At 52.9% G+C, this 70,477-nt stretch overlaps 2 protein-coding genes across 2 annotated transcripts; one reads left to right on the top strand and one right to left on the bottom strand.

Moving 5' to 3' along the window:
* Nucleotides 1-2,894: 2,894 nt before the first annotated feature.
* On the bottom strand, nt 2,895-7,971 carry AQP2 (aquaporin 2; the record flags this gene model as incomplete). The annotated part of the gene is made up of 4 exons (XM_082666826.1): nt 2,895-3,221; nt 3,852-3,932; nt 4,324-4,488; nt 7,612-7,971. 4 exons carry the CDS (start codon nt 7,969-7,971, stop codon nt 3,012-3,014), a joined length of 816 nt encoding a protein of 271 aa, XP_082522952.1. The 3' UTR covers nt 2,895-3,011.
* A 27,202-nt stretch (nt 7,972-35,173) lies between these two features.
* Nucleotides 35,174-65,145, top strand: FAIM2 (Fas apoptotic inhibitory molecule 2). The gene is made up of 12 exons (XM_082666348.1): nt 35,174-35,333; nt 38,649-38,844; nt 41,513-41,616; nt 42,034-42,098; nt 42,572-42,625; nt 48,721-48,771; nt 49,073-49,112; nt 49,604-49,641; nt 50,182-50,269; nt 50,560-50,655; nt 52,320-52,373; nt 64,876-65,145. Exons 1-12 carry the CDS (start codon nt 35,319-35,321, stop codon nt 65,023-65,025), a joined length of 951 nt encoding a protein of 316 aa, XP_082522474.1. The 5' UTR covers nt 35,174-35,318; the 3' UTR covers nt 65,026-65,145.
* Nucleotides 65,146-70,477: the final 5,332 nt, after the last annotated feature.

The raw sequence follows: 70,477 nt of genomic DNA, 5'->3' as shown, positions 1-70,477 counted from the left end.
GGCAGCTGGGACCCCGTGGTCAGACACTCCTCCCTCAGCTCAGAATCCTCTCAGTCTCCAGCTTGGGGACCTGAAGTTCTGTTCATCTGCCTCCATGCTTCCCTGCCTCTGTCTGGTTGGGCATGTGTTTAACATCCACCCTCCTCCAGACTGGGTGCTCTTCAAGGGCAGAAACCAGCTCGTGCCTTTGTCATTTTCTCCCTCCCTGGCCACGGCCCTCGCCAGGGCCCCATGTCTACCACAAGGCAGCAGGCTGGGCTGGACAGGCCGGGTTGTGTGCGCTGGTTTCTGCCAGGGGCTCCCAGGAGGGGCCTGGGATTGGCCTCAGCACAGACCTCGTCTCGTCTGACTTTCGAGTGGAAAGGTCATGAGATTTTGCATAAGAAGTCCTGAGTTCAAGTCTTAGCTCTATATACAGCCGTGTAACTTTAGACCAGTCTTTTAGCCTCAGCCTGAAATGGGAAGGACAGTATTTGCTTGCCCTGTCTCAAGGGGTTGGGAGATAATTACAGGAGATGATAAGGGAGTACTTTGGAAAAAGTAAAACCCAGCATGACTGCTGGCTGCTGTCCTTCCCTAACCTGCCTGAAGTTTTAGGAGGATTAGATGAGCTAACGCAGGTAAAGCACCCAGCACAGAAATTGGGACACAAGAGATGCTTAATAGGTGTCAGTTCCCCTCCACCCCCATCACTTGAATCCTGCTTTGACCTCTGACCTCAGTGACCCCAAACTGGGCAATCGGGGCTGGAAGTGTTGGGGATCTCACATTTAGTTTGGGGGGAAGATGCAATCTTGGAAGAAGAACAGACTAGAGAGAAATTCTTGGCAACTTCTAGAGGGATCTGTTGGGTAGAGGTGAGGTGAGGATGAAATACCTGAGACACATCCAGCCTTGGCTCACAGCTCAGTGCCGTGCTGCCCTTGAACTTCCAGAGCAAAGACACTCAGCTGCCAGGAGTACAGCCCCAGAAGTCACTTTGGTCTCTGACTCAACCCCTCCCCCGGTAGTGAGGCTAAGTGACTGTCATCAGCTGTCGGGGATTGGGAGAATCATCTCCATAGCACCTATGACCTTCTAACCCGAAGGGAGGTTTGGTCAAGGAAGACAGACAAGAGCATGGAGGAGGTAGTGGGCATAATTACAGAGATGTGTTCCTCATACACAGTCAGTCTCTGAAGGGAGCGGAGGGCCCAAAGGGGCTGGAAACTGGTGCACAGTGGTGCTTGGTGCAGTGTGGGACAGACACAGATAAAACCCTTGAAAGCATGGAGGCAACAGAGCATGGAGAAGGGGGCTCAAGGTGTGATTCTTAGGTTAGCTATGCAGCAGGCTGGAGAGGGAGGGTAGAATGGACGGTCTGGGTGGTGGGGAGAGGGGAGGGGAGAACAGCCAGTGTGTGCTCAGGGTTGGGAGAGGTTAAGGGACTGGACCAGATGGGGCCAGCCCCAAACCCATCTCCTGCCTGCACCTTGGGGCCCCAGGGCTCTCCTTTGCTTTGACCACCAACTAAAGGAGATAAAGGAGGCCAAAGGTCAGACCCCTTCTGCATTCTCCCCCCAGGAATCAGAAATAATGAAATGATCCCAATAATGCCTGATAATGGTATGAGGAATACAGTTCACTCAGCATCTATACAGGCATCATCTCACTTAATCCTAGTTAATCTCATTTGAGAACCATTGCATTGGCCTGGAAATTTAGAAGCCCAGCTCTAGACACAGTCCTGTCTCTGCCTGGACAAGTCATCTCCCTTCTTTGGTCCTGAGAGCACTAGGGTGCTCTCTGCACAGTAATGTTCTGGTGGGAGCCAGAAGGGAGGGAGCACCAGGGCTGGGGGGTGGAAGGGAGAGAGGGGAAGAAGAGCGCTGCCTGGGGAGGCGGGCTGGCGGTGAGATGGGTGATGGAGGCGTGTTGCCTGGTGCCTGTGGTTGCGTGCCTGAGTGCCTTGCCCAGTCAGCCATAGGTGTGTGCTGGGCGAGAGGACTCACTTGTGAAACTGAGTGTCTCCTTTCAAGAAGTGTCTAGTTGCAAATCTCCCCCTCTCCCAAGACAAAGGCCAGGGGCCTACAAAGGCCTTTTGTTTTCTCTGCCACAGTGGGAGGCTAATCTCGGAGTCTGGAGCCCCCCCTGGAGATGAGGTCGCACGCATGTACACTTGTGCGGCACGCACACACGCACATGCCTGCTTCCTCCCTGGGCGAGGTCCCCTCTTAGGGCAGGAAGGAGGTCCTTGGCCACTCCCCCCCCCCCCCCCCCCCCCCGGCGATGGCCAAAGGCCACTTCGGGAGCTGTTCCCTGGTTGATACCTCACTACGTCTAGCAATGGGTCCTGGCAAGTCTTAGGACCCAGTGCTGCCGCTTGGGGAAATTTTCCAGAAGGGGCAGGGTAGGGGGTGGATATCAGTGCCCCCCTTCAGCTCTCTCAAAGTGGCCTCCATACCCTCCTCTTCCCTTCTGCTGGGACGCACACTTAGAGCTCCTGGGGATGAATGGCCGGAAGGACTCATCCACTGCAGAGGAAGTGGATTTATTGCAGGTGGGGGAGGGAGGGGCCAAGAGGGGAGTAAGAGGTGGCCAGCCATTGCACACTTGCATCACCACAGGCACACCTGCTTACACTCAGGAGCATGAACAACCCTGCACCTGGGGACAGAGAGGCACTGGGGGATGAATGCACAAAACCTGATGCCCCATTCCCAGACCCCGTCCCCCGCAGCCCACCCAGTACACTGCGCAGGCTCTCCAGAGCCTTCCTCTGCCGTTCCTACCCTGCTCGGTGCCCAAGTCCCCAGCTCCCTGCAAGGCGCCACGGGGTCGACTACTCGACTACTCGCTGCCCGCCGCCTCAAGGCAAGGGATATGCCACGCTCACCGCTATCCCCGCCCTGGCCTCGGCACGTCCTGGAAGCAGCTACTCTGCACTGGGGGCCGGCTTTGCACCTGGGGAGAGGGACTCCGGCGGGGGTGGCGGGCGCTCCCCCGAGCTCCCTCGAGCCCGGCCCAGGCGCTCAGGCCTTGCTGCCCCGAGGCAGGCTCTGCGGCGAGTGCAGCTCCACCGACTGCCGCCGCCGCACCTCGCGTTCCTCCCAGTCAGTGTCGGGCTCCAGCCCCTTCAGCACAGCCAGGCGCTCCGACAGGCTCTTGGCGGGCGGGAACAGGATGTAGTTGTAGAGGAGGGAGGCCAGGATGGCGCCGACCAAGGGTCCGACCCAGAAGACCTGGGGGCGAGCGAGAGGGCGGCTCGCGGGAGTGCTCCTCTCCCCCTTCCCGTTGAAAGGGAGCCTCACGCGGTGAAGGTAATCAAACGCGTATGCATGTAGTTATCAACGACTAGTGAGCAATTGGGAAGACTTGGTAATGGGGGCTAATGGTGCGAATTGGAGCCGACTGCCCGGGTGAACTTGGTCAAGTTACTTACCCTCTCTGTGCCTGTTTCCTCACTATAATAAGACGTAATTTCTGGAGTTCTTGTGCAAAACTAAATGAGTCAATATTTGCAAAGCACTTAGAAGAAGTCCTGGCACATACTAAGTACTAGATAAGTGCTAAATAATAGAAATGTGTTACGTAGTATAAATATTGCCATTTATCGAGTTCTAAGGCACTGCGTCATCTGTTTTATACCAGTTACCTCGCTTAATCTTTACAAAAAGCCAAAGCAACCACTGCTCTTATCCTCATTTACAGATGTGGAAACAGAGTCTTTGGCGTCAGACCTGAAGGGTGGACCCAAGACTCCACGGGGGCCCCAAGAGGAGGACTGTGGAGGGTTTGCTGATCCCACCCCAAGCTCTTCCAGCCAGATGGGTTTCTGGGGGAGGGGAAGGCAGGGAGGTTTCAGCCATTACCCAGTGGTTGTCAAACTTGCCAGTGACCACAGCTGGAGCCAGAGAGCGGGCAGGATTCATGGAGCAGCCAGTGTAATGGATCTGCAATGGGAGGCAGGGGTCAGGGAGGGGACGGAGGTGAGGAAGGGGTGGGGGGGAGTCTCTGTGCCTCTCGCCAGTCCTTGACCTCAGCCTAAAGGGAATCCATGCGATGGACAATGGAGTTCATGTTATATTTACAGGGTTCGCTATTCATTTGAAGCTGGAGTGATATCTGTCCCTTTGTGGTATATGAGAGTCAAACCCTCTGGGGTGTGTCCATGTGTCTTTCCCTCTTGGGAGTTCTGTGTATCTGTCCCTCTGGGGTCTTTGTGGCTCTCACTTTTGGGCGTTCTGTGTGTCCGTCTCTAGAGTGGTCTGTGTGTCTGTTTCCTTGCAGTAGGTCTGTGTGTCTGTCCCTCCAGGGAGGCTGGAACCAGTGGCCATGACCTACCCCGAGGAGGTGGCCCAGGACCACAGAGAAACCAATGGAGAGGGCGGGGGTACCCAGGTTGTCTCCACGGCGCTCATCCGTGGAGGCGAAGATGCAGAGCACCAGCTGCAGGGTCAGGAAAAGCTCCACAGTAACGGCCTGGCCAGCTGTCGAGTTGTTGCTGAGCTGGGGACAGAGAGGGGGTGGGGGGGACACACTGAGCATGCTCCCCACACTGGTGCCCTCTTCCTGCCCACCTGCAGTCACAGCTCCAGATAGGCTTCCGGGCAGCAGTCCAGAACATCAGGGCTCCCCAGCCACCTTAGTCCAGACTACTGATGGCTTCTTCCTGGGCCATGGCACAAAGGCAGGGGGATGGACCCTACAACTGCTTGCGGTCCCCAGGCCAGAGGTAGGGAACCTGACTCCATAGCCCATTAGATTTGGGAGCTGGGGTTGTGCGCCTGCAGTGTGAAAGGAAAAGGATACTGAGATCCATCATTTCTGCTTCCTGGAGAACAAAGAGGGAAGAGGTTTTCATTGCAGCAGGAAGCTTTAGGCCAGGTAATAGGAAGACCTTCCTCTCTATTTAAGCCATAAGATACTGGTGTAACGAGAGGCCTGCGGTCTTTCCTCCTGTGGTCAAGGGGCTCCCAGGAACAGGATCTAGGGACTTGGCTCTGGGGATGGCGTTAGTGTGCCCCTTCCCTCTGTGACTGCATTGTGCCACTCTTTCCTCTAACCTTTGCCTGTTCCCTTTGACCTTGCCTGTTCCATACTGCATTTCAGGCCTCAATTTTGCCCTGTGGATTGGCTCCCTGCACATCCTCCAGAGGTTGAGGTTGGGGTGCTGGAGCCCTGTACTTTGGTGCCTCCTCACCCCATGTGGGGTGCCCATGGTCCCAGCACACCTTGCGTTGGGTAACAAGAGAACTTGGGGCTGAGCAAAGAGGTGATTTCATCCACCCAGTGCTGGATTTCTTTCTGGGTTTTGTCATCTTATGCCCTACATCCTGCCCTCTCTGGGCACTGCACTGGGTGGAGCTGTGATAGTTCTGAGCTCCCACGATCCTTCTCCAGGCCCTGAACCCCAGCCCTGGGTCCTAGCCCTCAAGCTGGCACCCTTGGGTCTCTCTAGAGTCTAACTTCAACCACCCCCCATTCCCCCCTCCCCTCCAGGTCTTCCAATGTCAGAGCCTATAGTGGGCAGCAGTGAAGAGCTTTGAAGGCAGACACTTTGGCGCTTTTGACTTGCTGTGGGGCCCTACTTATTTCAGCCTCAGTTTGTCTTTCTGTAAAATTGGGATCATAGAATGGATCCTGGAGGACTGTGTGAGAATCAGAAATGACAAGGGCAGAACCCCAGCTCCATTCCCTCTGGTAAACAGTGGATCTAAGGAAGACACTGTGGATGTGGGTTTGGTGTCAGACAGCTCTGGGTCCACTTCCAGGTGCTGACACCGGTTCTGTGATTTGAGCCAATTAAATGCTGAACCTCAGTTTACCACTCAGGGTGGAGAATCACAGAATTCACCTTACAGTGTTGTACCTAGAATGAGATGAAATCTGGTCTAGCACGAAGCAGATGTGCATCAATGGTAACTTCTTGGTGGACAGACTGGCTTTTCCAGTGACCTCACAGGACACTTGGGACACCCATGGGGGTCAACTAGCTCTCACTAGCCTCAGGACAAGTCAATCCCGCTGCTGCCCCATTCCAGCCAGGACGGTTCTCCCTAGTCCCTCAAGATGGTAAGTGCTGAGCAGTAACTTGGGGGGGGCCTCCTCAGACCCTTCCCTTCTGAGGGCCCTAGTCAACTGTGAGATGATGGGAGAGCAGGAGGCCATGTCCTCATGGCCCCTTAGCACTCCCATTGCCCTGCTATTAGAGGAGGTTCCCCAGCCACACATTCTCGAGACTTTCTTGGCCATGCTCTCAGGAAGTTCCTCTCTCAGTCTAACTACACCTCATCTTGTTGCAGACTGAACTAATTTCATTCTCAATGGAAATGGTCAGATTTCTCAGTCTGTTCACCGCCATGGCCACTCTCGCCTTTTCTCCACCTTGAGCCCCCAGCCTAATGATATTTTCCACTTTGAAGAAGAGACGAGTTCTCCAGTTGGGATGCCCCTGCCCTTGCATGAGGAAGGCCACCTGTGCCGAGGAGGGGATGGCCACAGAGACTGTGCAGGACTCTTCAGAGACATCAGAGCTCTTACCCAGTGGCCCAGGGATAGAGAAGGCCAAGAAATGCAGGAGACTGAGGCTTGGGATGGGGGATGGAGCAAAAGCTGTGTTGAGGGAACACAGACTGTCCCTTCCCACCCATGCCCTCAGATGCCCAGGCCTTTCACAGACCCGGGAGAGGGGGAGGGTGGGGAGGGGGAAGGGGCTGCGGCATCACCCTCAGCTCCCAAAGTGCCCAAGGCTCCCAATTAGCCACTGTTCATGGAATCAGCAGTTAGCTCGTGGGCTCTGGGGACCTTCTCCGAGGTCTGGAGAGACCTTGCCCCTTTAGCTTTGTCCTGGGTTCCGGTGCTTATTCTGGTATTGACAAACTGTAGGACTTTTCGACTGTCGCTTCCCTTCTCTGAGCCTCAGTTTCCTTGTTTGCAAAACAAGGCTTAGGTGGTGGCTCAGGGAGGGGATGTTGGTGGGGTGGAAAGATCCTGGGTTTTGCAGTCAAGCCTGGGTTTGAAGCCTGGCTCTGGTACTTCCCCTTTTTGAGCCTCAGCTTCCATGACCTTAAGAAATGGATCTTCTCACCCCTGCCTCTCAGGCTGGTGTGAGGTATCAACCTGTGGCGCATGAGGAGCCCCTGCTGTGAGGCCTGCACACAGTCGATGCTGAAGAAATGTTGGGTCTTCTTCCCTCGAGAAGATGCTGGGCACTAGCCCTCTGAGGTTCCTCCCAGCTCGTAAAGCATGTCTGCTCTGGGACCCTGTCCTCTGCCGGGTCTTAGCGCAGCCCTCCCTGTAATGCAGGTACCAAGTCAACAGAAACCTTGATGCTGCTCTTCCTCCAGGAGGCTCAGGACAGAAAGTACAGGAGACCCGTGTGTATTCCAGCCTCTGCTCTGACATGACTGTTCCCTCTACCCTGACTCTCCTATGGCAGCTGTGTTCCTGGCTCTCGAATTTCTGCCCCTCCCCCATACGGCCACCCTCCCTCTCTTTCTGTCTCTCTCTCTCTCTCTCTCTCTCTCCCCACCTGGACCCTCACCCAGATCTTGTCCCTCCCCTCTCATCCTTTATAAGAGACTCCCCCGGATCTGCCCCTGTGGAAAGGACAAAGTTCTGGCTACTCACAGCATTGACTGCCAGGTCCCCCCGGATGTCTGGTGGTGTGATCTCAGAGAGCAGGGCGGCCCCGGCCACGGCCCCCAGCAGCTGGGCAGCCACGTAGAAGGCAGCTCGGAGAAAGGAGATGTGGCAGCCCACCAGGCAGGCCACGGTCACGGCAGGGTTGATGTGGGCCCCGCTGACGTGACCCAGAGCCTGCACCAGGGTACCGATAGCCAGGCCAAAGGCCATGGCAATCTGCAGTACAGAGGGCAAGGCCTGTGGCCAGTTGAGGGCTGAGCCGAGGCCAAAGAAGACGAAGACGAGTGTGGCCAGGAACTCTGCAAACACCGCCCTGGAGAAGGCTATGGACCGGAGTTCCCACATGCTGTGGAGACGTCTGTGGGCTAGCCCAGTGGTCTCAGGGACGGGAAGCTTGCGGCTCTCTCTCTCTCTCTCTGTCTTTCTCTCTCAGGGTCTCTGGGGAGGCTAGTCATGGGCATTTATAGGGTTTTTCCAGCCTGGTTTTGGACACGTGAGATGGAGGTGGACTTTGGGCCAATACCTCTTCTCCCCGATGGCTGCCTCCTGCCCCCCCTCTCCACCCCTGCCTGCAGCATGCCTATCACCCCATCTTGGACTTCACAGCTGAATAATGTTCCCCATTAATGAGCTCCAGATAAGGACTGACGTCCCCTAGTTTTCCGTGTTTGTTCCCTTGGTTACCCCATGGCTGCTGCCCCAGGGCCTCCCCTGCCCCCACCGCCCCCGTCTTAGCGGAATTCTCTAGGGGATTGCACCGCCAAACCCCTCTCTCTGATTCAAACTGTTGGCCAAGGCAGGGGCAACACCTTACAAAACTGACCATGAGACAGGGTGTCAACGCTACCCCTTCTGGTGATTGGGAAGTTCTTCCTGCTGTCTGACCTCCAATTATTCTTTCTTGCAGGGAGTGGAAAATAACTGGTTGATTTGATGTGAACCTTCCAAGGCATAAATGTTTTGTGTATCTTCTGTGCTTGCTTTCTTGCAGTCAGTCACCCATAAGTCATTAAGCTTCACTCGCTCCCTGAAACCCCAGCCAAAGAGTAGTTCCCATAGCCTGGAGGCAGGGGGTGGTTTCAGAGGCATTGGGACCCTGGCCTTGGGTGATGGAGTCAACCTGGGGTCGACTGAGCAAGCTGTGGGCTTCCATTCCGTGGTCCATCTCTGTGATTTAAAAGGGATAATAAACGTACATGGGCTTAGGGTTTGGAGTAAATGAATTCATGCATAGAAAGTGCTCAGATCTGCGCCTGGCCCACGGCAAGCTATCAATTGGTATCATCTGTTATTAATAACATTATTAATACTCTGAGGTGGAGACCACGACTCCCCAAACTCACATGTCAGGGTCCCAGAAGCTGTGACAGGCTCTAGGCACACCCTGGAGCTCAGAGCCACCCAGGCCACAGGGGGAGGACATTTTCTGTGGGGCAGTGAGCTGTGCAGGCTCAGGGAGGCTGCAATAAGCAACCCTCCGGCCTCAGAGCCCACTCAGCTCAGCATCTGGGCAATGCCACCTCCTGCCATCAATGCCACTCTGGCCCAAGGTCTAGAGACATTTAGGTCTGGGAGTCCCCCCCGTCCCATTCCATCGCACTTCTCTAATCCCGCCAGCCCTGCTCCCTCTCCTGGGACCCAAAGGCAGGGTCAAGCTCAGAGTGTGACTAAGAGGACCGGCTCTGGGCCCTGCTCTATCTCCTGTCCAGCAGGTCCCTGGGCAGGTCACAGTCCCGGGAATGGAAATCTGAGAGTGACTGGAGACTGAAGAGTGGAGCCCCTTGTGTTGCTGTGTGCCCTTGGATGGGCCACACAGCCTTTCTTGTCTTTCCTCTTTGGTCAAAGTGTTCATGATCTTGAGAGAGAAAGTGGCCCACTGACCCTTGATTCTGGGCAGGATCTCCCCTAACCTGGTCAAGTGTAAAATCTCTTACCTCCCGATAGACCCAAAAGCGGTGTCATGACTCCTCTCTGTGGCCCATTAACCCCCAGCCCAAATTTGTGTATGTGTATGTTGGTCATTCAGTCACGTGGTCATACATTTAGAACCCAGCAGGATCTTAGAGGTCATCTAGCCTATGGAGCCCACGTTACAGATGACAGCATGAAGTCCAGAGAGATTGTGACCTGCCCACGTTCTGGTCTGGACCCCAGTGTGGAAGGAGGGGAGGGCACCAACCATGACTGGGCCCCTGCTTGGGCTGTGCTTTCCCTTATTTATTTATTTATGGCTGCGTCGGGTCTTCGTTGCTGCATGCAGGCTTTGTCTAGTTGCGGCGAACGGGGGCTACTCTTCGTTGTGGTGCGCAGGCTTCTCATTGTGGTGGCTTCTCTTGTTGCGGAGCACGGGCTCTAGGCGCGCGGGTTTCAGTAGTTGTGGCACGCGGGCTCCGTAGTTGTGGCTCGCAGGCTCTAGAGCGCAGGCTCAGTAGTTGTGGCGCATGGACTTAGTTGCTCCGCAGCATGTGGGATCTTCCCGGACCAGGGCTCGGACCCGTGTCTCCTGCATTGGCCGGTGGATTCTTTTTTTTTTTTTGCGGTACGCGGGCCTCTCACTGCTGTGGCCTCTCCCGTTGCAGAGCACAGGCTCCGGACGCGCAGGCTCAGCGTCCATGGCTCACGGGCCCAGCCGCTCCGCGGCATGTGGGATCTTCCCGGACCGGGGCACGAACCCGTGTCCCCTGCATCAGCAGGCGGACTCTCAACCACTGCACCACAAGGGAAGCCCTGGCCGGTGGATTCTTAACCACTGCACCACCAGGGCAGTCCTCTGTGCTTTACCTTTGAGCCGGGGTGGAAGGTGTTCCTGAGAGGCCGGAGGGTTCCAGCTGTGGTTCCTGGCTGGCGAGGAGCTCCCCCGGGGGAAGGTTGCATTTTGTTTACAGTGACCATGACACAGTGTCTTATGAGGAACAAGGTGCCGTCAACTGCGTGAGTACTAATAACTGAGTGTGACAAACACGCTTTCTTGGAGATGGATGGTGAGATGATGGTTGAACAGCGCTGTGAATGTGCCTGACACCACTGAACTGTGCACTTAGAGATGGTTAGGATGGTAGGTTTTATGTTATGTTAAAAATAATTTTTAAAAGTCAGTGGAGGAAAACAGCCCCCAAAATTCTTTCTTCCCAATTTTTGTACATATTGAAAGAAGTCTTTTGGATTTATGTAGATATCAGCTATTAGTCAAAAGTCACTCATGCACACATAAAAAAAGGAAATTATAAGCAAAACAAATTGGCTAAAATAGTTCCAAAATTTCTTCACATTCAGAGTCCGACTTTCCTAAATCCCTTTTCGATTCCGAGTCGAGTCCTTGATATCTCTCTACACAGTATCACCCTCTGTGCCCTCTCTGCAGTGTAGTGATCCACCATTTCTTATAAGATTGTTTGCTATGTTTCCAGAATTTCTTTCCAAGCCTCTGATACTCCTTCTGGAAGCTTCTGCAGGTGTTTTCTTGCTTCATATGTGACTGGCAATCATCTTGCACTTTTCTCAGTAGTAAAACATAACAATTGCCTCTGTTTGTGGGACTCTTCCTTTCTTAGGTCCCATGAAACACTTGGCAGTTGTTTTACAAGAAAAGACAGACTTGCGGTCATTCTTCAGTGAGAACTATTTGCTTCACTAATGTCAAATTCTTGCCAGGCTGCTCTGTTTCCATGTCCTTCTGTACGCAAAATAACTTTAACTGCTAAACCACAGTGTAACTTCTTGAAGACATTTTAAGTAGCAATTAAATGGAACAGATGTAGGAAGGAGAAGGCATGAAACTCACCTGACCAAGTTTAAGTATGCACAGGTAATGACAACTGCTCCCAGCTGCTGTTAAGACACCATGATTGTTAAGACGTTAGAATGAGGGGAAAAAGGTACACCTTAGAACTGATGAAATATAGCAGTTATAATATTAAATGCTCATTTAATGCTCACTCTCTCATGAACTGCTTTAGACATTCCTACATGTATTAATGCTCTTAATCTTCACAGGAATCCTATGAGCTAAATTTTTTTTTTTTTTTTTTTTTTTTTTGGCTGTGTTGGGTCTTCAATGCTGCGCATGGGCTTTTCTCTAGTTGTGGCGAGCAGGGGCTACTCTTCGTTGCGGTGCGCGGGCTTCTCATTGTGATGGCTTCTCTTGTTGCGGAGCCCAGTCTCTAGGCTCGCGGGCTTCAGTAGTTGCAATGTGCGGGCTCAGTAGTTGTGGTTTGTGGGCTCTAGAGCGCGGGCTCAGTAGTTGTGGCCCATGGGCTTAGTTGCTCCACGGCATGTGAGATCTTCCCGGACCAGGGATTGAACCCGTGTCCCCTGCATTTGCAGGTGGATTCTTAACCACTGCACCATCAGGGAAGTCCCTGAGCTAAAATGATCATCTCATTTTTTATGAGATGAGGAAAATGAGACAGCAAGTTTAAGTAACTTTCCTGAGACCACACAGCTAGTAAGTGGGGAGGCGGAATTAGAATCCCAGGAGTCTGACGGGGTTTTTTTGCTTTTATTTTTGTTTTTGTTTTGGCTGCGCCACATGGCTTGCGGATCTTAGTTCCCTGACCGGGGATCGAACCCGTGCCCCCTGCAGTGGAAGCATCCAGTCCTAACCACCTGACCGCCAGGGAAGTCTCAGGAGTTTGACTCTAAGAGGACTTTTTAGCTGTGAAAGTGAATCCCTACCTCATACCCACCCTGTGAAATAATCAAGATAGGAAAGAAATGAGAAAGAAGGCTAAAGGACTCTGTATCCTAAAGAAGTGGTGATTTGTGTGTTGTTTGCTGGTGGCTTGAAGGAGGGGGCTTAGACTCTGGAAAAGCAGAGGTAGGAGGAGGGTGTCTGTGGGGAGCTGGGCCAGTGAGGGTGCCCCATGTGGGAGCACAGTGACAGAATTCAGGACCGGTGCTGTCTGACGGATGACGTGAGGTGTTTTTCCTGCTCTGAGCCGAGCTGCAAGTGCCCTCCATTCTCCCCACGAGGTCGGTAAAAGTGGGTCACACACCCCAGCCCATGAGGCTGGAACTCTGGGGAAGGAGGGAGAAGGGACAGGGCAGATCTGCAGTCGGGCGAAGTGGGACAGAGTGAAACGAGCAACCCCAGGCAGCAGCTGGCAGGAGGGGTTGGGAGACTGCAGCTCTGCCCGCTTCAGGAAGCCTGAAAAGTTTCGTAGGGTGTCAGATCCACGCAGTTCTGGGATGGAATGCGAACCTTTGGATTTCTATATCGGGTTGCCAGATACAACGCAGGATGCCCGGGTACATTTGAATTTCAGAGAAATAACGAATTGTTTAGCGTAAGTATATTCAAAGCAATATTTGGAGCACACTCATATTGAAAAATTACTCATTATGTAAAACTGAAATCTAACTGGGTATCCTGTATTTTTATTTGCTAAATCTGACAACCCTATTCTATGCAAAAGCAAAGAGGGAAGCCAGAGGACTGAAGGCCTGGGAACATCTGGGTTTCCAACTAAATTCTCACAAGGACTTTTGGGGATGAGTCTTATTAGCCTCATTTAACACTGGAGGAAACTGAGGCACAGAGAGGTTATGAAAGTTGCCTGAGATCGCAAGGCTGGTAAAGAGCTGAGACAAGCTATAAATACAAATCTGTCTGATTCAGAAATTCAGGTTTTTGCCCCCACGGTTGGCAGACTTCGTCCTCAAAGGGCAAGCAGTCCTGACAGCCGAGGCCCAGGTAGAGGCAGGAAGGTCACAGGATCAAGCTCCTGGGGAGACCCAGAGACAGCTTCCTGTCTTCCGCGCCCGTGCGGTGGGACCCAGAGATGAAAAAGATGGGACCTTACCTGACCACCCTACGGCTCCCACTGCCCATAAGACAAGGCCAGACCAGCTCCTTCATTTTGGGGCCCTGAGACGCATTGTTCCCTCTGCCTGGGACAGGTGTCACCACCATTTTCTCATGGCTAACTCTTCCTCCAGGCAAGTGACTTTCAAACCTTTGTAACTGAGACCTGCAGGAAGAAATACATTTTATATCCTAACCCATAAACATTATCTCAATAGATAGAAAGAGACAGATAACTAAAACTAACATTTCACAAAGCAATATTTCCGAAATGTGATGTTTTAAATTCCTCTACTCTATTTCACTAAAAAAACTCATTTAGGTAACAACTACTCAACTGATTTCATGGCCCACTAATGGGTTGACACTCACAGTTTGCAAAACACTGTTTTCGATCCTGGCTGAAAATAGCTTTCTCAACGGGGAAGAGAGCATTTGTGGGGTGAGGAGGGGTCAGGAACAAGCTTATTCTCATTTAAGAGGATCAGGTGTGAATAAGGGGCACAGGGGCAGGGAGACCTTTCTAATAATAGGCCTGCCTGGTGAGCTAGTGAGTTCCCGAGCTCTTGGAGGAGTCCGATGAAGGCTGAGCAAACACTGGAGAAGCTGTGGCAGGAGCTGGCGCACCAGGATGAGGGCTGGAGAAGATGACGAATGGGGTTGCGTACAGCTCTGCCGCGTGGAGAAGCCCGGCAGCCATGTTGATAAGGCTGCTGCGTAGCTGGGCATCTGGGAGCCATTGTGGGCGCTAGCAGGAGGGGAGACCAGCCAGGAGGAGAACCTACTGCTCCTCCCTTGACTGAATTCCTCCCGTTCCCCGGCTGCCTCCCCCGTCACATCTGGGGAAGGCTGGCCAGGCTGGAGGCCCCAAAGAACCAAGGGTGCCTTGGTACCACCCTCCCTGGGGGGGCGGGCGGGTCCTCCCTGCAGGGCTGGAGGGCAGAGGGGGAAGGGTTTGCCAGCAGACCCAGGAGAGCTGCTGTCTCTGTCCTACAGGGAGAGAGAGGAGTGGAGAATGCCAGGGACAGGCCGTGCTGGAGTCATTGCCAGATTAGGGCATAGTAACGAGCTGAAAGTGTTGTGGACAGTGCCTTGCTTGCAAAGGTCACCCAAACCTGTTTGACTTCCCACTCAGAATAGCTGCAGCTAAGCCACCCTGGCTCCATGGTGCCTGTCTCCAGCATCCATGGCTCCAGCGATTGTGGGAACTGCAGGGCCCTGTTTGGGCTCTGGGCAGGGCCCCTCTCCCCACCAGCACGTCGTCATGCCTGCCTTCCTCCTACCCTGGCGTCACACCCCCTCGTGTCCCTCCCAGACCTCGGCCTCTGTCAGCCTCATACCTCTCCTCGAGGACTCACCCGCCCATCCAGTGCGAGGCACTGAGCTAGGCTCACACAGCTTCTCTCAACCAGTCATCTCAGCTATGTGAGCAAGTGGGCACCAACCCCATTGTACAGAATAGAGTAAGGGAGGTTCAAGAACATTAAGCTGGCTGCCACTTCCTCTGCCCCCGCCCCACAGTGCTCTGCTTCACCTCTGTGACGTCACGGATCATGCTGTCCAGGATGATTTGGTCAAGCTCCGAGAACAGGAACTGTATCGAATTCATCTTTGTAGTCCCAATGCTTAATACGTGATTGGCCTGGTGTAAACACTCATAAAAATGTTTGTAGAATGAACTGTCTGCCCAAGGTCAAACAGCTAGGAAGTAGCTAAGCCATAATTCAAATTCAGATCTTCCTGGATCCCAACCCAGTCCCACACCCTTCATCCTCCTCCAGGAAGCCTTCCCAGACTTACTCGGTCAAGGCAGCTTCTCCACCCTACTCCCCAGAATCCTGGGTATTTGCGTGTGTTCCTATCCCCCTTCTCCCTGCTCTCCCTGAAGGCAGGGACCTGGGATAACATCTCAGCCTGGCTCTGATCCCCCAGCTCTGCCCCAGAACTCAAGAAGAACTCTGTGAATGCAGGATGCCCATCCTGGGGGTGGAGGACCCGGGAGAGGAAGGCCTCAGCCAAACCAATGGTACCTTCCGGCCTGTGGGCCCAGCCACCTGCCTCATGACTCCTGCTCATCCAACCACGATTCTGCCTGGTACTGGGCCTGCCAGCTTCTCATGAGAGCCGGTCCAGGTCTTGGTATTCTCCCGGGGTGGGTCCAGGTGGGGCACCTAATCCTCTGCTCATTTTGCTGCAATTCAATATCAGTCTTCAATTTACACGCTCTGCTGCCATCCTTCCCTCCTCCCTCCAGCCTCAGCGGGGGGAAGGGAGAACTGAGTACTCTCTGTGGCGGTCCTGAGACACCCTTGGGAGTCCCCCCAGCTGACCACAGCCCCGGGCCTGCTCAGGGATGAACGTTGGCCTTGGGACAGAGGGACCACTGTGCGCACCAAGGGAGCAAGACCTTATGTCCAGCGGCCTGGGGTGGATTCTGGGTCCACCTCGTAGGTGGCCTGTCTGTGGAGTCCAAAGCCACTCAGGCTTTCCAAGCTTCTCGGTAAACAAATGTAAAAGTACCTGCACATGGCAAGTGTTCAAAAATACCAGCTGAGGTTTCCCCAGGGGCTGAGGGCTTGCGGTTCTGGACAATCCCTTCTTCACCCAACCACCCGCCTTGGGCTGCAACGTGGGCTTCTCATCCTTGGTTCTAGCTGATGAATGTCTGTCTTCTCAGGGTTTTAGGGCAGTTAAAGCAGTTCACTGTATTTAATTATTCATGCAACAAGTAGTTATTGAGTACCAGTCATGTGCCAAGCAGTGTTTTGGGCTCTGAGATACGTCAGGGAAAAAACAGACCGAGATCCTTGACTTGGCAGGGCTGACCGTATGGGCAGTTAATTAGATGGCGCCTCCCTGCCTGTTCTCCTCCACTTTAAGCAACCTGAAAAGAGATGGAAGGAAACTGTCAATATTGGAAAATAACAGTGCTTACTCTCCCATGTTACTTTCACCCCTGTCTTACCACCACAGCTTGAATTTGTCACGTCAGACGAACGTAATAAGAAGTGTGGGCTCTTCCTCAAAAAGTTAAACACAGAGTTACCATATGACCCCAACGTTCCACTCCTGGGTTTAGACCCAAAAGAGTTGAAGAGTCAGGTGTTCAAACAGAAACTTGGACCCACATGTTCATAGCAACGTGATCCACAATAGCCAAAAGGGGGAAACGACCCACATGGCCATTAGCAGATGAATGGATAAACAAAATGCAGTGTATCCACACAATGGACTATGATTTAGCCATAGCGAGGAATGAAGTACTGATACCTGCTGCAACGTGGATGAAACTTGTACACGTTACGCTGAGTGAAAGAAGCCAGGCACAAAAGGTCACAAAGTATGTGATTCCATTTATATGAAATGTCCGGAATAGGCAAATCTGCAGAGACAGAAAGTAGATGAGTGGTTGCCAGGGGCTGCGGAGTGGAGAGTGATTGCTTAATGGGTACAGGGTTTACTTTTGGGGCGGTGAAATGTTCTGGAACAAGAGACTGGTGGTTGCACAACATTTTGAATTGACTAAATGCCACTCAGTTGTACACTTTGAGACGGTCGAATGGTGAGTTTTTTTTTAATTAATTAATTTATTTTTGGCTGCGTTGGGTCTTCGCGGCTGCTGCTGCTGCTGCGTGCAGGCTTTCTCTAGTTGCAGTGAGCGGGGGCGACTCTCCCGTTGCGGTGTGCGGGTTTCTCATTGCAGTGGCTTCTCTTGTTGCAGAGCATGGGCTCTAGGCGCGTGGGCTTCAGTAGTTGCGGCACGCGGGCTCAGTAGTTGTGGCTCGTGGGCTCTAGAGCACAGGCTTAGTAGTTGTGGCACACGGGCTTAGTTGCTCTGCGACATGTGGGATCTTCCCGGACCAGGGCTCGAACCCGCGTCCCATGCTTTGGTAGGCGGATTCTTAACCACTGCACCACCAGGGAAGTCCGAATGGTGAATATTTTGTTATGTTATCTTACGATTAAAAAACAAGTGTGGGGCTTCCTGTGCTCCACAATGGGAGAGGCCACAACAGTGAGAGGCCCGCATACAGCAAATAAATAAATAAATAAAAATAAAAAAACAAAAGTGTGGAGCTTCCCTGGTGGCGCAGTGGTTCTGTGCGGGACTTCCTGTCCCATGCATTGTCTCTGCTTCCCCCCAGGGCCTTTGCACATGCTGGTCCTTCTACCTGGGCTGCTCATCGCTTTTCTCTTCTCCCAGTTAACACATCTTCATCCTTCAGATCTCACCTTCACCATCACTTCCTCAGAGAGGACCAAGCCCCCCTATAACATACTTGAGCATCATGTGCCACCCTGGTGAGGCACTTGTCTTCGTCATAATCGTGACATTGATATGATGAATATCTCCCTCACTAAACTGTAAGCTCCTGGAGAGAGGGCGGAATCTATGTGTTTTTGCTCCTTGATGTATCCCTAGGGCCTAGCTCAGTACCTGGCACATTGTAGATGCTCAATAAATATGTATTGAGTGCATAAGTCAGTAAATGTCCCTAAGGGAATTCTAATAGGGTCACTATCCCCACCAACCCCATCTCAGATGGTTTTCCCATCACTGCCACTGCCACCACCGAGCCTTCATAACCACCATGATGCCCCATCATAATCGCCACTTGACAGGGTGGCAGGATGAGGCCACCAGAAACGGGGTGGCAGCGTGAGGAGAAGCAGCCAAACTCTCAGGCAGCTCAGGAGGTGAGAGAGTTGGTCAAAAAGGGTGAAGTTCAGGTCAATTACTAGTATTGGGATCAGGGGTCAGGTACCACATGGGACCACTGTCTGAGTTGGAACTTGCGTCAAGTCAGTGCTGCACAAGATGAGCTTTCCAAGAAATGCGTCTTGAGCAAATACCCGAATGAATAATGGGCCAAGCACTTGCATGGGAGGAGCCTGGCACATTGCAGAAGCATAACGATGGATTCTGAGGATATTAAAGAGGAGCCTGGAGGGGACTCAGTGGGCGCTGGAATGTGTCCTCAAGGGAGGGAGGGGTACAGAATGACTCTGGGTGTGGAGTTGGAACAGTGTCATGTTCTTTTTTCAATGACCTCTCTGGGTAGTTTTTTGGGGGGAGAAGGACAAAATGTCAGGGATGGATCAGAATTACCTGGAAAGCTTTTCACAATGCAATTGCCAACCTTCCCAGATGTCATATCGTCTGAATTATGTAGTGGTGACAGTGGGAGCACCACATATACTTTGAGAAACTCCCTGGGTGATGCTGACTCTCCACATCTCCCAGCCCCCCAGAGACCACTGTTGAAGGCTGAGTTCCAGGCCATCTTTGAGGTGATAACCATCCGTGGGTTTCAAACAAAGGTGGGCTAGACTCTGAAAGCACTGCTCTTGATCTCCACACCGTGCTGCGCTAACCATGACCCCCACCTTCATGATCCGAAATACCACCAAGTACCTTCTCAGGTGTTCGCCACCATCACCCCACAGCCACCTGGGCCATACCCTCAACACAGCTCTGTCTCCGGGAACCAGCTCCTGCTGCAGCCCAGCTCCCTCTCCCACCAGCGGTCTGGCCATGTTACCAGAACCACGCCTTGGCATCCACTACCAAGGGCAGGCTGTGTCCTGGCTGGGGTCCTCCTTGGGATTGATCTCTGCCCCAGAGATCAATGTCCTTGATCACTGCCATGCTCTGGCTGGCCTCAGGGCTTTTTCTGGGGATTTCCACTCCAAGATCCATGAAGCATGTGTGTATGTTTCTGAGAAAAGGTCCATAACTTTCATCAGATTCTCACAGGATGTTTTGAGTCTCTGAGTATGTGCATGCTTCACCCTTTGGAGAAGTGTTCATCTGTCAAAGTGCAATTCAGACACAGCTGAATCTAGGCACTCTCCCACCCCCATCAGAGCTTTTCTCAAGCTCCATATCTTTACCGGGTTGAGTTTTCCATGATCTGCCTTCTCCACAACAATGTCAGCTCCCGGAGGGCAGGGGTCACAGCTATTCACCCCTATTTCCTAGAGCTGCACCAGCCCACAACACATGCTCAAATGGTTTCCTGTAACAAGAAAATCTGTCATGCTGTTCCAGAAATTACTTCTCTTTCAAAAAGCCTACCCAGGGATTTCCCTGGTGGTCCAGTGGCTAAGACTCCACACTCCCAATGCAGGGGGCCTGGCTTCGATCCCTGGTCAGGGAACTAGATCCCACATGCATGCCACAACTAAGAGTTCACGTGCCGCAACTAAAGATCCCACATGCTGCAACTAAAGATCCTGCACACAGCAATGAAGATCCCACGTGCCGCAACTAAGACCCGGCACAGCCAAATAAATAAATACATAAATATTAAAAAAAAAAACATGAAGAAGCCTACCCAGATGGACTAGCAGGCAAGCACTTCTTTATCTCAAGGCGATACCTCAGGCCTTACCCCAATTCCCTCTACACCTCATGGTACAAAGGCTCAGTACCTTGTCTCAAAGACAGTGAAATGGAACATATGCTGGATTGATGGGTTGTTCTACATGGGCCATCTAGTTATCTGTCCCAGGCAAGGCTTCTAGATGTCCAACCAAGGCTTCTAGATGTCTTCATATCAGGTTCAGGTTCCAAGCTCTCAGCACACCACTCCCCATCACCCCCTACCTAGTTGCATCCCTCTCCCCCCACCCAACTCTTCACCCTAGAGAATTCCCAGTTACTTCATCCCTCTAGAGGTGACCCCTTGGGGGTCCCGCACACCCTCATACTGCTCAGAATATGAGAGTGCGTGGAGACTGTCTCACTGCATGGAGACTGTCCAGTCTGCAGTGTGCCACCCCCCAGCACACCTCATTCCGTATAGCTCTGCCCCCTCCTCCCCCACATCCATGCATGAGTCCCCTTTACCAAGAAGCTGTCTTTGACCAAATCCTTCCCCACCCCAAGCTCATTCCCTCCCTGCCCTCAGCTCTAAATGGATTCTGACTTATTCTGTGTGTGGTTCTTCTCCCCAACAGCGAGCACAATTCCTTTCCTCAAGCAGACTTCATCCCATCCTTGGTCATGGACAGAAACGGGGACAGGGCTGAAAAGTAGAAAGCTCTTGGGGCTGCATGGAGGGGAGTGAGACCCCAGAGCCCGAGCTCTGAGTAGTCAAGACTGGAGGAGGAGGCAGACCCTGAAGGAGGCCTCAAGCCATGTCCCTGAAGAGAATAGTAGAGTTACGTCCCCACACTGGTGGGGGCTGCCTGGAGTGGCAGAGGGCAATTATCACAGTGCTCCAGGAATTCAAGTTCCATCAGCAGTTCCCAAATAGTCCCCCCAGAGCAACGTGAGCCAACCCTGGGCCCGGGAGGATTTGTCCAGCAGGGGGCTGGGCAGGGGGCCCACTGGAGTAAAGGGCACAAGGTGGGGTTGGGGGCTGAGGTCAGGTTGAGAAGGAGGCTCTACTCAGGGGAGGGGTCCACACTCCACAGCTCTGTGGTCACTCCAGGCGGGAGCTGGCCAACCCCCAGACGCTTGGCTTATCAGAGGTGGAAGGGAAGTTAGCGACTGTGTGTCTTGTCGGTGGTTCCTGGGCCCAGGGCTGAATGAAGGCGGAGATGGGGCTTCTCAAGCAATTCGCTATAATTCAATGGGTGCATCAGGCTCTGAACATTTCCCCGACACGAGGTTGCCATCAAGTAATTCAGCCATAAAGAGCTTCTTTCCGGAATTCTACCAACCCTGGTTGGCATGCTTGCTATCTGCTGTAGATCTGAGTCTGCTCCATAGGTCTTCTGTTAACAAGAAATGGGGAAACAAATTAATCATTACTTACGTGTGGTCTGCTCCGTCAGCAACATTTTTCAAAGCATGTCCTCCATGGCAGGGATGGGAGTGGGGATAGATAAGAGAAGGTGTCTTTGGTGGGGAAAAGGCAGGACACTATTCTCCCCTCCAACCCTGCAGAGGATGCACCTGAGGTCCAGAGAGGGAAAGATTTTTCCAAGGTTGCACAGCAAGCTGTGGACGGATATCAAATCTGAACGCAAGTCCCTGAGTCCTAGATCAGAGCACTTTCCACCAGGTCACCTGCCCTCTCTACCCTCGGACGGACTGCAGAGACCCCCATACATGAGATTTACTCCCTATTCCTCAGGAGGATCAGTCTTTCAAACACTCTTTTGCTTTCTCTCTTCAGATCTTTGACCAATCTGTTTGTTCAAGAAAAAGTGCCAAGAGAGTCCATACTCTATGATTCCATCTGTAAAGTACAAATCAGACAAAACTCATCTCTGCCATCACAAGTCAGGACGCTGGTTATCCTCGGGGGAGGTGGGGACTGACAGGGGAACGGGAGGAGTTCTGGGTTGCTGGTCATGCTCTGTCTCTTGATCCAGGTCTGGTTACACAGGTGTGTTCCGTTGGTGAAAATGCATCAGGCCATATACTGATGACATGTATATCTTAATATATGTTAGTAATACGTCAATTATGAAATTTAAAAGGTATGTGATCAATAAATACTTGCCATTGATTGACGGAAGAAAGTACATTGGGACTGTTCCGAAGCACTTTTAATTAGTGGACAAGCCTATACCCCCATCACCAGTCCACAGTGCTGTGGAGGCTCTCTCTGCCCCCATGGCTCCGCCAGGCAGCCAAAGGCCCCAACAGGGGCGGGTGGAAAAGTCTGCATCTTGTGACACCCTAGCTTCATCAGGACCAAGAACCTCTGGCCCAGTTCACGCTGGGCCTTCAGGGATTAGTGCCGGAGTTTGCAGTGAGTAAGGACCCCGAGGGGAATGCCCAGCCTGGTGCCAGAGAGAGGACCTGCACTGATGGGAAGGAAGGCTGGGCATGGCAGACATTCAGGGACCTCTGGTGGAAAGGACAGCTGGAACCCAGAGCCCGGTGGGACTTTGGGCTGTGGGCTGACTCAGGTGGACACAATGACATCTTTCAGACAGTTTCTGACTGGCCCTGTTCTTGGGAGAAGGATGCTTCTGAGTGTACATGTGTGTATAGGTACGATGTATGCCTGTGAACACACCTTTGCTCTAGCGGTTCCATCTGCCTGGAACACCTTTTCCACCCTGCCCAAAATCCTTTAGTCCTTGTCTCTACCTGACAGAATCCTGGGCAGGATTCCAGGCTCAGTTCAAAAGTCTGAGGTGGCCTGATGCCTCCCTACCTCCCAAGCAGAATTAGTCCCGCCCAGCTGCTCTGGGCCTACTGTGTGACCCGGCACTTGGCCCCCTGACTCAGAAGAGTCACATGTGTGCTGTCTCCACACCTCAACTGAAGGCAGGGGCTCAAATTGAGATCTCCGCTGGACTGTTTAAGGGGCCAATGTGTGTATGTAGCTCTGGGAGTATATATTAGAATCGATTAGGGCTAATCCCGCTAAAGAAAGAAAATCATTAGCAGATTAATTGAGAGAGTTGTTTGGAGTACTAATTCAAAGGCTAATAATCTTTTAGTTTAAGCAAAGTCTGAAGCTTTGACAAGACCTGTCATTGTGTTACAGTACTGATTGAGGTTGGGCCTGACTGTGAAATGCCTAAGTGTGCAATTCACATGTAATTCCTCCACTAATTCAGGCACATTTTCCTCTCGTTAATAAGCATTATAATGACTATAATAAACTAAGGAAACCTCAGGTGAAAACACACATGACTATACTTGTCAATAGAAGTGTAACTATGAATTTAATGAATGCATTTCCTAAGCCCTTCTTTGTTAAGGACGTTTGCCCAGGTTCTGATCAGAATATGAACTATATGAGTGACTCAATACCATTCATTTATTTATGCACTTATTCATTCATTCATTCATTCAGCATGTACTCAGCCCTACCATAGTCTTAGGCTCCATGCCAGGAAGCGTGGGGTATATTTTCAAGTAAATAAGACACAATCCCTGCCTTCAACGAGCTCTTCTTCCAGTGAGATTGGTGATCCCAGCAACCTCACAAGAGTACAAGATGCTGTAAGACAAGTACAAAGGAAACGTCCAGAGGAAGGCAGATCCTGAATAGAAAGTCTGCGAAAAGTTCCCTGGAGAAGTCAAGCTAATTCCACCAATAACATTTTAGCCTATCCATCTCCACTCATATATAAAGAGGGGGGTTATGAGTAACTTTTTTTTTTTTAACAAAATCAGGTTCTTATTGTGATTTTTTTTTTTTTTTTCTGCTTAAGGTACTTTGAACGTCTTTCCATGTGACATTCTCTCCCACAGCTGCAGGGACGCAAGTGCTGGACGCGAGTGCTGGATACTTGTGTGGTTTCCATTTTCTCTCCACTGTAAATAATACTGCCATCCTCATTCGTTACTTACTGTGCACACACACTGTGCACACTTGCAGGTTCACAGTAAATGAAATGAACACATTTTCAGTATTTGGTGGGATGGTGACCATTAATGGAGACTACTTCTTGCCCAGATTCTTACATGGCCTGCTAACTGGGGCCAGCCTGGTCTCCCCAGAACTCTGCATGATTCCTCCTTGTCCTACCTGTGGTCTAACCTGGCATTCAGGCCCTCTGAAGGTCTGTGCCAGTCACCCTGGACACGGGCTACACTAACCCCACGCTTTCCCACCTTCTTTGCTGACGGCTCCCCCAGCCTGTGACAGCCTCCAGGTGAGAGTTCGGGGGACACTTTTTTCGTCTTTTTAAAAATATTTGTTTCCACACTTAACTATGACAAGCATGAACTACTTTTTAAATTGACATATAATTCATATAACATAAAATTCACCCTTTAAAAAAAGTGTACAAGTCAGTGGTTTTTGGTATATTCACCACCATCACCACCATCTAATTCTAGAACACTTTCATCACCCCCAAAAGAAGTCCCATACACATTAGCAGTCACTCGCCATTCTCCCTCTCCCTGGGCCCTGGCAACCACTAATCTATATACTTATTATCTCTGTGGATTTGCCTATTCAGGAAATTTCATATATGTGGAATCATAAAATAGGTGGTCTTTTGTGATTGCCTTTACTTCACTTAGCATAACGACTTCAAGGTTCATCCATATTGTAGCATGTGTCAGAATTTCCTTCCTTTTTAAGGCTGCATGAAATTTCACTGTGTGGCTATACCACACTGTGTTTATCAGTTCATCTGTTGGTGGACACGTTGGTTGTTTCCACCTTTTGGCTATTGTGAATAATGCTGCTATGAATGTTGGTGTACAATCACCTGTTTGAGTCCTTGATTTCAATTCTTTTAGGTATGGAGTGGAATTGCTGGATTGTATAGTAATTCTATGTTTAACTTTTTGAAGAACCACCACACCGTTTTCTACAACAATCTGTAGTCCCACCGGCTATGTATGAGGATTTCAACTTCTTCACATCACTCTCAACACTTGTTATCGTCTGTGTTTTTTATTATAGTCATCTCAGTGGGTGTGAAGTAGCATCTTACTGTGGTTTTAATTTGCATTTTCCTAATAACTAATGATGTCGAGCACCTTTTCAATTGCTTTTGGCCATTTTCTATATATTTGTAGAGAAGTACCTATTCTCTCTCTCTCTCTCTCCATATCTTTAGAGAACTATCTATTCAAGTCCTCTTCCCATTTTAAATTGGGTTATTTGTCTTTTTATTGTTGAGTCCCAAGTATTCTTTACATATTTTGGATACCAGACTCTTATCAGATACATGATTTGCAAATATTGTCCTCCATTATATCAGTTGTGTTTTCAGTTTCTTGATAGCATCCTTTGCAGCACAAAGGTTTTAATTTTGATGACATCCAATTTATTATTATTTTTTCGTTGCTTGTGCGTTGTATGTCACATCTAAGAAACCATCACTTAATCCAACATCAAAGAGACTTATCCCTATGTTTTCTTCTGATGGTTTTATAGTTTAACTGTTACATTTAGGTCTTTGATCATTTTGACTTAATTTTAGTATAGGGCTCCAAATTCATTCTTTTGCATGTAGATATCCTGTTGTCCCAGCATCATTGGTTGAAAAGATGATTATTTCCTCATTGAATTGTCCTGGCACCTTTGCTGAAAATCAGCTGTTCATAAATATATGGGGTTATTTCTGGACTGTCAAGTCTATTTCATTGATCTATAATATCTCCCTTATGGCAGCCCTACACAGCCTTGATACTTGATATAGAGTGCCACTACAGCTTTGCAGTGAGTTTAAATCAGGAAGTATGACTCCTCCAACTTCTTTGTTCTTCTTTTTCACAGAAGAAAAAAAAAAATATATATATATATATATTATTATTATTAACAAAATCCTACATATTCAGTTCATTCCACCAGGGAAACCTAGCTTGACTTTCTTAGTCTTGTGTTTTCTGTTTAAAAATTATTTTTCTATGAAGAACATGTATTACTTAAAAGAATAAAGATAAACATTAATTCACATTAAATGGTAGAGAGAAAATCCTATTTTGTCAGTTTTCTGATTATTCCTGGGAGAATTCAGTGAACCCGAGGCAGTGGGAGGTATTATCAATGGGTCAAAAGTGATTCAAAAGTGGTTTGCTGGGCTTCCCTGGTGGTGCAGTGGTTGAGAGTCCGCCTGCCGATGCAGGGGACACGGGTTCGTGCCCCGGTCTGGGAAGATCCCACATGCCGCGGAGCGGCTGGGCCCGTGAGCCATGGCCGCTGAGCCTGCGCGTCCGGAGCCTGTGCTCCGCAACGGGAGAGGCCACAGCAGTGAGAGGCCCGCGTACCGCAAAAAAAAAAAAAAAAAAAAAAAAAAGGCAAAGGTAGGGGGGAAAGGGGGGGAGGGATAAATTGGGAGATTGGGATTGACATATACACACTACTATATATAAAATAGATAACTAATAAGAACCTACCATATAGCATAGGGAACTCTACTCAATACTCTGTAATGACCTATATGGGAAAAGAATCTAAAAAATAGTAGATATATGTATATGTATAACTGATTCACTTTGCTGTACAGCAGAAAATAACACAACATTGTAAATCAACTATACTTCAATAAAACATTTTTAAAAATAGGCAAAGGAATTGAATAGACATTTCTCCAAAGAAGACATACAAATGGCCAAAAAGCATATGAAAATATTCTCAATATCACTAATCATCAGGGAAATGCAAATCAAAAATACAATGAGATACCACATCACACCTGTCAGGAGGGCTATTATTTAAAAAAAAAAACAAACCCGATAACAAATGTTGGTTAGGATGTTGAGAACCTGGAACCCTTGTACACTGTTGGGAGGAATGTAAAACGGTGCAGCCACTATGGAAACAGTAAGGCAATTCCTCAGAAAATTAAAACTAGAACTACCATATGATCCAGCAATCCCACTTCTGGGTGTTTATCCAAAAGAATTGAAATTAGGATCTCAAAGAGATATTTAGACTCCCACGTTCATTACAGCATTATTCACAGTAGCCAAGTTGTGGAAACAACCTAAATGTCCATCCATGCATAAATGGATAGAGAAAATGTGATGTATATATAGTAAAGTATTATTCGACCTTAAAAAGAAGGAAATTCTGCTATATGTGACAACATGGATGAAACTTGAGGACATTATGTTAAATGAAATAAGCCAATTGCAGAAGGAGAAATGCTGCATAATTCCCTTTTGTGAGGTATCTAAAAGTCAGACTCATAGAAGCAGAGTCGAATGGCGGCTGCCAGGAGCTGGGGGAAGGGGGCAGTGGAGAGTTGCTATTTAATGAGTACCAAGTTTCAGTTATGCAAGATGAATAAGTTCTAGACATCCCCTATATACTATTGTTCCTACAGCTAACAACACTGGATTGTGCCCTTAAAAATTGGTTAAGAAGGGAGATCTCAGGTTAAGTGTTCTTACCACAACAGTTTTTTGGTTTTTGTTTTTTTTTAAAAAAAAGAAGTCAAAGTGCTCCAGAGGCACTGACCCAGGTCAACTTGCCCTCAATTCTAGCTTCCACCCCTGCTGTAGGGGCACCACCTGTGCCCCTTGTTTTCTTTTCTGGGCTCGCTGCAGCCCTTCCCCCAAGTGTGACAGAGCCCTCGGCACAGTGTCCAGGTTGGAAGGAGGGGCCCACGGATGGCTGTCAGGCTTGGCAGCCAGACAGCCTGGGAAATGGGACCCTGCTTGGGAAATGGGACCCTGGGCCGGCTCATGCTCTGGACTCTTTCCAGAAAAAGTCTGCAGATCTGTCTTGTCCTAGTGACTATCATCTCTGTCAGCTGTTCCAGGAAAAGGTCTTTTTTTTTTTTCCTTTTTCTAACTGAGGCTGATCAAATACTTGCAGCAGGCCTGGGACATCTCCCAGACCTCACTGTCACAAGTGCTACAGAGAACAGGCTGCACAGCCTCGACCACACAGACACCACTGAAATATTTACGAGACTCCTGGCTCATGAAACAGAGCTTTCCATTCAGGAGAAAGGGAAGGGACAGGGCACATGTGAAGACCTACGGCATGTCACACCACTCAGGGAGTTTTACTTTTGGCTCAGTGGAGGAGCTGCCACCAACCCCATCTAACTGGTTAGAAAACCAGTATCTGAGGCAGGACCCCATGTGGCTGAGAGCTGGTCTCTGGGGTCTGGCTGCTGACTGCCAGCTGTGGGAGACCTTGGGCAAGTCACTTCCCCTCTCCAAGTCTCAGTTTCCTCATCTGTAAAATGGAGATAAGAGGAGCTACTTCTGTTGTCAAGGACTAAATGAAACAATCCATGTAGCACACTTAGCTCAGTGCCTAGCATTTACGTGCTCAATAAGAGTTAGCTATTATTATTATTATTCCCGCAGTCACATCACCCTGTTCTCCACTGTTCCTAGGTCTCTTTTCCCCACCATTCCTCTCATGGCCCAGAACCATCTTTCCATGTTATTCCTGTGGGGGATAATTTGCCTCCTGCTAGCAACCTCCTGGAGGCTGAATGCTTACCAAAAGAAATGAATTTCTAATGGTGGAATCTTAAGCCTAGTGTCCTCTTGGCCAAGGGCAGGCTGGGACGGGGGTCCGTCAAACCCCACCTCTAGGGCAGTTGTCTCTGTGCCTGTGAATGAATACAGCTGTCTTCCCTAGATCAGCCTCCAACCTCACCCTAGGCTAGGCCATCTTGGGATTAGCACAAAATTGGTGCCTCACATCTTCCTTTCTCCATGCCTTTGTGTGCCATTCTCCTCTGCTGAAGGGCCTCCCTTCCTATTTCTGCCACCACGGTCTCTGTCTATTAAATTTTACTTTTTTGTTCCAGATGCAGTTGAAAAGCCACCTCTTCCAATCCCTTCTGATCTCCCAACCAAATATAACCACACCTCTTTCTGAACCTCCCCAAACCATAGTGTTGATAACAATCAGTCATGCATGGCTTTGTCTGAAGGATATTGGGGGACAAACAGCAGTCTCCGCTATACCTGACATTCTAGAACTTTCTTTGTGGTATGCAATATAAGCTGGTGTTGGTTACAGGCTTCTGAACAATGATGGAGACGTTGCCCATTGTTACATAGTAGGTGTGTTAGACTATGAGTTCCTCGAGGGCATGGATGGGTGTTCTGCACCTATGTCTCCCTGACACCCAGCATGGAGCTGGCTCACAGTAAGTTCTCGGTAAATCGTCCTGAATGCATGTTCACAACAGCAGCTCCTGTGTGTCATGCCTACTGTGTCAGGCACTGTGCTAATTAAGGCTTTTCCATATGGCGGCTCATCGAGTCCTCACAATCGCCCTATGAGATAAGCACTAATATTCCCCACTAAGAAGTAAACCCCGCAGGGCTGAGAATTGCATCTTTTGTGTTCGTTGCTATATATACATGAGTGCTTGAGATGTAGTAGGCCCTCAGTAAATATTGGTTGGATGAGTGAATTAATTAATGGATGTCCATTACTAAGCTCCGAGAGGTTTAATGACTTGCCTAAGGTCACTCATGTGATAAGTGGCAAGGTCAGAATTTGTGCCCAGATGGACCTGGATCCAAAACCTGTATTCTTCACCACTGAACTCTAGCAGGTGGAAGAGACGGGGTGGGTGCTGAAAGGATCGAGATAACACAGTCCTACCTTTAAGGAGCTTTCCATCTGGTGGAGAAGCAGAAATGCACACGCGCAGCACACGGAACACAACAAGTGATTGTACAACCTGTGACCATCCCAGGAATCAGGGAGGGCGGGCGCCCACACCAAGACTCAGGGGAAGGAATGACTTCTCAAGGCACTCAACACTGCCGAGAGCAGCAAGAATGCGGTTTCACTCCATAAGCCACCCTTGCAGCTGGGAAGAAGGGTGATTCAGGGTGTTGGTGCTTGCCAAAGATTTCATGTCCCTGAGCTTCGGAGACCGTATCTGGGGAGGCAGTGTGTCCCGGGGTGAGGGGAGGGGAAGGCAGGAATGGACACCCCAGCACAGAGGGGTTGTGCAACCAGGTTACGACTGGCCAGGACAGGATGTCGGGCTCTTTGCTGTAGGGCTGGGGAGGGGATGGGAAGGGGGAGGGGAGGTAGAAAGGGCCTGTAAGGATAGCAATGAGAGGGGTAGGGGGCCAGGGACCTGCAGGGCAGTGACAGGCTTCGAAATCTGTGGGAGGCAACCACGGCTGAGGCCCAGGTATACACAGGGGGTGCACTGATATGCCAGAGCTGGCCCGGACCACCACCTCTTGCAGCCCAGCCTGAAATCTGCGAGCCACCGGGCTCTAGACCCTGCCTCTGCGGTTCTCTCTTCACCCTCGGGCGCAGGCGCTGCTGCAAGCTGGGTGTGCAGGCTTGAGTGTAAGGGGGACACGGGGGAGGATCTGGGGAGAGGTGACTGGCTAGCTCTGATTCTGCCCACCTAGGAAGCCTGGGAACGCCCAACTCCTCCCCTTCACGCAGTCTAAGTGCTGCCACTGAATCACTCTTGGGCTGATGGTCCCCTGCTGGGGTACGTACATTGCTCTTACCTTGGCTTGGCCCCCAACATGTCATGTAACTTTGGGTTAGTCACTCACCCTCTTTAGCCTTTTGCTTCTACGGCTGTAAAATGAGAAGCGATGCCTCTGTCCACACCATCGGCTTCCTCCCCTGGCACCTGCCCCAAACGGAGCTAGCTGGCAATCACAGCAGAACAAAGATCGGGATGGGCCGCCACAGTGTGAGCTGGAGCCCACATGCTCCCCTGCCCGAGGAGCAGCCCTGAAGACACTCAGGCATGGTCTCCGAATCTCTCCACTCCCACCTCAGCTTGGTGGTTGAAGACGGTGATGGGGATTCTGGAGGCAGGAAAGAACTTCCTTCCATCTCCCCCATCCCCCAGGTGCTGCTCCAGGCCGGCTCGACCCCCCTTCCCTCCTTGGCCTCGCTCTCCAGGGATGTCCTCACATACTCTGTGATTCAGCCACTGCCCACATTCTAATAATGGCCCGTGGCCTCTCAGTCCCCGGCACCCACATTGCTTGACTCCGTGAGGCCCCAGGGCTGGGCTCCTGGGCAGAAGGGGCAGTGGTGTTCCCCTAGAATCCAGTGCATGCTGCCCCTGAGCTGTGTAAGGCCCTGCCTGGACCTCTGGCCGACTGCCTACGGGACTTCTCCACCTGGATGTCACACGGGCACCACAAACTCAACCTGACCCCATCTGAGCACATCAGCACCTTCCTCCCTTCTCATAACGGCACCATTCGCCTAGAGACTCAGCCCCCAAGCCCCCATCTCTTCTGGTGTCCCTTCACCCCTTATCTATGTCCAGCCTCTTCTCTAGTCCTGTCAATCCTGCCCCAAGCCGATTGCCTCTCTCCATCTTTTCTGCCCCTGGATTGTTTGTCTCACTTTAAAATCACCAAACACATATGGAGCACTTGTTATATGCCTAGCCCTGTTCTGAGTGCTTTACCAATACTAACGCATAACTTTCATTTCACAGAAGAGGAAACTGAGGCACAGAGAAGTGAAGCATTTTACCCAGCGGCTGGACTTGAGCCCAGGCAGCCTGCTCTCAAGTCTGGGCTCTGAGCACCCCTCACGGGACCTCTCCCGAAGTCTCCTTGCTTGTCGCTGCACCTCCAGTCTCTTCCTCATTCAGTCCCTCCCACGTGTTGCTCACAGATGCATCCTTCTGCCCTTCTCGATTAAGAAAATGCTTTAGGGCTTCCCTGGTGGCGCAGGGGTTGAGAGTCCGCCTGCCGATGCAGGGGACACGGGTTCGTGCCCCGGTCCGGGAAGTTCCCACATGCCGTGGAGCGGCTGGGCCCGTGAGCCATGGCCGCTGAGCCTGCGCGTCCGGAGCCTGTGCTCCGCAATGGGAGAGGCCACAACAGTGAGACGCCCGCGTACCACAAAAAAAAAAAGAAAAAAAAAAAAAAAAGAAAATGCTTTAATGACAAAGCTGACTCCAGCAGTGTGGTCTTTCTGGAGCATGCCCTGCTCAAAAAACCTTGGAACCGGCCCCTTCTCCCCCAGCCCCTTTCCCTACTTCATGCTAACAGAATAAAGCCCATTCCTGGGCTAAGGATTCAAGGATGTGACCCCAACAAGCTCCCAACGCCCCTGGGGAGTCCCTCACTGTTCCTGGCTCCCCTCAGGCACCCTGTCTTCTAACCTCCCTGACGGCACCGGTTCCGACCCCGGCACTGCACGGGGGTGAGTTCTGAATGTGTGATGGATCGTTCTTCCCTGAGGAAAGTCTGCAGGTCTGATTCCTCTTTGAACCACCAGAGCATCTACCACAGTGTGTCGCACAGAGATAGGCACGACACACGTGACGAATGAATAACAGTGGAGCCAAGCTGCTTTGTGACGGTGGAAATTAATTATTTCATTAAACAACATTTGTGGAACCCCTAAGGCTAATAGCTCACTTACGCTGAGAGCTTATTATGTGCTGGTCACGGTGTGAAGCCCTTCACATATATTACCATTTAAACCTCTCTGCAGCCTTGTGAAGTCAGTATTATCACTATCCCCCATTTTATAAATGAGGAAACTGAGGCTCTGAGAGGGGAACTAACTTGTCCAGAGTCATACAGCCTTCAAGTAGAGAAGCTGGAATCAGAACTGAGGCTACCTGACTCTTAAGTCCGTGCTCTTGATCACCAGACCTCACTGCCTCCAGAGGCCAGCAAAGTGATAGACAGACATTCCAACATCTGGGTGCTGTCTCAAGACCACATAACGGGACATATAAGTGATGTCAAGGTCATAGAGTCCAACATCTGAGAAACATCATAGCACTGACAATGTCAAAATGTCTGAGGAATATAAGGATTGTATATGATGTTGCCCTTTGCTCAGCCAAACATTTACCAAGCACCCACTACATCCACGCCAGGCACCATTTTAACCCAAGGGTGTAGTGCAAAAATGCATCCTCTCATATAGTCAGTGGGGCGAGAGAGAGAGAGAGAGAGACCAAAAAACTAAACAAAAATTATATGTCAGATATATACACTACCAAATGTAAAATAGATAGCTAGTGGGAAGCAGCTGCATAGCACAGGGAGATCAGCTCGGTGCTTTGTGACCACCTAGACGGGTGGGATAGGGAGGGTGGGAGGGAGACGCAAGAGGGAGGAGATATGGGGATATATGTATACGTATAGGTGATTCAGTCTGTTATAAAGCAGAAACTAAAACACCATTGTAAAGCAATTATACTCCAATAAAGATGTTAAAAAAAATTATATGTCAGAGGTGACAATTGCCATGGAAAAAAATAAAGCTGAGTCAGGAAAAAGGGACTGTCCAGTGAGCTGGGTGGGGCTACATTGGTGGCACTGCTACTTGTATAGGATCAGGAAGGCCCCCCCCCGCCCCCAATAAGGTGAAGTCTGAGCAGAGCAGTGAGGTAAGTGGGGGAGTGAGCCATGCAGCGACGTGTAGATATCTCAGGCAGAGGACCGGCAAGTGCAAAGACCTTGAGCTATGCTTGGCCCATTCTAGGAACAGCCAAGAAGCCCGCGTGGCTGGAGCAGAGGGACTGGGGAGAGGAGTAAGCGAGAGTCACAAACACAGGAAAACGCCAAGGCCTACATAAATTCAGGCTCTGTGTAACACTGCACGTCTGGGTAACAGTAATAGGATTCATTCATTCCACACGCCTGGCACTGTCCTCAGTCCTGCCAACACAAAAACTGCTACAGACAGGATCTCTTAGAGTCTAACGGGGAAACAGACAAACGCCACAGTGCCACGTGACAGGTGCTATGTCAGGGCACTATGAAAGTACAGAAGAGCACATCTAACCCACACTAGGGACCAAGGAGGCTTCCTGGAGGAGACGGCACTTGAGCTGCCAAGCAGGAGAAGGAAAACGCTCCAGAACACAGACGCAGAGAGGGAGGGGAAGGCCAGAACCCGGAATGCTGGGCAGAGCTTCAGCAGCAGTGCCAGGGCCAGGGAGCAGCTTGTGGGAGGAAGGGGTCAAAGAGAAGGGCTTGGGGAGGAAAGTGATGGGGTGGGGAAGGGCTTGAGTGTGTGGGGACTGACAGAGCACCTGCACAGGGAGGCCCAAGTTTAAGCAAGTGTGTTGGAAGTTGGTGGTTATGGAGTGGGAGATACCAGGTGAGTAGAGGTGATAAAAAGACTTCAGCAATTTACCTGCTGGTCCAGAACCCTGCTCTCTCACCGGCAATTAGGTGGGTCCACCTGGGAGATGACAGGGAAGCAGAAGGTAGGGGGCCACCCCCACCTGCACCAGATCTTGGTTTCTCATCCCATCCTACAAGGTTCAGATCCTTCTTTTAGGTAGATCTCTGTGTCCTCACCCTGGGGCAGCTCCAGGAGATTCCTCAAATAATAATAACTCAGATACTCACAACCCTTTGTGGTCTTCAGTGTGCTTCCACCATCATAACCCCTGTGTCTCACAGTAAATCTAGGATGGACAGAGCTCCGCTGTTATCCTCCTTTCCATAGGAGAAGCTGCAGCTCAGAGAGGTTAAGGCTTTGTCAAAGTCACACGGCCAGTGGGTGACTAAGTTGGGACTCGAGCCCAGCTCTTGAAATGGCAAATCCCACGGCAACACTGCAGCAACTGCAGAAAACAAGGCCCGGTGATGGCCGAGTCCCAAGGATAAGACTGGGAAAGGGGGTGGGACAGGCTCTGGAATGGGGAGGATGACAGATACAGGGGCGGTGGAGGCTGAGAATGGAGGCAAAAAGGGAGCAGTGTAGGGGGTTGGAGAGGTTTTGAGACAGACCTAGAGGCCTCTCCAGAAAGATCTGGTAAAATGTGCCAGCAGGGTTGAAAAAAATACAAGCTGCATCCTCCCAGCCCCATGTCTCTGTGACAAGGTAGGGAGGGGTCTCTTGCTCCCATTTCACAGGTGAGAAAAGGGAGGCAAGGAGAGGTGCCCACATGGCTTGCCCAAAGGCCCACAGGAACTCAGGGCCCAGGGGGCCTTTTAGAAGCCGGTAGGGTAGACAAGACATCGGAGACTTTTCCCCTTCCAGCGTGAATGACGAAATAGAGATGATGAGAGGGGAGGTGGTGATGGAGAAAGCAGGGCCGCATCCAAAGAGGGAGAGGAAACAGGCAGAGGTACAACGGAGCCTGTCAGCGGCAAAGATGGTGGAGAGATACGGCCCTGACACCCAGCTCCAGTTACAGGCAGGCAGCATCAGCTGGTCGGGTGTCACGGACTCCCGGCCCCTCCTCCCGCCCGCTTGGACCCGTCCACTTGGGCAGTTCCGCAGCGCAGAGCTGCCTGGTCCCTGAGCGGTGAGGATACCAGGAAGGAGGGGGCGGGAGGAAAGGGCTGTGCGCCGCCTCCTCCACTTCCGCTTGCAAATCCGCAGAGGTCTCCGCCGCAGCCTACAGGCCCGCCCTGGCCCCCTCCTCCCCCCATCGCCCGCCCCCCTCCCCGCGTCTGGATGGTACGCTCCGGTCCTTCTGGCCCGGCTGCAGTGGATGTTGCTAGAACCCACGCGGAGGAAGGAAGAGACGCAGGCAGGCTGCGGTGACCCAAGCGGCCGCCCGTGCCTCAGGGACCCCTTCCCGGAGAGACGGCACCATGACACAGGGAAAGGTATCGGCATCTCCCCCACCTGCATCATCCTCCATCCTCTGGTTCCCTCATCTCCCTGTCATCCTAAGCAAACTCTCAGGACCACTGTAAGCATCCTCCCTTGGCTCTTATGCGAAGGTCCTCCGTGGTCCTTGCCGAAGTCAGAGGCCCACAAGGCCTGTTTCAAGGAATGGGTTGTGGCCTCTTCCTGCCCACCAGGCTCACCTCTCCTCCCATCTACATTCCATCAATTGCTTTGGCATCACAGGAGCCTTCACAGACGCCATGTCCCCTTGAGTCAGCTTAGGCGTCTGGTGTGTGTGTGTGTGTGTGTGCACGCATCCCCAGGGTGAGCCCTGAGGGGCAGTCCCTATAGGGCACCCCCACTGTGTCCAATCCCAACCCCAACCATATATTCATCTTTGACACCCTCCACAGAACCCCCCACCACCACCACCAAACTCCCTGTCATTATTCCATATCTGGATACAGCCCCTGTGGTTGGGGGGTTCCTATGGCAACCCTGCTTCAGGATGTTCTAATTTTTGTTTTCGCTTTGGCCAGACATAGGACTGAATGGGATCGGATAAAACATCTTCTCTTTTTATTCCTGTTTTAGGCCTGAAGTGTAGGGGAGGGGCTGGGGCAGAGACTTGGCTGGCCTAGTAGGGTTATGTAACACCAATAGCCTGTGGAATTACACAACCACCAGGGCCTGGGGCAAAGAAGGAGGGTCCTCTGACCCTCTGCTTGGGGGTGCTAAGGTTTGGGCAGAGAAAACAGAAGAAGGGCCTCCCTTCCACTCCCCTTCTTTTCTCAGAGATGAGCCTCAGAGCCAATGGCATCTTTCCTGGGCTCTCAGACCCTCCTTTCACTGTTTTTTAAGCTCATCAGGCCTCAAAATGATGTCATTGGGTGATACCACCTCGTGCCATTTGGACAGACTTCACTTGGTAATGCTGGACGTTGGGGGTCCAGGGCCTAGGGTCAGCAGGGTGGCTGTTGGTGAGGAGGACGAATCTGGACCGGGCTGAGGTCAGAGGTGATAATCCTTTTCCCAGGCACAAGCCCTGGGTCTGGGCTCAGAGAACCTTGGTTCCGGTGGGCTGAAATGGATTCTCCTGGGCATGACCCTTCTGATCTGGGTGATGAAGGGGGCTGGGGAATGGGAGGGATGAGCCCGGCCCCTGCTCCCACAGGCCTGGGTTTTGAGGCCCTTCCCTAAGGACGCAGGGGTGGGGTTCACCATGGTGAAAATGAAGAGCTCCCCGCTCTGCGGATTCTCTCCCTCCATTTCCCACCTCCACCTCCGCCAGTCACTTTGCTGACGCTGCTTCCTGTCCTGAGGTGAATGTATGGCCCCTGCCTCCTCGGCCCCTCACCCCCAGCTTGCTCCCAGGCTTTCTGATGATGGAAAAGACCCCTCCAGTTCAGTCATCCTCAGGGCTGGATGGAAGAAGAAACGTTCCGGTGCTTGTTCATCTCTGGGCTGCCTCAGCTAGATGCTGCTCGCAGAGAAGGAACTTTGCAGCCTTCCTCAGTGGCCCTGCAGGTTTAACTCATTCTTTTTGGAACCAGACCTAAATCCCGTTTGTTTTTTGAGGTTCAGTCCTTTTGGTGACGTTTCAGTTTTCATACCATCCCCGCATCCCCAATCTTCCCTTCCCTGGCGGCATCATTCGGGCCCTCCCGGCCCCTATTTTCTCACCAAAGCTAAACTTGCACATTGTGGAACCGGGGCCATATCTGAGTGTAAATAGACTTGAATTTTCAACCCGCCATGGGATATTTCCCACTGGGCCTCAGTTTCCTCATCTGTAAGATGAAGGAAGGGGCTGAATGAGGAGGTGCTTTCCCCTTCCATCAGTGACAGTCAGATTCTGTTCTGGTTTGAGGGAGAGGCTGAGGTTCCAACAGCATGAGGCCAAAATGGACTCTTAGCCAGGGGCCTCTTGCCCCTCCGCTCCCCTGCAGCCCCCATTCCTCTTCCTCTTTTTTTTTTTTTTCTTTGTCTGCACTGCAGCCCCCATTCCTCTTCCTCTTTTTTTTTTTTCTTTGTCTGCACTGCCCACAGCATGCGGGATCTTAGTTCCCTGACCAGGGATTGAACCCGTGCCCCCTGCTGTAGAAGCATGGAGTCTTCACCACTGGACTGCCAGGGAAGTCCCCCTCTTCCTCTTTTTTTCCCTCTCCTCTCCCCTTTCTGTTTCCCTGCTCTCCCATCCCCACCCTCCTTGGTCATCTCCAGCCCAGCAGAAGGAGGCCAGCCCCAGTGGACGGTACCTGGGCTCTGCAGCCCAGTGGGCCATGTGTGGCTCTGAGTCATTCTTCCTCTCTGATCCTCAGTTCCTTCATTTAAAAACAGGGATCAAAATACAACGAGCAAGGTAGCAGGGAGATTCAATGAGAGGACCTTTCATTCAGTAATACTTTTAAGGGCCTACTACTCTGTGCCAGGGGTCTTCCCTGGACCCCAGGGAAATGGTGGAACCATATAGCGCCAGTCCCTGCCCCGGGGGACGGTGACCACCAATGGTGGGCTCTCCTAAGAATTTTCTCCTTCCTCAGTTCTTATCCCAGCTCCAGTGTGTGCCCCTGGCCAGCCCTGACCCCCCTGGAGCTCAGTTCTCCCATCTGTAAAATAGGGAGATTCTTTTTTTTCCAGATTTATTGGGGTATAATTGACAAATAGAAATTGTATATATCTAAGGTGTGTGATATTTTGATATACATATAACTTGCGGAATGGTTACCACAATCAACCTAGTTAACACATCCATCACTTCACATAGTTACCTTCTGTGTGTGTGTGGCAAGAACACTTATGATCTACCCTCTCAGCAAATTTCAAGTACACAATACAGTATTGTTAACTATAGTCACCAGGCTGCAATTAGATCTCCAGAACTTTTTCATCGTGCATAACTGAAACTTTGTGCCCTTTGACCAGTATCTCCCCATTCCCCCCACCCCCCAGACCCTGGCAACCACCATTCTACTCTGTACTTCTACGATTTCGACAATTTTAGATTCCACATATAAGTGAGATCCTGCAGTTTTTGTCTTTCTGTGTCTGGCTTATTTCACTTAGCATGATGTCCTCCAGGTTCACCCATGTTGTTGCAAATGACAGGAATTCCTCCTTTTTTAAGGCTGAATAATATTCCACCGTATATATACCCCACGTAAAATAGGGAGGTTCTTGTCTGCACCACTGCTGTTCCTAGTGCAGGTGAGAAAGTACCCATGGAAGTTCCAGAAATTGAGGGGCTGGGGAAGAGGACTTAGAAGGTGCCCTCTCCCTGGTGACTGTCTCTCTCTGCCTCTACTCCACAGCTCTCTGTGGCTAACAAGGCCCCCGGGACAGAGGGGCAGCAGCAGGCGAATGGTGAGAAGAAGGAGGCTCCAGCAGTGCCTTCGGCCCCGCCCTCCTATGAGGAGGCCACCTCTGGGGAGGGGCTGAAGGCAGGAGTCTTCCCGCCAGCCCCCTCGGCTGTGCCTCTCCACCCCAGCTGGGCCTATGTGGACCCTAGTAAGTCTCTCAGTTCCTGGAGGCTGGAGCATCAGGGGGAGTGGTGGGCCCAGATGGAAAACCTGCATAGGAAGAAGTTGCCCAGAAATAGACGCACTGTATGGTTGTTGTATGAGGCTCTGATGTCAAAGGTTTGGGATTTGGAGGACTGTTCTGAGGGTAGGTCAAGGAGACCTCCATGAAGAAGGACTGATACAGTTTCTGCAGTCATAATTCCCTTGGATGGGGAAGAGGGGCTTTTTCAAGTCACCAAGCTAGGGCAAAAAGAGGGGACAGATGGGGGAGAAAAACCAGGGGCTGTCCTAGAAGAAAGGGTTGCAGAGAGGGAGTGAGGGAGGTCAGAGTGGACACAGGAAGGAGCAGTACGAGGCTACAGCTAACTGTGGCCTCAGCTGGGGCTGCCTCCCTGTGAGTGTGGGTGCAGTTTGCTGACACGCTGGCTGATCTGAAACCAGTCCCCGTGGAGGCCCCAGGGTTGTTTAGGGCGGGGGCCTGAGGATCCACTTCACTCATCACTCTCCTTGTCTCTCTACCCTCCCCCAGGCCTTAACTGGGGGCAGGAGAGCAGGATGTGGGGAAGGTGTGTGGATGCCAGCCTTAGCATCCCTCAGGGCCAGGCACAATTCCTCGGCCGACCCACCCGGGCTGACGCCAGCTCCTTGCAGACTAAGAATCGGGCTGGTAGGGGGCCCTCTGTTCGGTGTGGCAGCCTGTGGGAGCTTTGCCTCAGGGCTGGGAACGTACAGCTCCCGCAAGCTGCAAGGAAGTCTTCCTCGGCCCCCTCGGCCCCCTCCCCCACCTTGTCACCCCACCCCCACCCCCAGCAGAATTCTAGAAGGGATCCTGGGGACAATGCCTCAGACCGTCTCTACTCAGGAGGAGCGGCCACCATGGTCCACACCTCCCACCACAGAGCCCTTCAGCCCAGACCCAAGCAGACCCACCCCACCGTCATCTACTGGAGGGCCTTTGAAGGTCTGGTGTTCATGGGAGCCCTTCCTCCTGCCGCTGACACCCACAGGACTGCTTTTTCTCTCCTTTTCTCCCCCTCTGTGGCCTGGCCATTTGGGCTTTGGTGGAGGACGTGGACAGAACATGAAGGAGTGAAGGATAAGAGGTTGAGGGTCTCCAAACCCCAGGTTGGCAGTGGGTCCACCTCCCTCCCCCTTCCTCATTTCCCATATCCTCGTTGCCAGGACTGGCTGCCTTAAGGAATGTTTTCCAACGAACTGTCAGGGCAGAGGAAGGCAGCTCATTTCAGTCAGCACGTGACAAACATTTACTAAGCGTGCACCAGGCACCGTGTCTGGCACTGAGCTAATTTCTGGGGATGCATTGATTTGCAAGCCCTTCCCTCACAGAGCTGACAGTGTAGACAAGTAAATGGATGATTACCACATGGTGAAAGGCAGTGATGGAGGCCTTGGCAGTTCAACTAACCCGCCTGACAGTCAGGGAAGACTTCCTGGAGGAAGGGGTATCCATGAGGGGAGTCCTGAAGGATGGCATGTATTAGCTTGGTGAAGAGGTAGGAAAATGAGTGTCCAAGGCTGAAAGAAAGAATGTGCAGGGGCCCAGAGGCAAGAGAGCACATTGCTGAAAAAAATATAGTCAGGCTGGAGAAAAGTAGAAGGGAGTAGTGTGCAGTGGGGCTGGAGGACTCGTGGGAGGCTGAGGAGGCTTTGTTAAGGAACTTGAACTTGAGTAAAAGGCAGTGAGGAGCCATCAAAGAATTTAAAGCGGGACAGTGCTGAGGGCAGATTTGAAAGGCCAAGACAGGCTCTTGCTGTGGAGGGGAAGGTCATGGAGAACTGCAGGGATGGTGGAGAGCAGAGCGGACACATCTGAGGCCTTAGGAATGACCCAGACGAGGGATGGAAGAGAGAGGGTGGTGTCGTCAGCGTCAGGCACAGAGCTTTCACTTTTCTCCGTTTCATCCCCGTGAGGTGGGTATCACTAACCCATATCCCGGAAGAGACAAAGAAGGCTGGTGACTTGCTTAAGGCTGCACAGCTAGTCAGTCCTGGGGAGGGATCCACGTGTTTGCTTACAGAGCCCATGCTCTTCCAAAAGCCTGAGTTCTGGGACCAGGCCCCCAAGCTTTACCCACACCCACATGCCACTTCTTGCCCTTGTCCTGGCTCTGTTTCCCCTCCAGCCTCCCCCAGCTCTGGTTCCCAGCTGGAGCACCAGCAGGTCCACCCCACCTACGAGTCCCCAGTTCCCACCCCCGGGACCTCAGAGCAAGCCGGGGTAGGACCTTTGACTCTGGGATGTGTGAGGTAGCCCCGGGGGAGTGGCTGTCCTTCTCTGATTCTCAGCCACAAGGGAGCCAGAATGTCCAGGAAGGGGGATGGGGGGGGCACAAGAGGGAAGGGCCACATTTGTATGGCAGAGCTTGGGCCCCAGGGAGCTCCCGCTTGGGGTGGGAAGGGGAGATGACAGTTCCTTCTCACACTCAGAACAGGAAAGGTGAGGGGCAACCTGGGAGAGATCTGGGATCTCTGTGGGATGGGATGGGGTGGGGCAGGAGGAGGTTTGAGAATGGGGCTGGAGAGAAGGGCGTTGCCTGGTCCAGAAAGCCAGTCTGACAAAAGGTAGCTCTGAGCCGTTGGGGGTGGTGTTTACGTGTGTGGGAGCGCTCACGGCCCTCCCCCTGCCCATCCAGGCAGCAGCTCTAGCTATGAGAGTGGTTTCCCCACTGGAGACCATGAGCTCTTCACCGCCTTCAGTTGGGACGACCAGAACGTTCGCAGAGTCTTCATCAGAAAGGTAACTGTCTCCCCCAACTCTCCCAGACTGGGAAGCTGGGTGGGGGGAGCCTCTCGAGAAGCCGCTGGCCCAGCCTCCTGCCCAGAGGCCATCCCTCTCCCCATCCTTGTGATGCCAACTGACGGCACCTACTGGGAAGTTGGGGTGCCCACTGCCCCCTGCTGCGGCTGAACACGTGGTCTCTTCTCTCCAGATGCCATGGGTGTGGGCTCTGGAGTGTCTTTGCTGTCCTTTCGCCTTGTCCTGGATTCATTCCGATGCCCCCTAAGAAGGAGGGTGGAAGGCCCAGGATGCGGGTCTGGAGGGTAGATGGAGTCGCCGGGAAGTTGGGGTCTCCCTAAGCCTTGCTGGGGGCCTGAGCCTCTCTGGCCCCCAACAGGGCCCCCCAAGCTGAGCGGAACCCCCTCCCACCCCCAGGTCTATACCATTCTGCTGATCCAGCTGCTGGTGACCTTGGGTGTCGTGGCTCTCTTTACCTTCTGGTGAGTTGGCTGTGTGGAGCCGCACGTTCCACAGGTGGTGGCGCCAGGTCTCGGCCTGGGGAGGAGGGTCCAGAGTCAGACTGTTCTTAGAACCGTCTGCCTGAAGATGCTGGTGCAGGGCAGCGGCCCACCTCATGCTGGGAAGAACCTTAGACCGTGCACAGGGAGGGGTCCTCCGTCCAGCAGGGGGTGGCCCCGTGCTTTCTGGGCCTGCAGGTGTCTGTGAAGCAGTCGTTCCTCTCAGATGCAGCAGCCCTACACCTGGGCGCATCCACGTCTCAGCCTGAGACTGGGAGACTGTGGCTGGAGCTCCCTCCCCCACCAGGGGTGTGGTCTCTCCTTTCTTCCTCTCGAGTCCTGTGAACTGGCGGGTGGGGCGGGGGGTGGGGGGGTGGCGGGGGCAGGTGCAGATGTTGAACTAGAAATGGAGACAGAGGGTAAATTCTGATTCTCTCTCCCTCCCTTCTCTGCAGTGACCCCGTTAAGGACTATGTCCAGGCCAACCCAGGCTGGTACTGGGCATCCTAGTAAGTATACCCAGGCCCCTTCCCAGAACACCCTCCACAGCCAAGGTGGGAAATCTCCGCTGACAGAATCCCAGCCCATGACCTCTCCCCATCCCATAGGAACTGCCTCATAAGAGCATGGCCAGAAGGGGCCTTCTGGGGTGTGTAGAGCTGAGGGGGAGGGGAGGAGATGGGCGTTGGTTCTGGTGCCTGCCCAAGGAGGGAAGGGTGGAACTGGGGTCATGGCTAGGGAGACCCAGACCTTGGCCTGGAGGAGAAGGGGGGCTGGGACACCTTGGCCCACACTAATGATAATGTTGCTACTCAATATTAACATAGTTGTAATTAATGCTTGTGAATTATTAATCATAAGAGATACCACTTATAAAGTGCCTAATAAGGGCTGAGCATTGTTCTACGTGCTTGATATGCAGTGTTGCATTCACTCCTCAGAAAACTAAGTCTCAGAGAGGTTGAGTAATTTGCCCAAGGTCACACAGGTAGGCCGTGGTAGAGCTGGGATTCAAACCCAAGATTCAGGTTGAGGCTTGTACTCTTAACCCCTCTACTTGGCAGACTCCCTTCCCCTCGAGCAGTTGGCTTCTGCTTATATACTCTACTCTTTAAGGAGCATGGCAGGTGACTTGAGAGGTTATTCTGACCCTCCTATGTGGGCAATTAAGGAGTCATTCTGGATACTTCCAGGCCAGACCACCCCGTTCAAAGCAGAACTACTGTCAGCAAAGTCTCCTTCAGCACCTACTGTGAGCCCAGGCCAGAACTGGAGCTGGTGGAGAGGAGGCCTCTGCAGGGGAAGGTGGTGGGCATACAAGGCAGCCTGTGAAAGAGCAGCATTCAGAGGAGGGGGAGCCCTCAGTCCATGTCAGCGGGTGCGCCTCAAAGAATGAGCCAAGGGGCCTGGGGACTGGGGTGACTTAAGTAAACGCTTGGGAGTGGGAGCACACGTGGTACATTGGGTAAATTAGGGACCAGGCTGGCGGAGCACCGCAAGCCTCCGTGAGGGGAATCGGGACATCCCAGAGAGAAGCGAGGCCTTCCGGGGTGGAGGCTCTGAATGTCCACCCAAGGAGCTTGCACACTACAGCTGTCCCAGGCCTGTTCCTGGATGGGGGTCTGGTGGGAACGTAGGCTCAGCCCAGAGCCTCCTGGACCACCCGAGCCCAGAACAGTCCCAGAGTGGGCCTCAAGTTAACAAAAGCCAGCCAAAGCCTGACAGGAAGGAGACATCCTGGCCTCTGGGGCTCCCCGGAGGAGTGGAGGAGGAGCTCAGCCAAGTTGGGGATCCCAGGGGAGGAGACATTCACACCCAGAGCCTTTCTTAGGGCACAGGACAGAGGGCCTGTCTGCAGACCAGGCAGGGAGGCGGGCATTTGGGGGGATGGGGGGCACTGTAGGCTAAAACTGATGAGGCCCCAGGAACTGCCACCCCGGCCAGCCCCCGTGGCGGGTTGGCATGGCTCCCGGCACATCAGCACCGCCTGGCAGCCTCTGCGCCCTGCCACCTCGGGAATGCGGTCCCCAGGCCCCTCGTCAGGCCTCCTGCGGGAGGGTCTTTGGGACTCTGTGCCCTAAGCAGATGGTGGCAGGGGGACAGTCCAAGAATAAGCAGGCTCTAGAATTGAGGGCAGAGTCCACCCCACTGAGAATGGTGTGAGAATTTGACCTCTGGTGAGAGGTCCTTCCTCCTCAGCATCTCCAGGCAGAAAACAGATGCTGTCCCAGACTCAGGGGTGGGTGGGTGTGGAGAGAAGTCGGAAGTGGGCATGGACCGTGTGCTTTCCATGGAGCGTCGCCAAGCCTTAAAGGTGCTTGGGAATTCACCACCAAGATGCTGCCCTGTTCTCTAGAAAGCCAGCCTGTTGCTCTGCCCCATCCTGCCCCCTCCCCACATCGCTATCCAGTCCTGAGTCTGCCTCTGGGTCTGAGACCTAGCAGGTCTGACACCTAGTGGGTCTCACGTCCTCCAAATACCAAGCCCTTAATAGCAGTAAGAATAAAACAGGTCTTTTTCTATGTATGTAGCACTGTGCCATGTGATTTGCAGATATTCTTCATTTGATCCTTAACAACAGCCCTACGAGGCAGATACAGTTATTATCCCCATTTTTTTTTTTTAAAGAAGACGTTGGGGGTAGGAGTTTATTAATTAATTTATTTTATTTTTGCTGTGTTGGGTCTTCGTTTCTGTGCGAGGGCTTTCTCTAGTTGTGGCAAGCGGGGGCCCCTCTTAATCCCGGTGTGTGGGCCTCTCACTATTGCGGCCTCTCTTGTTGCAGAGCACAGGCTCCAGACGCGCAGGCTCAGTAGTTGTGGCTCACGGGCCTAGTTGCTCCGCGGCCTGTGGGTTCCTCCCAGACCAGGACTCGAACCCGTGTCCCTTGCATTAGCAGGCAGATTCTCAACCACTGCGCCACCAGGGAAGCCCTATTATCCCCATTTTATACATGAGAAAATTGAGGCTCAGAGAGAAGATGTTGCTTCCTAAGCAGCAGAGCCAGGATTGAACCCTGTCTTTCTGATTGAGAAGCTCGTGCACTTCCCCTCCATGCTCTGCTGCCTCCCCACAGCCTGGGACTGGTCCTGGAGCATCATAAGTTGGGGGAGGACACTGGGTTTGGACCCTGGCCTCCACCTGAGCCTCGTGCCTTGGTCTTGACATTCTGTAAACAGACCACGGCTCTAGCTCAGGCCCTGAGGCCCAGGCTCTGACAAGCAAGTCTGTCTTTCACTTCTTCTGTGATTTATTCTTCGCTCCCTGGGATGGCAGCCTTCCAGCACCACCCCCTCCCCCGCCCACTCTTTCTCCAGGCCCCAATCATCTCCCTCAGTGGGCTCTCGCCTTATTGTCTGATTGCTCCCTCTGAGCCTTGGCAGCAGGAACTGCGGGCCTCCCCACCGTGCAGGGGAGGAGTGAGGGCTGTGGGGTGGAGGTGGGGGGACCGGACAGAGGAGGAAAAGTGTGAGACCAGACTTGGGGGAGGTGGGTCCGAGCCTCTCCAGGAAGCTGTCAGTTAGCCAGGTTCTAGTTATAATAATAACTCCCATCTTCAGGTCCCTACCCAGTGCCAGGCTCTGTGCTCAAGGCTGGACTGCATGCTCTCATTCAGTCCTCGCTACAGCCCAGTGAGTTGGTACCAGCATTCCCGTTTTACAAGGCAGGAGGCTGGAGCTCTGCAATTAAGTAGCCGTTCAAGGTCACACGATGGTGGTGGCAGAGCTGGGATGTGAAATGAGGGTCAGGCTCCCAAACTGCCCCATACGCTCCAGGTCGTCCGTCCCTCTGCCCTTCCTCCCGACCACTCGTCTTGAGGGTTGAGGAGCTCTGGACCAGAGAGAAAAGGAGGCTGGGCCCTGCCCTCAGGAAGCTTCCAGTCTGGCCAGGGAGACAGGCCCCACAACCAGGATACACATAGACAAGGGTATTATTATTATTATTGTTGTCGAAGTAACTGGTGACTCAAGGGAGACCGAAAGAGAGCAGATGCTGGGGTATTTCTTAAAAACTGGGGCAGGACGACCCCACTGTTCCTCACGGAACAGGATGGCCTGCAGCCCTGGCCCTGGCACTGAGAACCCCTCCATCACTGTGACAGCAGTGATGCCTCATTTGAGAACCCCTGAAGAATAGGAGAGGGTGAGGATGGAGGGCTCCTACTTACCAAACCCAATAGGCTCGTCTCAACCCCTACCTTCCCTGTGCTTTCACATTTCACCCAGAAGTACTTAAAGATTGCCTAAGCCGTGCCAGGCCCCGGGTTGGACAATAGGTTGTTCCAGGTGCTACATCTGGGTGGGGATCAGATGAGCAGACCCATGGGGTGTGGGGTGCAGGCTTTGGTTGAGTTATGCCCGTGGTGCACAGAGGAAGCCCCTCCAACCTCAGCCCCAGGCATCCTCGCCAGTCGGTCCTTTCCAGTAGGGGCAGAGAGTGGTGGGCACACTGTGAGGGTGCAGAGGGCCATGAGGGTAGATGGAGGGGCGGAGTGCGGTGCGGGGTGGGCTGCAGAGGTAGGCGGGGGGGCGGATCAGGCAGGGCATCACCAGGTCTTTGGAATTTTAAACAGGAGAGTCACATGATGGGATCTGCCTATAGCTTGGAGAGTGGAAGGCAGGACTGGAAGCAGAAGGACCCGATAGACAGAGATGACCCGACCTAAAAGGGTGGTCGTGGGGATGGAGAGAAGGGGACAGATTTGAGAACTGCCTGGGTAGAGGATCAGCAGGTCCAAGTGATTAGCTGGGCATGGCAGGGTGAGAGTCAAGGCTGACCGAGGTCGCTGGTTGGGTGACTCGGAGGCTGCATGACATCCTCTGCAACAGGGGATGCAGGAGAAGGAGCAAGGAAGAGGGCAGATTCGGCTCTAACCTGCTGCATAACAGCCGTGTTTGCCCAGTAGGCAGTTGGTTATTCAGGTCTGAGGTTGAGAAGGAAATTCTAGATCAGAAATATGGTGTGTGAGTCATGGGCATCTGCCTGATACAGGGAGTCCTAGGAATGAGTGAGCCCACCCAGGAGGATCATGAAGAGACAGTCTGATGGGAGAGACCCTGTGCTGAAGGAGATGGAGGAGGAGTGACCAGGGAGGTAGGAGGGGACCCAAGGCTGTGTCATTGTGGGATCAGGGAAACAACGAGAGAGATCAGATGTCAGCATGTCCAGGTCAGATAAGGATGGACAAGTGTCAGTTGGACTCAACAAAGTCATAGTGATGTGGCAAAGCCAGCTCTCATTAAGTGGGACAGGGGCTGGTTTGTTAAGTTGAGGAGTAATTGTGAGTTGGAGAAGGTGCCGTGAGTGGAGACAACTTTCTGAAGAAGCTTGGCTGTGAGGGTGGGTAAAGTGGCAGTAGCTGGAGCCGGGAAAGATGTTGGTTAAAGATGGAGAACAGCTGAGGAGGTTTGTGAGGGAGAAGATGTAGCCGTGGATGGCAGGGCAGTTGAGGGTGTGGGACCCAGAGGCTTGGGGGGATTCACCTGGGATGGGAGGAGGGACAGGAGGAAGGACACATAGATGCACGACGCGATGTTTGCAGGCGGCAGGCAGGGAGCCAGTGGAGCCCCCCACCTCATCTCGAATCTTTCTGGGACACATCAGGCCAGACCAGGCGGGAGAGTGAGGCAGCCTGGGAGGTTTGCAGATGAAGGAGGATGGTTGGCGTTGTTGCTGTAGGGGATGCGTGAGAGAACCGAGGAGGGAGATGGGGAAGGATGACAGGTGCCGTGTGTTGAGGGCACACTGAGAGCTGGAGACCATGCATTGGTGTAGGCACCAATCTAGGTAGACATGAGCATGCCCCAGCCTTGGGTCTTCAGCCCTCATGTCCCACCTCCTGGACTGGCCTCCACCTCCACTGCTCTCCAGAAAATCCTTAATCCTTGACCCCTGTCTCTGGGTTCCACCTGAGCTTCCTGCCAGTCTCCCAATGGATACGGCCACCTGATCCAGAAATTCATGCCACAGGTACTTCTTGCTGTGCCAGGTGCTGGCAGGACAGACAAGATCATTGTAGGTAGTGACAGGGCCAGGGAAAGGCCTAAAGGAGGCAGTATGGGGTAGTGGTTATAAGCTAGGACTCTGGAGGAGAAAGCCTGTGTTCTAACCCTGCCTCTGCCATGTGGTAGCTGTATGACCTTGGACAGCTCACCTGGCCTCACTGTGCCTCAGTTATAAAGTGAAGAACGTGCTTCCTAGAGAAGATATGAGGGTTATATTAGCTAATCCTCATAAAGCATGTAGCCCTCTGCCTGGCATATGGAGAACACTGTATATGAGCTTTTCAAAATATATATAAGTAATAAGATATTGTCTGGGGGGAACCACTTTGCACTGGGTGGTCAGCTACCACATGGCACCCAAGATTCAGTATTTCTAGAAGCAGGCTCATCTTACTCCCCTTCCTTTCTTTTGGAATTACACCATCACCCTGCCCATTGCAAGGTTCTGAGATGATCGTGCGCTTAACCAACCCCTGCCCCGACCCGTGGCAACCTGCTTGGTGCCCTGTGGGCAGGGGTGGCAGAGAGTGGGACGAGCAGGGGCCTGGGCGGAGGGCCTTCAGGGGCGGCCAGCTCTCGCATCCGTCTGTCTCTCACAGCGCCGTCTTCTTCGCGACCTACCTGACCCTGGCCTGCTGTTCTGGACCAAGGTATGATGACGGCTTGAGGAGCAGCATGGCTGTGGGAACGTGAGCAGGACCTTGGAAGTCCTGGCCCCAGTCCTGCTTGCCGCCAGTGCACCCCTGAGACGGCCCCATCCTTCTCTGGGCTCCATCAAGCAGGCCTGCCCCTCCCTCCTTTACTTGGCACCTCGGGGCGGGGGGAGGGTGAAGGCACAGATGGGGGCACATGGGGATGTGGCTGAAGGAAGAAGCTCCGAGGACAGCATGACCCAGCCTGTGCTGCAGGCACGCCCCCTCTCTCCTCTGAACTCGGTGGCTTGCCTTACAGGAGGCATTTCCCCTGGAACCTGATCCTCCTGACCATCTTTGTAAGTGATGTGGGGACAGATGCTGAGTGAGGATGGGGAGGAGGAGAGCTGAAGGGTGAGCTTCGAGGGCTAGGAGTTGGAGGTAGCTGATGTGAGGTCACTGGGGGTGGCAGGGGTATTTTCGCCCCACTTCTTCTGCAAAGACACCCCACCCTCTCTTTCCAAATAGCCTTTCTCTCCCCACTCCATCCACTCCCTCTTTCCATTGTGATTTTGTTTTTAAGAGGTTTGTATGGGGACTCCTAGAGCTATGGATAACAAGAGCTGGGGGTGGGGGGAGGGTGTGAATCTTAGAAAGGGGGACGAGCAGGGCTGCAGAAAAAAGAAAGGGACGGCTGGGACCTCCTTCACCGGGAGAAATCCTGGAGGTAAATGTGTGTGTGAGCAAAGCAGACTCAGAGTTGAGGGGTACACGCAAGGGGTGGAGACCCAGGCTGGCCCTTGAAGGTGTCTGGGCCCCCAGCATTCCCTCATCCTGCTTCTCCTTTCAGACCCTGTCCATGGCCTACCTCACTGGGATGTTGTCCAGGTAAAGGGGCCAGGCGGAAGGGGGCTGGCCACACCCCGAGGGGAGCTGCCCCAAGCACAGTCCTTCCAGGGAGCGTTTGGACGGGGTTGGGGGGGGGCGTTCAGGCAGGCAGGAGACGTGGGCTTGGAGCGCGCTTCTCCCGCACTCGGCCTCCAGGACCTGGCCAGGCTGGTGGGTGGGAGTAGGAGACGGAGAAGAGCAAGGTGACACCTCTCAAGCTGCAGCTGAAAAGACCCCAGGTTCATGATCACACAGTTCCCTATAAGCCACCTCCAGGCACCAGCACAACCCCTCCCCACCCCCATTCCCACCTCTTCGAGATCCTTCTAACAGGATTCTGAGTGTGAGCATGTTGGGGAGGGTGAGTCCCAGTAGAAAGGATGAGGAAGCAGAGAGAAGGGGGATCCTGGGAAAGGGGAGAGGCTGGGAGCCAGAGGTCGTGGGATCAGGTCCTGGCAGAAGGGGAGGACCTGGGAGGAGGGCAAGGGGAGACCAGAAGCCCTGCCCTGAAGCCGACCCCCTGGCCTGCCCGTCCTGCAGCTACTACAACACCACATCTGTGCTGCTGTGCCTGGGCATCACGGCCCTCGTCTGCCTCTCGGTCACCGTCTTTAGCTTCCAGACCAAGGTCAGCCCTGGGGTCTTCGGGCTGGGGAAGGTTGGTGGAGCGGGGGCGGTGGGCTGCAAGCTTGGATTCCCCAGCTGGGGGAGGTAAAAGGCATGCGTAGTGTCTGGGAAGGCCGCCTGGGATGGGAGGGGGAGGAACAGCGGGTTCTGGGGTGAGCACGGGAAGGTGGCCTGCTGCCTCGGCCTCGGCCTTCTGGCCAGCACACTGCCCAGCCGGGGCCCCCAGGAATGCCGGGCCGCTCCCTGCAGGCCTGAGGGCCCCGGCAGCTGACGCCTGTCCTACCCCTGCAGTTTGACTTCACGTCCTGCCAAGGTGTGCTCTTCGTGCTGCTCATGACTCTCTTCTTCAGTGGACTCATCCTGGCCATCCTCCTGCCCTTCCAATATGTGAGTCTCCAGGTCTCCCAGCCGGCCCCATGGGGATGGCGGGGGTGGGACTGCCGGCCCGAGGGTGCCGTTTCCTCCTACACCCTCCAGGGAAGGCCGCGAGCCAAGGGCTCACAGCCTGCCATCCTGTCCTGCCCCGGGCTGCTTGGCAGTGTAAGCAAACAACGAAGCGAGGCTTTTCTTGACAGGTCTGGGCACCTGCCCACTCCACAAGCCACATCCGCTTCACCTTTCCCATCTTCTCCACTAGGGGGGAGGTGAGGCTGAGGGGGAGGGCTCAGATCATTTAAACCCTAGGCCGGGGAGGGGGCTCCGGAGCTCCATGGGGCCACCAGGCCCAGAGGGGCCCTGAGGAAGGGCTTCCTGGGCCTCTTGGGGGATCAGTCAAGTGCAGAGAGGCAGGATCTGGCTGTCCAGGCAGGCGGGAAATGGGACAGTGGGGCTCTGAACATACCCCTGCCCCATGAGGGTGTCCATGGGGACAGCTGAATCTCAGCTCTTTAAGAAATGTCTGGCCTGCCTGGGAAATCCCACTAAGACTGCTCAGGGCTCAGTGACCCATTCCAGGAACTCAGGCTGCTGCAGGTGGAGAAGGGGCGGACTTGGGGCATCACAGGAGGGGGTTTGAACCCTGGGAACCCAAGAGAGCAGCTGTTGGACCCGTGCTGAGGGCTCAGGGCTTGTACCTGCCGCTACCTCCTCTTAGCTACCTCTAGTACGGGGGTCCCCCACTGCCCCTTTGCTGCCGGGCTGAGAGCAGTATTCCTCACTCCCCCTCCCTACCCCATCCTGCCCAGCCCCAGGTTATTGCCTCCCAGTCCAGAACGTCAGGATTGGTTCTGGCATTTCCTTGGCTCTTCCCAGGATCCTGTTGACGAAGGGAGGAGCCGGAGCTGGCCTGGGGGCCCTCTGTGTATCTAGGATGGGGGGGAGGGGTACAGGAAGGGGCCCCAGAGCTTCCAAGAACCCCTTATCGACCCGGGTCAGGCTGATGGAATGCCTGTGTTTCCAGGAGTCTTCTGCGGGAAGGCTCTTCAGAGGGCACGGCTCGTTTGGCACCTCTTGCAAGGTTTCCGCACTCAGCTGGGTGCCCCTGAGGCCCGGGGGGAGCAGAGGTTGGGAAGGGGTGCCGTTCCAGCCTCTGCAGGGGATCCCAGCAAGCACAGCTGGCAGGGATGCCAGATGCCCCCCCAACCCCTGGGCCTAAGTCGTTGTCCCCTTCTACCTGAGCCCCTTTACCCACACAGGCAGAGCCAGGAAGCTCCCGACATGGGGACAGACGGCACAGGGATGAGTCCACACTGGGAGAAGGGCACAGCCTCAGGCCAGACCCAGGCTGGGAGGATGGCAGGGACCCCATAGGATGAGTCACCCAGGGCCAGCCTGAGCCTGGGGCTGTGTGTGGAGGAAAGAAGTGCTGGCCCGTCTGGACCTCGCCTGCCAGCCCTCCAGGATCACTGTTACCCTGGGGCTCCCCCACCCACCATGAGCACGCAGGGGATTAAGGACCTCTCAGTCTGGGGCAGGGTTGGGGGGGTGAGAGAGGGCCCCCACTGGGGAGGTCTGTGCCACACCCTCCATTCCTGGACTGATCCCTTCTCCCTGCCCCTCTGCCGCACTGCCCATCTCGCCATCCTTGAGCCCACTTTTTGTCTGCCCTGCAGGTGCCCTGGCTCCATGCAGTGTATGCCGTGCTGGGAGCAGGCGTGTTTACGTTGGTGAGTGTGGCCTCCCGGGGGCCCTGCCTTCTCAGCCTCCCACCATGTCCTCAGGTCCCTCCACCATCCCCATCTTCCTCATAGTCCTCTTCTCTGAACCCTTGTGAAGTACCAGTGGGCGCAGAGGGGCTCAGTGCTGTCAGGTCTCTAAGACAGACCAGCTGACCTGGGCAGAGGGGCAAGGAAGGTCGTAACAACAGGATTGACGCTTTAGACAGAGCTGGGAAGAGGTACCCCTGACTCCTGGGGAGGTTCAGTGCTGCTTGTTGGGGTGGGAGAGTGAGGGTGTCCCAGCCGCATGGACTAAGTTAGTCCTTGCTCTGCTGGGAGTAATCTGGGAAGGCTTCTTGGAGGAAGGGAGATTCCAGGTACCCTGTGACAGATGCACTTAGATTGAGCTTGTCCTTGGCCGTCCTCACCAGACTGAGAGTGTTAATGCTGATGATTATGGTTATGATAACAATGATAGCTGGTATTTTTTGAGCACTTGCTTCTCCCACAGCAAGCTCTGCACACGTACTGAATCCTCACCATAACTCTATAAACTAGGTTCTGCTGTTCTCAGATTCAGATGAGGAGCCTGAAGCTCAGAGAGTTTAAATGACTTGCAGACAGCAGACAGCATCCTGGAAGTGGAGGGTTAGACTGGGGATCCGCACAGATGGCTCCAGAGCCCCACTCAGGGTCTGAGGCTAGGTGGGGAAGGGAGTGGGGTGGCTGGAGGCAGATGCCCAGGAGATGAAGGTGACCAGGGGCAGATGTCTGCCTAGAGCAGCCCAACACAGGGTCTGAGGCTAGGTGGGAAGGGAGTGGGGTGGCTGGAGGCAGATGCCCAGGAGATGCAGGTGACCAGGGGCAGATGTCTGCCTAGAGCAGCCCAACACAGGTCCTTTGCTTAGTGGGCTCCCAGCACCTGAATGTGATGGTGCACCAGGGCAAGCCTGTGTTGGTGACATCTTCTTATGCGGTGGGGTGGCATCCAAGGTAAACGTCCACTGCCAGTGGGAGCAGTGACCAGACCCTCCTCTCCCTCACTGGTGTTTTCAGCTCAACTCAGTCTGGTCAGAGTTCTGGGCTTAATCACAGGTTCCAGAGGCTTATGGCTGACAGAGTGGGGGAGCAGAGATGGGGGGAAAATAGGGGGTCAGAACTATGAGCAGAGACTTTGGGGGTGTGGATAGGGATCGAGCCAGGAATGGAGGTGTGGCAGATTCATTCATTCATTTCCACAGGTCTTCATTGAGCACCTACGAAGTGTGAGGTGTGTGCTATGTGCCCAGGATGCCACAGTCAGCAGGAAGGGCACAGTGCATGGCACATGGTGGCACTCAGTAAATACCTATGGAGTAAATGGCCTCCAGGCTCAGAAGCTGAGGGCTGGACAGGACTGAAAAAGGGGTCTAGTGAAACTTCAAGCCTCTCATTTTAGAGATGAGAAAACTTAACCCCAAAGAAGTTACGTGATTTTTCCAAGGTTTCCCTGCAAGATAATGGTAAATCAACTAAGTGTGATTGGCCTTGGTCAAGACTAGGGTGACCAACTTATCCCAGTTTACCCAGAACTTTCCCAGTTTTAGCACTGGAAGTCTCACTTCTTGGGGGAACCCCCTAGGAACTCCAAGGTTGGGCGAACCAGGATGGTTGGTCATCCTGCAACACTAACTTCTCTGGCTCCTGGTCAGCACTCTTTCCTGCACACAGTACCTGCTAAAGACAAAGTTTGATGAAAAGGTTGGGGTGGGAGGGTGTCGGCTAGGAGGAAAGGAAGGAGGGTCAGACTGAGGGGAGGGAGACTGGGGAGGCCTCAGAGGACAGTGTTTGCCAGGGACACATGGAAGAAGAGGGGTCCGTGCCGGGCAGAGTGGGAGGAGGGCGAGCGCTGATGGAGGGTCAGGGAGTTTACTTGGCTTCGCGCCGATCAGGACACAGCACGTGTGTCAGCTATGCGGGGAGGCTGTGTGTACAAGTTGGGTTGGATGAACAGTAATCCTTGAAATTCGTTTAATAACCCCTTGCATTATTAGAATAATAAAAATAATCCCAACCATCTGTTCCACCCTTTACATTTTACAAAGCACTTTCACACCTATTACCTCACTGGATCTCCATCACAACCCAGGGAGGGAGGTAGTGCTGCTGTTAGACCTGCTTTCTACATGTGAAGACCCGCTTTCCACATCCGAAGTCCCTGGTGTTAAGGGGCTGGCACAGGGTCCCACCTCCAGTAAGGGGCCGATTTAGGACAGGACCCAGGTGTCCTGTGCCCAGCCTGGTGCCATTGCCAGAACCCCCATCGTCCCCCTCAAAGAGGACAACTTCTGTTGGCTTGAAGTGGGGAGAGGCTGGGGTGATCTCTCCAGCAGTGTTCCCCCTCCCTCTCTCGCACCATCAGTGTTGCCCTCGCTACTGGATTATTTCCATCTGCGTAGAAACAGGCTGTAATTTCTCCCAACTGAAAAAACAACAACACACAAAACACTCTTAACCCATATCTCCCTCTAGCCCCCCTAATTAGAGCAAAGCTCCTTAAAATGGAATCTACACTCTCTCCAATTCCTCTCCTCCCTTCCTCCCTTCTTTCTACTCAGTCCTCCTCCCATTCTCTCTTACCCTCTTAAAAATGCTCTCTCCGGGGTCCACAATGGCCTCCCTGTGACTGAATCCAGCTGTCATTTCTCAGTCCTTATCTTGCTCGACTCTCAGCAGCATTTGATACAATTGCTCATTCCCTCCCCCTAGAAGCATCTTCTTCACTTGGTATCCAGGCATCAGCTCTCCTGGTTTTCTTCCTGCTTCCCGGGTCACACTGGAGGGCTCTGGGGCCATGGACCGTGCACACTCACTCCCTAGGGGATCTCAGACTGTCTCAAGACTTTGAATACCATCTTTTATGATGATGACCCTAAATTTTACATCGCTAGCCGGGAATCCCACACTAGACTTGCCAATTGCCTACTCCGTGTCCACACTTGGAAATCTAATGGGCACCTCAAACTTAATGTGCACAGAGTTGAGCTCCTGCTCTTCCCCTGAACCCCTGCTCCTCCCACAGCCTTCCTTGTTGCTGTAAGTGGCAGCTCCATCCTTTCAGTCACTCAGGCCAAATGCCTTGATGACACGTCAACTCCTCACTCTCCCCACGCCCCACAACTGGCCCAGCAGCAGATCCGGTTGGCCTCACCTTCTATCTAGAATCTGATTGCTTCTCTCCACCTTCACGGCTACTTCCTGGTCCATGTCGCCATCACCTTCCACCTGGATTCTTGAAATGGCCTCCCACGGGTGCTGCCCCGACAGTCTGTGTCCCACACCACAGCAGCTAGAGTGATCCTGTTAAACATTGATGAGGTCAGGCCATTCCTCCGCTTGGCCTCCAGCAATCGCTCTCCACTGCCTGCAGGCCCTCCCTGACCTCACGGCCTCCCGTCGCCCACTCTGGGGCAGCCACGCTGGCTCCTTGCTGCTCCTGAGGACGGCAGGCTCACTCCCAGCCCGGGGCCCCTGCACCCGCGGTTGCCTCTGTCTGTTCCTTCCCATCTGCTCACAGCTCCCTCTCTCCCCTCCTTCAAGTGTTTGCTTTATTTACAATCTCTTGTGCTGAGTGTGTACACGCGCACATGCAGGCACGCACACACGTTGCTCCCTACACCCCCGTTTCTCCATAGCACGTCTCATCCTCTGACATACTACCTATTTTTCTGGTTTATTTATTGTTTGTCTCCGTCCAGCAGAATTTAAGTTCCTTGAAGGCAGGGATTTGGGTCTGGCTTGCTCATCGCTGCATCTGTGGTGCCTAGAACAGTGCGTGGCGCACAGCAGGCACCCCTGGATGTTTGCAGAATGAACAGACGCCTGAGAGGCCAGGTCCGGCTGAGGCGCTGTCAGAGTGAGGCAAAGAAAGCATGGGTGCATAGCTGACATAGCGTCAGTCTTCTGTGAGTCACGGCGGGGGGCGGGGGGGGGGCGGGGAGGAACCACTGCGCCTAATTACCTGTTAATGTCTCATTAGGAGAGCAATGCTCTGACAGTTTGGGGCTCATCCTGCAGGTTATGTAAACAATGGTTAGGAGCACGTGGTGTCAATGCCCCAGTCCCATCTCCTGCCCTCTGCCACCTGGCTCAAAGGAGGGACGACCTGCAGCCCATCCCCTGGGTCCCATGGCGTGGGGAGAGTTGAGGAGGGGCTGCTAGACTCATTCCCCTCCCTCGTCTCAGTGTCAGATGGATGGAGACCCACAGAGGCCCAGCCCCATGAGAACTAAGGTCCCCATTCCTCCCCGTTGAGCTCAAGTCAGAAGGTCCTTGACCTCAATCTGATCCTGCTTCCAGCATCACTTCTGTCCTTTAGAATCTGTGGTCCTGTAGCTTCAACCCATCCCCAGAATCAGTGCCCCGCAACCCTGGTCTCTCCATCTGCCCATCCCGGCATCTCCTACCCTAGCCGATGGAGAATTCTCAGCACCATGAGGGGCCATTCCCGCACTGCAGCTAGGCAAGAATGTCACTCAACGATCCCTATCCTCCTTGCTGCCTCGAGGAGGATGTGTGAGAAAAGGGGGAAGAGAAGTGTCAGAGGAGGGCCCAGATCCCAGTGAGACCCACCCCAACCCCCAGCAGCCTGGGCCTTGGAAGGGCTGTGAGCAGCAAAAGATTGTCTCCTAGAGACCTCAGCCCCTCCCCTGAAGGACCCTGCCGTCTTTGAGAGCAGGGCCACCCAGATGGACTAGTCTGAGACTGGGGAGGTGGGGAGCCAAGTCCTCTTAGGGCCGTGGTCCTGCCTGCAGGAACGGGCCCCTCCTCGGCCTCACCCCGACTGGCCTTGGCACGTTCTCAAGAAGCTTGGGTTTTCTCCCTCACGCTACCACGTAACCCCCCTCTAGGCACTAGACTCAGATGCCAACGGAAGTGGGTGAGTCAGCCGAAAGGTACTGGCCTCAGGCTGGCCCCATCCTCCTCTCCGTCTAGTGCCCTCTCCTGGAGTGCTTTTCTGTAGGAGCCCATGGAAAGTGAGGCAGAGGAACATGAGGGCTGGGCTGGGTGATGAGGCAAGGTGGAGGGGTTTGGACAGAGCAGGAGGGTTGAGGCAGGGAGAGGGAGAGAGAGAGAGCGAGCGAGCGAGGGAGCACAGGTGGCGCCCAGGGCCTGGCCAGCTGCTTTCCTGCAGGGACTGAGCCTCTTTGCCTACATGACTCTGGGCAGGTTGCTCTGCCTCGGAGTTGGTCCTTCTTTGGGGAAGCTAAGCCTCCCAGCCAATTAAATCAGGAAGCCAAGCCTGGATACCTAGGGAAGAAACCAGGAATAGGACTTTAGAAATTAGGTGATGGGCCCAATGGGAACAGAACTCTCTCCTGCCTGCCCCATCTGGCCAGTTTGAGGACCTCAGGAAACATCAGTCTCTATGCTTTAAGGAAGATTAGTGAGAAGCCAGATTAATGAATAGGAGAGAGGCTGAGAGATGATTCGTTAGGAGGCCACTGCAGTGTCCCAGAGTCAGGGATGGGGCGGCACGGAGAGCCTGTGTGGTCAGTACTGGATGCGTCAGGGCCTGTGGTGTTCGGATGAGTGAAGCTTGGATAGGAAGGTGCTTTGTTTGTAGAGGTGCTGGGCCTCCAGTGCTGGGTGTTGACTTCTGACCATTGAGGGGACACACACAACCGTCTGCTCTCAGTTCCTAGAAGAAAAGGAACACTGAGACTGTGAGCCCTCAGAGTGACAGGGACCTCCCTGCACTGAGACCCAGAGAGAGCACACCCAGACACACACACCACACACATGTACACACCACACACACACGTACACACCACACACACATACATACCATACACACGTCACACATACACACCACACACACATACACACCACACACAGACACCATACACACATCACACACACCACACACACATACATACTACACACACACACCACACACATGCATACCATACACACGTCACACATACACACCACACACACAGACACCATACACACATCACACACACCACACACACATACATACTACACACACACACCACACACATGCATACCATACACACGTCACACATACACACCACACAAGACACCATACACACATCACACACACACCACACACACACCATACACACACACCACACATACACACACCATACACACGTATACACGTGCACACCATATACACATCACATATACACTACATACACACACACCACACACACATACACACCACACATGCATACATACCACACACTCACACATCACATATACACATGCACACAATATACACATCACAAACACACTACATACACACCACACACACACACACACACCACACATGCATGCACTGTTGGCCGCCAAGCTGGATGAAAGCCCCATTTTCCTGACTCTCAGCCCAGCATTCTTTCTACTCTGTCTCCCTGTCCATTTCACAGATGGGAAGATAGAGGCCTAGAGAGGTCCCCCCACAGCAGGAGGGCCCAGAGAGGCCTTCTCAGCCTCTGTCACCTTGAGGCTAGGCTTTGGGCCGTTACTTCCATTCAGCCCCAACAGGGAATCTGTGTGTCCTGTGAATCCTCCCACGGCATGTGAGGGATTTGGGGAAGAGACTCCAGTCTGTCCCCACCCCACCCCTTACCCTGCTTTTCTAGCGGGGGCTATGATAGATGCCCTGCCTGCTTCAAAGTTAGAGAAACACTTTGAAAAGTAAAAACGGCTACACAAACCCAAGGCAGGGGTATCACTTTATTTTAGACTCATCTTTATTTCATTCAGAGTTTAGAGACTCTTTTGCCTCAGTGGTTTACATGAGCCTGAAATATCCAGTGAGAACCTTCTCTGTCCTGCCGCCCACCCTCTGCCACCACAACAGCCCTGATGCCCACTCGAGGCCTCATCTGAACCCACTCGAGATTGAGTGGATTCCTCTGAGGGTGGCAGGAGGGAGGGTGGATTGACCAGTAATTGCTCCTTCGGGGGGAAAGTGCACTCGTATCCCCCTCCTGGACCTCACCTCAGTCTCAGTTCCTGAGACACTAATCCTCCGAAACCAATGCCCTGCTCAAACCAAGCCTTTCAAACCAACACCCTGACCTGGAGAAGGTGAAAGAACCCCCCAGCCCCAGTGCTGGTAGACTGAGGGAGGGGTGATTCAGAGTCCCTGTAGGGAGCAGGGCAGGGGAGCCTCTACACAGGCATACAGGGGCAGAGCCGGGAAAGGTGCTATCAGGAGGGCCAGGGGGGCTCTTCTGGTGGCCACGTGCACCCCACCCAAACCACAGTCAAGGCCTAGCTCATCTTACCACTGTGGCCTTTGGGCAAGTTACTTGATCTCTCTGTGCCACATCTTAAAATGAGGCTAATATTAACTATCTCACAAGGCTGTGGTAATGCTTTGTAAGATAATATATGAACAGAAAAAAGAAAACAGCCTAGCACCTGGAACATGGTAGTCTCTCAACTACCATGGTAGCTTTCACCCTTATTGTAAATGTTAACCTTATAATTCAGAACACCAGATTTTGGAGCACAGTAGCTGGGTTCAAATCCATTCTCTGCCACATTCGAGCTGTGTGGACTGATCAAGTCATGTTACCTCTCTGTGCTTCTGTTTCCTTATCCGTAAAATGCAGATAATAATAGTACCCGCCTCGTAGGTTGTGACTTTTCAGTGAACTAATATGTGCAAAGCAGTCAGAAAGTGCCTGGCGTGTCATCAGTGATCAATAATATTACCTGTTAGTAGTAGTCAGTTGCCTAAGGTCATAGGCAAGCTTTGAACCCAGGTCTATGCGACTTCCCAGTCCGTGCTCTTAAGCACTGTATCACACGCATGCCCTTCCTCTTTCACATACCTTTTCACACTGCTCCCCTTTTATCTTGGGCCAGACTTTCTGGCTCACACAGCTGCTAGACCCTGTTCCTTTGGTGGTGGTGACCCACCTGGGAGTGCTCCCCAGGACCCAGGGCTGCATGCAGAGGTCGTCTGTGCTATTTCAACTTTTGACACCCAGGTTGCTGAAGACAAGAGAAGTATCTTCTATGGGCCCCAGACGAGTCTCCACTCAGCTCCCCTCTCCTTGTCCTGCACCCAACCGAGGGCACAAGGGCTTAAAGCTGGTAGTCTCTTTTCTCTGGAATCCTCAAAGCCCACGCTTAGGGCTTCCCTGGTGGCACAGTGGTTGAGAGTCCGCCTGCCGATGCAGGGGACACGGGTTCGTGCCCCGGTCCGGGAAGATCCCACATGCCGCAGAGCGGCTGGGCCCGTGAGCCATGGCCGCTGAACCTGCGCGTCGCACAGACACACACACACACAGACACACACACACACAGACACACACACACACACACACACACACACACACACTCTCTCTCACTCACACACACCACACCACACCACACCCCAAAGCAGTGTCAATCACATGGTGGAAACAGAATGGGATTGTCTGTCCTCTCGGCTGTGTGAAGTGGGCAAGTCATTTATACTCTCTGGGCCTCAGTCTCAGCTCCATGATGGAGATGATCACGCAATACCTGTCCCAGGGGATTATGGGGACAGTTAAATGAAAGCGTTCACAAACTCTTCTTTTGTGTTACTTTAACCCTTCTCTTAGTTTTTTCTAATATAATGTATGAATACACTTATTCATATATTTCATTTTTTTAAATCTTAAATGATATAGATAAAGCAAATGTCATTTGGCTGTGTAACAGCTGTGGTCAGTTGTCTCTCCTTCCAGACCTCTCTATATGCATTTTATAGATATATGCTATGTAGGCCCCCTATAACATATAGTTTTGTGAGGTTTTTTTGTTACATAAAGGGGCTCATGTGATTTGGATTTTTCTGCAAGTTGTGCTTTTCTCATAAGAGTGTATATCAGAGATGTTTCTGCTTCAGCACTGCTGCCCACAGTTTACTTAACAATCCCCTGGTTAATAGAGCTTGGGTTTGTTTCCAGGGTTTCACTGTTAGAACCTAAGCTGCCGTGAACAGCCTTGGGTGTGCTGCTTTGAGCCCTTATGCTGGCATTTCTGTAGCATGGACATGGTCCACGTATATTTTTTATGCTGATTCAACACATTGCAACCCCAGCTTTTTGTATTCAGTGCCTGTTTGTTGGTGGCTCTGAGCCACCCTTTCCATGGCATGGCTCCCCCAGAGCCTCTCAGCCTCATCTCTGGGAGGACAGCAGACATAAGCCTGGACGAGGCAGGGTCAGGCCGAGTATATGGCCGTGGGACCCTGACCAGGTGCAGCCCTGGCCAATAAGGTGAACCAGGAAAGTTTGCCTTTGTCTCCTCTGCCCTCTGTGAGTGCTTCCTCCCTCCCTTCAAGCCCACCCTCCCCCCTTCTCTGTTGGAATGTAGGAGACAGGTAATATGGTTCCAGCTAGATAAATGACCATCAGCAAGTCACTCACCTGCTCTGAGACTCCTTTCCTCATATTTAAAATAATAAGGGTGAATATCCACCTCCTAGAGTGAATTGGGCAAGTGAGATAAAGGACTAGCGTGTGAAAAGACGGTTCAGATGTAAGTTAGTAGCATCCTCGTCCAGCTCCTGCCTCTTGCCCCTGACCCACATGCCTCCCCTTCAGGGTCTTGTATCCAGTTGCCTCGCAACTCAAGCACCTGCTGTCCTCTTTTTTTTTTTTTTTATGACTTTGGCAGGATTGGGGATTTTTTTTTTTATAAATTTATTTATTTTACTTATTTATTTTTGGCTACATTGGGTCTTCATTGCTGCGCACGGGCTTTCTCTAGTTGCGGCGACCGGGGGCTACTCTTGGTTGCGGTGCGCGGGCCTCTCATCATGGTGGCTTCTCTTGTTGCGGAGCACGGGCTGTAGGCGTGTGGGCTTAGTAGTTGTGGCGCACGGACTTAGTTGCTCCTTGGCATGTGGGATCTTCCCGGACCAGGGCTCGAACCCGTGTCCCCTGCATTGGCAGGCGGATTCTTAACCACTGTGCCACCAGGGAAGTCCCCTGCTGTCCTTTTAGGTGTCAGTGGTCAATCTGGTTGTTGGCTCTCAACTGAGATCTTAGCTGCCAACTACAATGTTAACTATGACCAAGATATCTGCTCTCAGCCAACATGTTAGGGAACAGCGCTCATCACCCAGGGAGATTATCAAGTTACTTTCCCCTATGTGAGTGCATGCTCGTAATGTAATCTCTGATCATGTCTTTTGCTTTCATGTTCCCTACAACATAGTAGATGCTCAACAAATGCTGCTGGGAATAAATGAATGGAAAGCCTTCAGCTGGCTCACAGGCATGAGGTTGCAGTGGTGGGTGTTACTGGGCAGTGGGGTTGAAATTTGTGGCAGGCTCTCGCAGATAGCCCATGTAGATAAGCATCCGTGGCCATCGGCCAAGGACAGGGGCAGAAACCATTTCATTCCTCTTTTCTCCAAGAGAAAAGCCAGCTGGCTGTTCTAGGAGGCTCCTTGGAGAGGCCACCCCCAGACCGGGTCAGGTCCAAGCCTTCTAGTTGAGAGATTCAATTTCATTAGCTCACCCAGGGATGACCGGGCTCTGGGAAATCAACCAAGCAAGTGACTGATTGGTAAGCCAGATCAGCAGTTTATTAACTTATGCTGGCAGCCGTGACTGTGAAGCAGCTGGTAGCATTGAGTCAGCCCCTCTCCTTGCCTGTTCTTGCTACAGAAGGAAACTTTACCTGGCAATCCAAATCACACTGAGAAGGAACAGGGTAGAGTGGAGCAAAACGACACTAAAGAATAACTATAGTTGATGACACATATGCTGTGATACCTTTACCCTCAAAACCACACCCTGGTGTGGTTGTCATTACTGTCCCATTTTGCAGGTGAGGACACTGAGGTCAAGTGGGTGATGGCTCCAAGCTATAGAAGCCCAAACCCCGGCGTTCCGGCTCCGGTCCTGTGTTCTCATGCCCTGAGCAGGGCCCCCTCAGCCCTGGCTCTGGTTCTCCATTTGCCTGCTGTTAAGGCTACACAGCTTCCCTAGTGACATTTCTGCCTCCTTGCTGAGTGGCAGGAGACCTGAGTCTCAGCAGCAGCGCACACAAGTTCTCAAGAGGGCACCTCTCCTTCTGCAGATATAACAATAAAACTCCACTAACAGCCACCATTCATTCAGTGCTTACCGTGTGTCAGGCACCTTGCCAGGCACCTTGCACGCATTATCTCACTCTCACAACATCCTCAGGAGGCACGCACACTCACCTCCCTTCTGCCGAGGTGGACTCAGGGGCTCACAACGACTAAATAACCTGGCCCAGGATCCCAGAGCTAGTGAGTAGCAGAGCTGAGACTGGAATCCAAGTCGGTCTGACTTTCAAGCCCATACTTGTAATCATGCCCACCTCCCCGCCCTCAAGGGTGAGATGCCTTGATGTCCCACATGCTGGAGCTGCTCCCTGTTGGAGCCTCTGGCCCCTGGGCTCCAGCCTCTGTCCATCCATCCCTTTGCCCCACTGCTCCTGCCACAATGAATTCCTCATTCTGCACACCACCACCCTCACCTCCAGGGCTTCCCCAGGCCTGCTTAGTCTAGCAAACTCCTACTCATACTTCAAGCCCCAGGGAAAGTGTCACCTCTCCCGGGCCACCTTCCTCCTGCCCAATCAGCACTAATTATGGCATTTACCAGGTTTTATTGTAATCATCTGTAAGTGTCCCCCACTAAGTGGTGAGCCCCTGAAAGCAGGCATGGCATGGTGTTCCTCGTTGTCTCTGCAGCTCTGAGCAAGTCACTGGGGCTCTCGGGGGAGCCTGTTTCCTGGTAGGAAACACATTAACCCTGGGTGCTGCCCATAAGCTGCAGAGCAGAATGGCTAAATGAGGGGGCTCTGGAGCCAGCCTGCTTGGGTGCAGATCCTGGCTTTGCCACTTCCCAGCCCTGTAACCTTGGTTAAGTACTGAACATCTCTGGGCCTTGGTTTCCTCTAAGAAAGGTAGAATCCCTACTCAATAGGGACGTTATTAGGACAAAGTAGGCTAATGTCTGTAAAGCACCTAACAAGTGCCTGCTCCCTGCTCACTGTTACATGGAGCATTCGTTCATCCTCTGAGTAGGGCCCTGAGGGAATGCAAGAAGACTATGCCTCTGCTTGAAGGTCCCCTCCTCCAGGAAGCCTTCCCTGACCGCTGACACACTCACATTGGTCAGGTTCCCGTTATCAGCCCCCTGTGGCACTTTGTGTTTCTCTTTGTTACTCACCATACTAACAGTTACTTTCCCGCTAGACTCTAAGCTCTACGAAGTCGGGGATCTTGTCTGTCTTGTTCTTTCCTGCATTGGTGGCTGGCACATAGTAGGTGCTCAGTAAATAAGTGTTGAATTAGGGATGGAAGGTGTTGGGAAAGTGCCATATTCCGGGCTGTCACAGGAGGGTCACTGAGCAGCCAGGTAGCCCGTGATAACAAAATTGGGGGTGGGCCTGGGCTGGGACACTGGGCTCCCTTGGCCAGTGTCACAGTGACCAGACCTTCTGACCTCTCTCTCTCTCTTCCCCCTTCCCTCAGTTCCTGGCATTTGACACCCAGTTGCTGATGGGTAGCCGACGCCACTCGCTGAGCCCTGAGGAGTATATTTTTGGAGCCCTCAACATTTACCTAGACATCATCTATATCTTCACCTTCTTCCTGCAGCTTTTTGGCACCAACCGGGAATGAGGAGCCCTTCCCACCCCTGCCTTCCTTCAGAGAATGCCCCCTTGCTGGTCCTCTGACACCCCCACCCCGTGCTCCTGCCAGCCCAGATATAAAGCTAGTTGCCAGCCCAGCCTTTGGCCAGCCTGCTCACTTCCCTCAGCCAGCCCTCATCCTCACCTTCTGCAGCTTGTACCCATGCCATCAGGGGCCCTGCGGTACCCAGGTCACACCATCCCCTGTGCCACCCCTTCCCCCCAGTTATATCTCCCAAACTGAGACAGTCGAGGCTGGAAGTTCCTCTGGGTTTGAGGACCCAAGGGATGAGTGGGAGAAGCCCAGCAGGATTTCAGAGGTGGGAAAAAGATCCCAGGAAGCCTGGCCGAGGCCTGCAGCCCCACCATGATCCCTCCTGAAGTTGCCACAGCTGTAGGACTATGGGGCACACTGTCCTGTGCCCACCCCCTGCCTCCTCTCCCTCCTTCCAGGTTAGGTTTTGACATTCGGTAAGAAAGGGGTGGAGAGGACAACTGGGAGACAAGATGTGGGTGCTCTGCAGTGGGGGGATGGGGATAGTGGGTGAACAGGATGGCTGTTCCAGGCTGCCTATCTTCTCTCAGCTCTGGGACCAGCGGCTTGTTCTAGGCACCAGAGCCCTGCAGCAGAGAGAGGGGCAGGAAGCCAGTACCATCTGTGCTTGCCTTGGTTTACCCTCCTGGGTCATGACACAGAGCTATTGGGGCAGGAGGTGGGGGCAGGGGCCCTGCTACTGAGTGGGGACCTGTCCTGAGGCTCCATGGGAGGTGGGAGCAGGCAGCCAACCAACTGGGAGGCCTGGGCTCTGCAGCACCGCTAACTCACCCAGACCTGCATCCTCCTGGGAGGCGTGGCAGGACTGAAACCAACATCTGCTCACCTCTTCTCTTAAACTCCCAGGCTGCTCCCACAGACCTGAGGCTGAGTGAGGGCTTGGGCCCTGGAGGACCGGGTGTTCTAGGGAAGGGAGGCTTATCTAGCAACTGAGCCAGCCCCATCAGGAGGGAGTCCGGCCCTGCCTCCAGCCCTTCCCCATGGTCTTTCTGCCCATCTCACTTCCTAAAGCCTCCCCCCATCCTCTGCCAGTTGCTGGCTTATCCCCAGTCAGGCCTCCTGAGGCCTCCATTGGCAGTGCCCATGTCGCCGTTTCACTCCTTATCTCCTCATCTCTCCAATTTGGAAGGCGTCCAGCTGATGTTAACAACCAGGGCAAGTCCCTCCAGCTGGTCCCCATGTGATGGGGTCGGGTCTCCTTATCAGCCTCTGGGCGGCTGAGATCTCACGCAGGGTGTGCGTCAGCCACCCAGCCCCCTGCAAGTCTGCTGGGGAGTGGACCCGGGGGCCACACCTGGGGGAAGCGTGCAGCCTGCCCTTGCTAGCGGCTAACTGGGCCAGTGGAAAGTTACTGTGTGGAGTCGGGGAGGTTCAGAGTGGATACCTGGACCCTTCCTTGGCCTCTCCCTCCAGGGTTGCCTCTCTCCCCATATGCCGGTGGCTCTGTTTGCCCCTGGGGGTGGGGGGATAACTAGGTATGCTATCTAGGTGCTCCTGATCCCTCCCTCTCCGCCCTTCCTATTTCCAACTTGTAAGAAATATTGCAGAAGCATTTGAAGTTTTGTTCCATCTCGGGTATGAGGAGAGAGGGAACCAAGAATGGATGGCGGTGTTGGTGTGTGAGATAAAGGCAACTGGGAGCACAGGTGGGATGCGCCCCGCGTGCTGGTCTAAATTAATCCATACGGCAACCCTACGAGGGTAGTACTCAGTGCATCCCCATTGCAGAGAGGAAAGCTGAGGTGATGGAGAGGCTAACAGACTGGATGGGGGCTGGAATGAGACTGGATGGTCAGGCCCTGACAGCTCGGGGGATTCGTCGTCCTCATTACCACCCCTGGCCTTCCCTCCCCACCCCACCCCAGTTACCACCACCAGATTTTGTACTCTGTAGTTTCCACCTTCTAAACACAAGCTGGGAAGCAGGATTCTGGTGTCTGATTTCCAGCCTCATTGCCAACGGGCTCATGGTATTAAGCAAGTGTTTCTTACTGACTGTGATTCAGTTTTCCTGTCAGCAAGATGGAAGACCGTGGCCAGAGTGCCGCAGGGACAGGCACCAGAACATTTATTTGCGCTGACTTCCTTATCCAGTTGCCACCTCTCCTCCGAGGTCCCCTCGATTCCTCTCCTAATCTCCAGTTCCAGTGCTAGAGGGGTTACTTCCCCCACCCCTTGCCCTGTAATTCTCAGCCTGGGCCTTGGTCATGCTTCCCAGAATCCACTTGTCAAAGCCCTCCTCTTCCTAGGACAGTTTATGCAGAATTTGGCGTTTACGCAGCTTTTCCAAGGCTGAGCTCCAAAAGCGTGAAGGGGAAAGCAAGCACTCAGCAATATACAATGTGACAGGGCAACTCAGGGCCATCGCATAGCAGAGTATGCTGCGGAGTCCCTTATTCTGGGTCCTGAGAGGGGTCCAGGACATGCTGAGCTGGCAGCAGAGCCAGGGCTGAGGCTCCTGTGTTCCACCTGCACTGAAGCCATGAGGCACCCCAGGGACACCTGGATGGGCCTTGGAAGGAGGAAGGGTGGGGAACAAGAATGCAGGATTTCAAGAAACAGAGAAACCGAAGCTGGGCAGGTGGCACAAGCTGCCGAGGAGGAGAGGAGCCTGCTTCCCTGCCCAGGAAGGGGTGGGTTGGATTTTATAAAACTGCAGGCAGCCGAGAATCTGACCATCTGTGATGCAGGTCAGAGGTCTCTTACTGAGGGGAAAACAGAGCAAAAGATCCTCTCCTGGGGATTGTAGATGGGGGGGCCAGGGAGGTACACACAGGTCCCTGGCCTCTAGCACCGATTCCCAGGCTCAGGTGTGGCGCCTGTATCGCCTGGGGAAGCCCCTGGAATCTTGGTTCTGCCATCCTCATCTTTTGCTCCTGGGGGCATCAGGATCAGACAGACACCCTTGTTCCAAAAGGCTCCACCTCTCCCCTCCCTGGCCCACCTGGGATTTCACTCAAGCACTTTGCTGCCCCTCAGTGGCTGCCTGAGGAAAAGCAGGGCCTGGTTCTGCAGGCGAGAAGCAGAAAGATGTGCGGCCTGAGGTTTGCGGGCCGGATCTGGCCACTGGCCTTCATTCCCTGCTCTTCTCGGATCACCCCAGACCACTCTCTGCCTCAGCCTCCTGCTGTTCCCTTTAGTCCAGCCACTGTCGTATCTCAGACGCTGTTTACCTGTCTGTTGGAAACACCCCTGTGCCACCCAGGCCCAGAGCTTTCTCTCGAGTGTCCGAGGGCAGAGACACACCCCCAGAAACAAGCCCTTCAGGCCTCAGCTCCTCCAAGTTTCCTGGGATCTGCGCTGTTCCTTTCCCTGGCCTCACCTTCCTGGTCCATGACTGACAGGAGATAAGAATAAAAGTAATAATGACACCCGAATCTTCTCCTTTGCCTGCCTTTTGCTCGTCCCCTCGGATGGCTCAGGGAGTGTGTGTGTATGTGTGTGTGGGGGAGGGGGGCAGTGTGAGGGGTTCACGCCAGAGCTGCTGCTCCTAGTGTAGCTAAGTGAGAATTAAACCTCCACGTTCCACACTGGCCCTCCTGTCAATATATATAGACCCTTGGCGGAGGCCCTTTGGATCCTTGCACCTGTGACAGCCCTGACAGAGGCTCCTCCCGACAGGAAGCCTTCCATGGAAGCCTGTTCTTTTGTGCGCAGTTCTGTTAGAAGATTCTTCCTTATTTTGACCCAAAATCTGGTTCCCTAGAAGGAAAGCCTGTGTTGTACCTGGAAGGATCCCCAAGAACAGCGGCTTTTAGAGTTGCCTCTCCTATGAAGCCTTTCTCAGTCCTTCCCCCAGGTGCCCTGGCCACTCCCTCCTCGGACCCCTCCTGCTCTGTACCACTCTAGCTGCGTTTTAACCTCTCCTTCTGTCTCCTAGTATAAGACCTGAGCTGCTTGAAGGCATGAACTCTGTCTTGTTCCCCCTTGAATTCATAGGTCTTATGGCAAATGGCGTCAATACACAGCCTTTGAATGAATGGAATTAATGAATGAACCTCCTCCAACCCTTTTATTTTACCTAAGAGGAATCTCCGGAGCAGAGGGTGCAGTGACTTGTCCAAGTTTATACACGAGTGAGCGACCAGGGGTGGGATTACAGGGCACATGGGGTCATGTTCCTCTGAGCAAGTTCCTCTGAGGAACTCAGGGCTGAGCTGACCTGACCTGGCTTACACCTGCCATCTTCTTCACTCACGTCTGGCGACTCTCAGCGAACCTGTGTTTGCCCGCTCACTGATTGTCCCCTACCCCCATCCCCACACACAGACGGCTAAGATCCTCTCTCCCCAGCCCACCCTCCCCAACCCCTCCTGGGGTCTCTGCTTTCTTTTCTGGGAAAACTCTGCCAAAAGGAGCGAACCTCACCCTGTCTCAAAACGAAGAGGACTTTGGACTCCTGAACTTCGGTGGACAGGAAGCAAGCTGAGAAAACGATTCAGAGGCCCCACCCCGCTCAGAGGCCTCCCCTTCCCACAGCTCCACAGCTCCTCAGCGCTTGCTTTCCTGCTGGGGCCACTTTAAAGCACATTCACTTGGGACTCTCAGCTAAATGGTCCGGAGCTGTTGGGTATGGTTTCTCTTCTGCAACACTCCTGGTGATTTCTCCCTCTCCTATCTTCTGCCGGCTATGGAAGTGCTTTGTACACAGTAGGTGCTCTGTGCCCCTTTGTTAGCTCCTTTTTCCACCACGCTAGGGAGGCATGTGTGGGTGCTCTAGCCAAGAGACCAGGCTGAGCCCGGTCTTCCAGCCATGCTCACCAAGTGGCAGCCATGTGAGGGAGGAAGCCAATTTGGAAGTAGATTCTCTCACTCCAGCCCCCAGACATTTGAGTCTTCCCAGTTGAGGCCCAAGACATCATAGAGCAGAGACAAACCATCCCCTATGTCCCCTGTTCAAATCCTAATCAACAGAATCTGTGAGGACAACAAAATTGTTGTTGTGTTATGACACTAAGTTTGAAGTAGTTTGCTATGCAGCAACAGATAACTGGAACAGAATCTGTTCCCTGGAAGTGAGGCACTGCCATGACAAAACTTCAAACACACAGCATTGATTTTGGGACCAGGTGGTAGGAGATGCCTGACAAGTCTCAATGAGACTGTTAAGGAAAGCTTGAGGGGCTTCCAGGAGACTGCATATGAAGGTTCAAAGGAAATTGAGGAAAATAGAATTGAAACCCAGAGGGACACAGACCCTTGTTATGTCATGGTAGAAAGTTTAGCAAAACTTTAATCTACACTCATGTGAAAAATAGAAAAAAATACCTAATGAACTGATGGATCTGGCTAAGATGATTTCCAGGTAGAACGCTGAAAGGGCCAGTTGGCTTGTTTTGGCTTTTTATCACAAGAAACAGATAGTGAGAGAAAACCTCAAGAAGGA

The sequence above is a fragment of the Grampus griseus genome (genome assembly GCF_964374135.1).
Source record: "Grampus griseus genome assembly, chromosome: 11".
Lineage (NCBI taxonomy): Eukaryota > Metazoa > Chordata > Mammalia > Artiodactyla > Delphinidae > Grampus > Grampus griseus.
This window is presented reverse-complemented; position numbering and strand designations above follow the sequence as displayed.

Excerpts from the sequence above, each read along its gene's own strand:
- FAIM2 (XM_082666348.1), top strand. Across the intron at positions 48,772-49,072 it reads GCCTGCTGTTCTGGACCAAG|GAGGCATTTCCCCTGGAACC; the intron begins GTATGATGACGG and ends CTTGCCTTACAG. Across the intron at positions 50,270-50,559 it reads TCTTTAGCTTCCAGACCAAG|TTTGACTTCACGTCCTGCCA; the intron begins GTCAGCCCTGGG and ends CTACCCCTGCAG.